Source organism: Heptranchias perlo, chromosome 20 (genome assembly GCF_035084215.1).
Source record: "Heptranchias perlo isolate sHepPer1 chromosome 20, sHepPer1.hap1, whole genome shotgun sequence".
In the NCBI taxonomy this organism is placed as follows: Eukaryota; Metazoa; Chordata; class Chondrichthyes; order Hexanchiformes; family Hexanchidae; genus Heptranchias; species Heptranchias perlo.
Window position 1 is genome coordinate 38,362,437 of NC_090344.1, and position 72,089 is coordinate 38,434,525.

General features: G+C 46.6%; 2 protein-coding genes across 2 annotated transcripts; one reads left to right on the forward strand and one right to left on the reverse strand.

The window, feature by feature from the left end:
- Positions 1 to 9,238: 9,238 nt before the first annotated feature.
- Positions 9,239 to 24,808, forward strand: LOC137336124 (stanniocalcin-1-like). The gene is made up of 4 exons (XM_068001607.1): positions 9,239 to 9,465; positions 14,358 to 14,500; positions 18,236 to 18,447; positions 20,670 to 24,808. The coding sequence occupies exons 1-4, from the start codon at positions 9,321 to 9,323 to the stop codon at positions 20,932 to 20,934; spliced, it is 765 nt and encodes a 254-aa protein (XP_067857708.1). The 5' UTR covers positions 9,239 to 9,320; the 3' UTR covers positions 20,935 to 24,808.
- Positions 24,809 to 37,248: 12,440 nt separating this feature from the next.
- LOC137336030 (autotransporter adhesin BpaC-like) lies at positions 37,249 to 39,061 on the reverse strand. Its single transcript, XM_068001533.1, has 2 exons — positions 38,128 to 39,061; positions 37,249 to 37,310 (listed from the first exon to the last, which is right to left on the reverse strand). Exons 1-2 carry the CDS (start codon positions 39,059 to 39,061, stop codon positions 37,249 to 37,251), a joined length of 996 nt encoding a protein of 331 aa, XP_067857634.1.
- Positions 39,062 to 72,089: the final 33,028 nt, after the last annotated feature.

The window sequence follows — 72,089 nt, forward strand, 5'->3', positions numbered from 1 at the left end:
GCACATGTAGAATCCTGCATGTTTGAAGTCTCTATCTACCTTTGCCTTCATGTGAAAAATGAATTTACATCGAAAGGAATAAAACTTGTATTAACTGCAGATCCTGATCTTTAATGTATAGATTCCAAAACAGGATCACTGAACGCTCGTGGATCTTAGAGTATTTTTCTGTAATTGTTGAATTACTAGCAGTTTATGTTGGTTATTTTATTTGTTCTCGGGACGTGGTATTTATTGCCCATCCCAAGTTACCCTGAGGGCATGAAGAGCCAACTATGTAGAGAGGGACTGGAGTCATATGTGGGCCAGATTAGGTAGGGCTGGCAGATTCCCTTCCATGAAGGAGACGAGTGCGCCGATTGGGCTTTTAAGAGAACCCTCGCAGCTTTCTGAGTCATTTTTCTCCTAGCACCAGCCCTCAAATTATCGACTTCAATTTATCAAGTTTAATTTCACAACTTGCCATGGTGGGATTTGAACTCACGACCTCTCGGTTGCTGGACCTGTTCCAAAGCCACTACACTGCCATGCGACGAAGGGGAGGGAGGAGATGGCGGGGCGGTGCGGGGTGGGCAGGGTCCCTGGGATTATATCAACGTTTACAGGGAAGTGTGTGAGTATTTACATCAGATTCCCAAGAGAGTGTGTCCATATTTACAGGGAGCCTCCGGGAGCTTGTCAGTAGCTTACATGGAATTACAACACAGAAACAGGCTGTTCGGCCCAACTAGTCCGTGCTGGTGTTTATACGAAAATGACGGGCAGGAAAAGAACAGCTGGTCCGTCAAGAACCATCATCTCACATCGAGCCTATTCCTACTTTTGCGTAGCTTAAACACATGTCCCTTGGTCCTCTGTCAATCTGTCATATTGAAATAATCAATCAGTAAGCATGCAACCCAACACTTTCATTTATCCTCTACACGAGGAGTAGTCCTAATCCCTTGTGCCCTAATCCCCTGTTTACTGGAGTTGCCCAAGCACAGTGAAGTTGGATAACCACTGCTATGAAGTTAATTACTGAATGTCTAACGTCAGAACTATGAGTGTACAATACCACCCTGTGGCCTTTGAGGATTTGAATGCATTTGTCAAGCATGAAACCCGGCAGCCAACATCGCCTGAAAGCGGCAGCCGGTATTAAGGATAGGCACAGCCCGAGAAAAGAGAGGCAGACTCGGGGGGAGAAAGAACACGTCAGACTGAAACAAACAGAAAAAGAGACGTAGGCAGACACAGAAAGAAAGAAAGAAATTGCATTGATATAGCACCTTTCACAACCTCAGGATGTCCCAAAGCGCCAGTGAAATACTCTTGAAGTGTAGTCACTGTTGTAATGTGGGGAAATGGGGCAGAAAATTTGCACATAGCAAAATCCCACAAACAGCAATGAGATAATGACCAGATAATCTGTTTTAGTGGTGTTGGTTGAGGGATAAATATCGGCCAGGACACCGGGGAGAACTCCCCTGTTCTTCTTCGAAATAGTGCCATGGGATCATTTAAGGGTGCAGATGGGGCCCCGGTTTCACGTCTCATCCAAAAAACAGCCCCTCTGACAGTGCCGCACTCCCTCGGTACTGCACTGGATTGTCAGCCTCGAATTTGTGTTCAAGTCCCTGGAGTGGGACTTGAACCCACAACCTCCTGCCTCAGTGGCGAGATAGTGCTACCACTGAGCCACGGTTGACACAATGGGAGGGTAAAGGGAGTAGACAGATGGTGGTGTGGGAAAGGGAGCCACACAGGAAGAAAAAGAGATAGATGGGAGAAAAAAAGAGATAGTTAGAAACAAAAAACACATGGGTTGTTCAACTGCCGGTCTTATGTAATGAAATGGGTTTCCTCTTCCTCTATATTCCTTTTCTTAACAGGACACAATGACTCACTGTCTGGGGTCTCCTTTCTGCTCAATTCAAACCTGTGTTTAAGATAATTAAAGGATTTGATAGGGTGGATAGAGAGAAGCTATTTCCTCTGGTGGCAGAGTCCAGAACAAGGGGGCATAACCTTAAAATTCAAGCCGGATGGTTCAAGGGTAATGTCAGGAAGGGTAGTGGAAATCTGGAACCCCCTTCCCCCAAAAAGCTGTTGAGGCTGGGGGTCAATTGAAAATTTCAAAACTGAGATGGATAGATTTTTGTTAGGTAAGGGTATTTAGGGATATGGAATCAAAGTGGGCAAATGGAGTTAAGGTGCAGGTCAGCCATGATCTAACTGAATGGTGGAACAGGCTCGAGGGGCTGAATGGCCTATTCCTGTTCCTATGTCTCAGGAAAAAAAGAAATACTCAAATGCAATTAAAAGGCACTCGAGACAAAGGATGAGAATTCATGCAATGCAAACCGCGATCAGGCGGGAAGATTTCATCCACGGTCCTGTGCAGAAACTTCATGGACACAGCAGGAAGATTCCTCACTGTTAGCTGCTACTAGTGAAAGCATTTCGAAAAGAATGTGTTTGCAACGCGACCAGACACCAGATGTAGGAAGCGTCCGCTCCATGTTCGTGACGTCACGGCACGTAGCGACCGAAATAAGTCACCTCACCCCACCCCCAGAGAAATCGAAGGATCAACAAGAGTTCAGAGGGCACGCAGCAACCCGAGATAATGGGCTGAAGCAACACTCCGAAGAGGTCCTGGGAAAGACATCTCCGACACCCCCCCAGATCAGCAAAAAACAAAACCCGAAGATTTACCACCTTCGCCGTTCAGGAATGCTGATCTATTAGGGAGATTATGGTGATCCAAACCTCAGTTGTTTTATTGCCATTCAACTCAGGCCTGCCGGCTCACCACAGCCTGAAGGAATCTCCACACGACATCGACGAGAGGAAATGCAGCTCATCCCAAGGGACCGACATTGCTGGCTTGGCTCACTTCCATGGAAGAGCACATGTGGATAAGAAGAACCAGAGCGTGGACGGAAAGCACTAACCAAATATTACTGTGTGTTTAGCCCGGCTCTGGAGAATCGGAATGCTCTGAGAAAGGTCCTCGCTCCCTCCCTATCTCTCGAACCTCCTCCAGCCCTACAATCCTTTGCAATCTCTACGCTCCTCCAATTCTGGCCTCTTGCACATCCCCGATTCTCATCGCTCCATCAATGGCGCCCGTGCCTTCAGCTGTCTCGGCCCTAAGCTCTGGAATTCCTTCCCTAGACTCTCTACCTCTCTCTCCTCCTTTAAGATGCTCCTTAAAACCCACCTCTTTGATCAAGCTTTTGGTCATCTGTCCTAATATCTCCTTATATAGTTCAGTGGTAAATTTTGATAATGCACCTGTGCAGCACCTTGGGACATTTTGCTACATTAAAGGCGCTGTATAAATGCAAGTTGTTGTTAAAGGTATGAATGGATCTACATTAGTGGGCGAGTGCTTAACACGCTGGAGATGTCAGAAGGCTGTCTGTATCTGTGACTAAGCCAATCTGAATCAGTGCCAAGGGCCATCGCTCATCGAGGTGGCTCCTGACACTGTATGGGGCTAGGTACTGGCTGTTTTCCCCCAAGAACATCGGGGATATTGTCCATGCCGAGCATGAATGCTCTGATCATGAAGGCACAGCTAGGATGGTCAGGTCATACGGTGCGACTGTCTGGTGAACGAATCCTGAAGAAGAAGATATTTTATGGCGCATTGGGAAGGATGTGAAGGCCTTAGAGAGGGTGCAGAAAAGATTTACTAGGACGGTGCCAGGGATGAAGGACTTCAGTTACGTAGATAGACTGGAGAAGCTGGGGTTGTTCTCCTTAGAGCAGAGAAGGTTGAGAGAAGATTTGATAGAAGTGTTCAAAATCATGAAGAGTTTAGAAAAAGTAAATAAAGAGAAACTGTGCCCATTGGCGGAAGGGTCGAGAACAAGAGAACACAGATTTCAGGTGATTGGCAAAAGAACCAAAGACAACATGAGGAGAAACTTTTTTACGCAGCGAGTAGTTATGATCTGGAATGCGCTGCCTGAAATGGTGGTGGAAGCAGATTCAATCATGGCTTTCAAAAAAGAATTGGACAATTACATGAAGGGAAAAAATGTGCAGGGCTACAGGGGAATGGGACTAACTGGATTGCTCTTACAAAGAGCCAACACGGGCTCGATGGGCTGAATGGCCTCCTTCTGTGTTGTAACCATTCTACAATTCTATTGACAACTGGGAAGCAATTTCCAACAAAAGAGATATAAAGACTACCTAAAAGCGATTCTGAAACAGTGCCAAATAGATGTCCAAAAGTGGGAATAACTTGCCCAAGATAAAAAAGCATGGCACAAAACCATCTACGAAGGCTCCTCCTACTATGTGGACCATCGCATTGCTGATGCTGAATGCAAACGCCAAATGAGGAAGTCTCACTCGAAAAATCAAGATTCCCAACCTGGTGTATCCGGGATCCGAGCAAAAATAGGTCTCATGAGTCGCCAAAGAACTCACTGCAAAAATGAGATGATATTCCAGCTGTCTTCTTCGATAGCGAAGGACGATTGACGACATACAGGCACTGATAGCAGAGCCAACCGACTACCTCTGTGCTGCTCCACTGCCAGAGGTCATTTCTCCATGCTGCTTACTGACCTGTCTGAATATACAACGGTGGGTATCGATGGGCTGCAGTCTCTTCCCTGATCCTGCCCAAAATGAGGCGGGACAGTGGCGGAGAATTAGGCAAAATCTGGCAGCGAGGCCTACCGCGACCTCACCACCCCGACCTCAATTTCCCTTCCCCCGCCCCAACCAGGACCGCCGCTGGCTACTCCTTCCCTGCCTGCCACACGTAAATGCTGGGAGGACCTGGGATTCCCCAGCTCATTTCCCTCCCACCCACCCGCTTCAGTTACCGACCTTCCTGAGAAGATGGTGGGTAGGCCCGAGGTTCAGGGCCTAGTAGAGGCCTCCCTCTTCATCCACATAGAACCCCACTCACTTACCCATGTAGGCCTCAGTGTCTGCCCCCTCATCCCAGTGGAGAATCCTGCCCTTTAGGTCACTATTTATCCCTAAACTAACATCACTAAAAGAGATTATCTGGTCATGTATCTCATTGTTGTTTGTGGGACCTTGCTGTGCGCAAATCAGCTGCCGCGTTTCCTACATTACAACAGCGACTGCACTTCAAAAGTACTTCATTGGCCTTAAAGCGCTTTGGGACGTCCTGAGGTCGTGAAAGGCGCTCACTATAAATGCAAGTTCTTTCTTTCTTTGCAGTTGGGTTAAGCGACTCTCCGAAGAGCACACCAGTTGGGAGAAGCTTGTTAGCTACATGAGAAGTGTTCCAGGATCATTTTTGGAGGTGCTTCGTGAGCGGCTGCTATTTGTTTTTCTCACACGACTGTTAATGAAGTCGCATCCTCAGGAATTGCACGTTCCCGTGATGTGTGAGAGGTACGTTAGTTTTGACAAAAAAAAACTAATGTCGCACTTTTTTAATGAGTAAAAAGGGAGGAGTGTCAGCCCCCCGACGTGTTCTCCTCACTGTACACACAGACCAACATTTATCGGCCGCTTTGACATTCATTCATTGAAGCAAAATCTCTCATCTAAGAAGTTGCCAAATGAATGGTGTTCTCCATTTCAGCCAAGAGTGTGACAGCAGCTCGAGGATACAGCCTGACACCATTTCACACCTGCTGTGGTATAACTGCAGTCAGTGCTCAGTGAAGTTTAACACATAGGTTTATAAACTGGGGTCCCTGGATCCTCTGGGGGTGTGTGAAAGGACCCCAACAGGCCCACAGGGTCATCAGATTTCTGGATTTATTACTGGCACGTTATTTCTGTTGCTGTACACCAAACAAAACTATTTTCTGCCATTGTAGCTGTTTTCCTTTGGGTACCTGACATTGGGGCGTGTGAATATTTGCAGGGAGTCCCCAGGATGTGTGTCAGTATTTCCAGGGTGTCCCCCAGGATGTGTGTGAATATTTGCAGGGGGTCCCCAGGATGTGTGTCAGTATTTCCAGGGTGCCCCAGGAGCGTGTGAATATTTCCAGGGTGTCCCCAGGACGTGTGTCAGTATTTTCAGAGTGTCCCCAGGAGCGTGTGAATATTTGCAGGGAGTCCCCAGGATGTGTGTCAGTATTTCCAGGGTGTCCCCCAGGATGTGTGTGAATATTTGCAGGGGGTCCCCAGGACGTGTGTCAGTATTTCCAGGGTGCCCCAGGAGCGTGTGAATATTTCCAGGGTGTCCCCAGGATGTGTGTCAGTATTTCCAGGGTGCCCCAGGAGCGTGTGAATATTTGCAGGGAGTCCCCAGGATGTGTGTCAGTATTTCCAGGGTGTCCCCCAGGATGTGTGTGAATATTTGCAGGGGGTCCCCAGGACGTGTGTCAGTATTTTCAGAGTGTCCCCAGGAGCGTGTGAATATTTGCAGGGGGTCCCCAGGATATGTAGTATTTGCAGAGAGTAACTGAGATCATTGGGTGTCGCATTTCGTACAAGGCGAGATATAAATCTAAGTTCTTTGTTTCTTTTCTTTTTTGATTCATTCTCAGGACGTGGGCATCGCTGGCAAGGTCGACATTTATTGCCCATCCTTAGTTGCCCTGAAAAGGGGATGGTGTCCCTTCTTCTGTTTGACACAGCTGAGTCGCCACATCAGATGGCAGATAAGAGTCGACTATCTTGGTGTAGGACTGGAGTCACATATAGGCCAGACCGGGTAAGGACAGCGGGTTTCCTTCCCTAAAGGACACCAGTGAACCCAGTTGGGTTTTTACGACAATCCGACAGCTTCAGGGTCACTTTGACTGATATCAGCGTTTTTAAACTGAATTCAAATTCTCAAAACTGACATGGTGGAATTTGAACTCTCAATCTCTGGAGGATTAGTCCAGGGACATAACCACAATGCTACCCTACCTCTAATGCCTGAATTAATATTCACAACAGGGTCAATGTGAGATGTGAATATTTGCAGGGAGTCCCCAGCAGCGTGTCATTATTTGCAGAGAGTCATTCAGATTGCATTAATATTAATTCAGTCTCAATGACTCTCTGCAAATAATGGTCCAGATTCTGCTGTAGCAGGGCATCTAATGGGATCTGCCATTAGTTAGACTTGCCCTTACCCATAAAGGTTTTTAAATTTTTTGTGTGGAAAGTGCGAGCTGATAATGTCGCAGCGAGGGAAACAGGGCATCTGGGATCTGAGTGAACAGGGCAAGCAATCAGATTGAAGGATTGTGAAATTAACAGTGCAAGGACTGAGAAGGAAGTGTAAATTAGAGTGGGTGAATTCAATGTCAGATCAGGTACAGAAAGAGAAATAAAGAGAGGGAAAGAAAGACTGGATTGAGAGAGAAAAAAGAGACAGAAAGGAAAAGTTAAAAAAAAACAATTTTATATTTTTTTAAATCTCCAAAACCTGAAAGAATGAGACTTGTAATAGTTAATTTTCAGTGTCAGGGAGATTGACTGGCAGTAATTAACACTAATCACATCGTTAAAAGGATACTTAGACTGAAACAGACAAGACTTAACTTTCTGTGGCGAGTTCAGTTCCTATCCACCACGCAAATATAGCAACTTCACGCTGGCCAATGCATTTCAATGGTGAGGCAGACAACGAGATTTTTTTTTATTATTCGTTAATGGGATGTGGGCGTCGCTGGCAAGGCCAGCATTTATTGCCCATCACTAATTGCCCTTGAGAAGGTGGTGGTGAGCCGCCTTCTTGAACCGCTGCAGTCCGAGTGGTGACGGTTACTTTTTTTAGCGAGATTGTACAACTGAGTGGCTTACTCGGCCATTCCAGAGGACAATTAAGAATCAACCACATTGCTGTGGGTCTGGAGTCACACAGAGGCCAGACCGGGTAAGGACGGCAGGTTTCCTTCCCTAAAGGACATTAGTGAACCAGATGGGTTTTTACGACAATCCAGTAGTTTCATGCCACCATTACTGATACTAGTTTTTTTAATTCCAGATTTTATTTAATTAATTGAATTTAAATTCCCCAGCTGCCGTGGCGGGATTTGAACTCATGACTCTGGATTATTAATCCATGCCTCTGGATTATTAGTCCAGTAACATAATCACTATACTATTGAACCCGTGAGATGCCGTTTCAGCAAAGCTAATGGCAGAGCGACGCATCTGGATATCCGTGTTTAACCGCGCATCTGCCCCTCACCTTCAGTTGCTGTAGCATTTGCACATAAATAATGGTGGGCGCCATGAGCCTCACTGATATTTTGACAGCAAATTCTGGTCCATTAATATTTGCTGGCGGTGGGGGGGGGGGGGAACGGGGGGTTCAATGGGAGATGTGAATATTTGCACTGGTCCCTAGCAGTGCAGCCCCCTAATATAACAGCAGTCTAAAATATAAATGCATATCTCGAAACACAAAGCAGGTAATAAGTAACAAATAGGGCACTTTAACAAAATGATTTTCAAGCTTTCACACATAAGGGGACGTTTGGTGGGATCATAAGATTTTTATTAGTACGCAGCAACAGAAATAATATGTTGGAATAAAGATACAGAAATCAACTGACCTCTGGGAACAGCACCCCCCACACCCTAGTTTCAAATCTTAGGCTGAAACACTTCTCCCAAAGCAACAGTAGAATCATTGAATGATACGGCACAGAAGGAGACCATTCGGCCCATCGTGCCTGTGCTTGGTCCAATAAATAGGACAAATTATCTTGAGATTTCTTTTTTTTTTAAAGTCCATCCATTTCTCTCCTACTTCTTTCTGCAAAATATATACCCGACAGAATCACATTGGGTGAATCGACAGAAATGATTTGAGCCTTTTGCCGACAGTCAGGTCAAATTGTCAAGCTTGTTACGATCTGGTGATGTGCTGCAAGATCCGTGTCAAAATGTTACAGATATTAAAAAATAAATTCAAATGCAATCAGATTTCCTGGGCTTGCATGGAGATTTTGAACTGATCTCTAAAACACTTGGAGTCTGATTTCTTAGTGCGCTGAACTGCACCTGCATTGCAAAAAAAAACGAAATGAAATGAAAACGCCTTTAAAACTTGCAAGCTCGATTTGCCCCGCTGTTCTGGATGTGTGCGCAGGCGCCTCTAACTTTGGGACAATTATTCAGTGTGCTGAGCAAGAATCTTGGTTCCTGAATGGACAGTTCCAGCGAGCTTGCTTTCATTGGTAGGGATGTTTCTGCTTACGATTTGACTGAGATCTTCCCCCGAGATAACACTTGTATAAATGTGACCGTACAGCCCATTAAGTGACACACACACACACACACCTATATATAAATGCACACTTAACTGGTGCGAGAGACACGCTGCAGAGCAAGAAAGAAGGAGCTGAGCTTGATCTGATCACCGAATCGTTGCAGCAATGTTGCACAAGTCAGCCTTCTTTGCCCTCCTGGTTTCCATTCAACTCGGAGGCTGGTCGGCTGCAGATGAAATAGCTCCACCTGTTGAGGATCAGAACGAGTCACTGGCATCCAGAAGGACGAGACTTTCAGCGCAGAATTCAGGTAACTGTCTCCTTTCGTGTGCGCTCAGGTCCCCTCACCACGAATCCGCACTGACTTGAGACCAAAGATATGCCACGGCTTCCAGTGCCCCTCGCACTTGGTTTAAGGTCCTACTTGTCCTCCCTTGAGTACAAGCAGTCAAGGTGCTTTGAATTCCCCTCAGGTATTTAAGTGCATTTTACAATTTTTTTGATCTCCGTAATTCTTCATGTAAAATAAACGTCGGGTTTTCCTCTGCGTTTTTTTTGAGGAGACGGATACTTTGTAGAACTGGGCAGAGAGTCACCGTCTAGCTTGAACTGTGCAATGATTTTTTGGTTAGTTGGTTGCAAGTGAGGCACATTGTTTATGTAAAAACGTGGTCATTTTATTTTCAAAATGAAACTTGTGTCTTTGAATGTAAAACTGCTGTGCACTGTAATTAAATTTAGTGGATGCAAAGAACATGGTCCTTTTCGTTCAAACTTTTGCATAGGAGTGTGGGGGGAGGATTGTTGAAGGCAAATGCTTAATACTTGACTGGAGAAAAGGCTGCTTCGCATGTGGTCTGTGTGGGAGTCTGCACTAACCCTTCAGCAAAGGGTGAGGAGTCAGCTTGCACAGACTAGACTGCAGCATTGGTTCCTTGTGTTCTGCATTACACTGGGGTGTGTGTTGTGCTCACTCCTAAAAGTACTTAGTTGGCAAGGGAAACCAGGATGAATCATGCTCAAGAGTGGCACGAGACAAAGGAATTGGTAAGTTTTTTTTACGTAATAAAAAGTACCACCGTTGAATTTCAGACAGAATGCAAAGTTAGACAAGTGAACTTTGTACGACTGAGGCCATGAGTTAGGATGCCTTTATAATGAGCCCTTGTATGAATATGGCACTGTGGACAATACAATTTGATCTTGCTTTATTTTTATTGCTAGCCCTCGTTTGTGCAGCTGTTACAATACTGGGGATAGAGTTTGATCTGCATTAAGTTGTTTTTTTTTGTGATGTTCAATCTCGAGCTATTCTCAATCGATTGTCCTAAAAACCTTAAAGAAAAAAATGTAAAAGTAGCTTCTGCGATTTTAGTGGTGCCTAAGATTCATATACAATTCTTATTTCTGAATTCTACATCGTACTGATTGGCGATTTCCACTGCCACAATAGCTGATGAAACATGCATTGGTTATAGGAGTATCTGAGAAATCACATCAAACACCCTTTCAATGTACTGCCCCAGATTTACAGCAGTCAGCTTGAACACCAGCTACTGGGCTGAATGTAGTCTGATCTATCAAAAGTGCATTTCACTGTTGTATTTTTTTTGTCACTGCAATAATTCATTTAGGAATACTGATTTAAGCTTTTCTGTGACAAGATCCTGAACATAAAGTGTGCCTTCCTTAGCGTCTGGTAGCTTCACATTAAACAGAGGAATTTTTTTAGTCTTGCCATTAGGTTTTCAGTAAATCACAGTGGTGATGGTGAGAAAGAAAGAGTCTGCATTTCTAAAGCATCTTGGCGTCTCCTCAGGGAGATGATAAGCTTCACATCCAAAGAATTCCTTTTGATGTGCAGCTCGCTGTTGTTATGTCGATGGAAGCCTTAGCTCAGTGGAAGCACACTCATCGCTGAGTCAGAAGATCGTTGGTTCAAGCCCCACTCCAAAGACTTCAGCCCGTAATCTCGGCTGAAACTCAAGTGTATACTGAGGAAGTGCTGCACTGTTGGTGATGCCGCCTTTCAGATGAGATCTTAAAATGAGGTCCCGTCTGCTTTCTCAGGTGGGCATTAAAGGTCCCAGAGCACTATTTGAAGAAGACTGAGGGAGTTCTCCCCTGGTGTCCTGGCCAATAATTATCCCTCAACCAACAAACCAACATCACAAAAAAGAACAGATTATCTAGTCATTTATCTAATTCGCTGTTTGTAGGACCATGCTGTGTGCAAATTGGCTGCCGTGTTTCCTACGTTACAACAGTGACTACATTTCAACAGTAATTAATTGGTTGTAAAGCACTTTGGGATGTCCTGAGGTCATGAAAGGCACGATATATCTGCAAGTTCTTTCTTAAACTGTACTGGCTTGAGCTGATTTGTTTCTGTGTCTCATGGACAATAGTGGAGTGGTGGGAGACAACAAGAAATGTCAGGAAGCAGTAACACAAGCCTGGATTATATTCCACATCCCATCCTGTCCAGTTTGCTACTTGTGCATTACATATTGTGTACACCAGTCATCTCGCATGGGGGGTTAAGAACCAGTGCAGTCTTCAGGTGAGATGGTTTAGAGGCTGGGTGATTTTTGGACCAGGGCGTGCAGACATAATTCAGTCCCCATTTTAAAGTGATGCATTCGGACCTTATTCCTATATTTCTATTATAAATTGCTCTCTGCATATTAGAATGGAAACTGTCTATGTAAACTTGTCACGCTGTAATAACACCGGCCTGAGTGATCCTGAGGGAAGGTGTAACTACAGCCTTACAAGTTGACATCAACAGTTTCAATAGAACGTGGACTTTGTAATCTATGATCCCAGGGATGAGGGACTTCAGTTACGTGGATAGACCGGAAAAGCTGGGGTTGTTCTCCTTGGAACAGAGAAGGTTGAAAGGAGATTTGATAGAGGTATTTAAAATCATGAAGGGTTTAAACAGAACAGATAGAGAGAAACTGTTCCCATTGGCGGAAGGGTCAAGAACCAGAGGACATAGATTTAAGGTGATTGGTAAAAGAACCAAAGGTGACATGAGGAAAAATGTTTTTACACAGCGAGTGGTTAGGATCTGGAATGCACTGCCCCGGGGGCGGTGGGGGAGGTCTTGGAGGCAGATTCAATCGTGGCTTTCAAAAGGGAACTGGATAAGTACTTAAAAGGAATACGGGGATAGGGCGGGGCAGTGGGACTAGCTGGATTGCTCTTTTTGAGAGCTGGCGCGGACTCAATGGGCCGAATGGCCTCCTTCCGTGCTGTAACCGTTCTATGATTCTATTAACTGCATGCCGATGTAAGATTGTTATTATATTAATAAATAAACATTCTAAAAGTAGTGTGTCTTGTGTGCAATTCCTGCCTGTCACACCTTAACTGTCACACTTGAAAGTATAAAGAAACATAGGAACTTTCTGTTAACATGAAATACCAGAGCCAGAATGTCTGCAGGCTCTGAACTGAGATCTGCATGAACTCACTTGACTGCGCTTACTTGACTTTGTGGTTAGACTTTACATCCTTGAAGGGGCACATAGTTACACTTCGTTCTCCACTCGACTTTGCGGAATAAGCTCGAGGGGCTGAATGCCCTACTCCTGTTCCTATGTTCATGGTAGAATATTCCTGATCTTATAACACAGTGCAATCTCTGGCTTATTGTGAGTATTGCTAGGGGAGATTTACTTGCAATACAACAAAAAGTGATACATCTTATGCATACCAATTTCTGTTACACTACAGATGTCACATTATCACACATGCAAATTTGTGTATCATACAAAGAACATAAAATATAGCTAAAGTCATGGAATGCACTCGGAAGCTCTCTCGGCAAATGAAACTATTATATTAAAACAAGAATCAGAATTTCTGCAATGTCTGACTGACCTTAGCAATCACACTTTGAAAAAAAGTAAGAAAGCCAGGCACTTCATCCTGGGTTCTGACTTGCAGCCTGAAGAGCAATTGAACTCTGACTGACCTCCTAGCATAAGACTTTGTGGCCAGAAAGGAACATTGCTTTATTTCGGTAGCAGAATACTACATTATGCATTACATGGTATAACACGCCTCTCCTTATAAAACAACCTATCACCCAACTTATGAGCAATGGCACGAGAGCTGCACAATATAACAAGTCTTGTGTCCATCATGCTCCAGATGTCACACAGTTCCAAAACAACCTTTTTTTAAAAAAAGGGAAAGAAAAACGGTTCTTGACCCACAGCCTGAAATTTACAAACAATTACAACTGTTCTCTGATTGATTTCAGCATTATAAATAGCTACAGTTATCTGGATTTGCCAATTTAGAGCAGTGGCCTTAAAGGGACAGGCCTGGTTAGCAGTTAAATATCATAATCGTGATCAATGCCACAGACGCTCCAATAGTAGCTTAAAATAAGCACGTAAACATATTTAATTCTCCTTCCCAAGTCTTTGGCTTTCCCCAAGCATCATGAGAAGTCTTTAAGTTGCCTTGCTCTGAGAACTCTCTCCACATCTGTGCCCACAAGCTCCCCTCCCTGCTTGGCTTCTGCTCAGCACATTGCCGCAATGGCATGGCCAAAACATGCAACTTGGTGCAAGTTATTGGTTGGTACGATATTATTAAACCTTCATTGAGGGGAGGAAGCAGTTGATTATTAAGAAATCTAACCACCAGTACATGTCCCTATTACCTTGTAGCACCTTACTCCCAATAGGACTTCAAGTCTTTCACTGGTGACTAGGGTTGCCAATCCTCCAGGATTGACCTGGAATCTCCAGGACACTGCTGCGAGCAAACCAGGGACAAAAATCATTGGGGCATTAAAGAAAATGGTGTTTTTGTTTAACTTTCTTTGAACACTTTCACTTATTAGTTATGAAAATATTGGAGATGGGGGAAAAAGGGGCTATTTGACTGAGAGTCAAGAATCATCTATTCGAATAACAAAGAGTCAATTGGACAGCAAACAAGAGTTTGCTGATCAATTGACGCGGGAAGGCAGTGCGCTGTGAGGATGGACATGTTAAGCGGGTGCTTGGGGATGGAGGCAGAAGGTCTTGTGATGAAACCTCCGGGAATACGTCCATCTGGAGTTGGCAACCTTACTGGTGACCCACGTGTACGATCCTTACCCCGCCTGTCCTTCAGCGACTGAGATCTCTGGCAATCTATCTGAATTGACTTTCAGTCTGTTCTCTCTCCCTGTAGCTGAAATCATCCGGTGCCTAAACAACGCACTCCACGTGGGATGCGGGGCGTTTGCGTGCCTGGAGAATTCGACCTGCGACACCGACGGCATGTATGATATCTGCAGGTCCTTCCTGTACAGTGCTGCTAAATTTGACACTCAGGTACGGGGTTAATCGACGCGACTCTATGTAGGCTCTATGGGGTAGATTTATGTCTTCACCGTCTGGGCGTCGACCATCATCTGGGCGGACCGCAGAAAGGAGCATGTGGCAGAGGGGATTGCATGTCCCTTACAGTCCACCAATGGAAGGAACATCTAGCGGACTCTGTTGCCAGGAGTGTAATCCTCCCTGCCATATGTTCCCGAATGCCCTCCGCCCAGATGATGCTCAACTCACAGACAGTGAAGATGAAGATCCATCCCAAGATGTGTCAACAGGAGAAGTGTTTAATGCATCAACATTCTCAATGTAAATTAGAGGTCTGTTTGATGAATTTTATTAATCTGTAACCGATTCCGGTTCGGCAAATGAAACTGAGAACCACGATTGAAAAGGGAGCTGCAGGTAGGCAGGATGGTACCTGAGATTCCTTGCACCTTGAACTCGCAGCGTAAGCCAAGCCATTTCTAAAGGGAAGTAGATGTAAATGCCCATTGGGGGGTGGGGGAGGGGAGTAATCAGGGAAACAGAAACCTTTGACTGTTGTTGACTCGCTCGACCCAAGCAGCAAGTTACAAATGACACTGGTGAAGGGCTGGGAACAGATTGTCCATTTTTAAAAAGATGAAGAAAAATATTGTCCCTGTAAAACTGTGCTATAAGTCTTTTGGACCCTGGCTAACTTTAGGCAGATTGTCCTAAACCAGTTTGCCCTTTGACTCAGCTGCTGAGGACTCAGTTAAGATGATTGGTGTTCTCGTTCTGCGCTTGATTTCACGTTTTTGAACTCCTGATAAGTACATATACAATTTGCTGCAGCATCACTGCATCATCAGTGAATCAATATGCATGCAGTGGGCAATGGCTGCTGCTATACTTGTTGAAGATTGCAACCCATAGACATGCAAACGAGTTTAGTTACGTCTCCTAATTGCACCAGGAAATGAAGGAACGGAAGCACCAGAGAAACTTAAAACAAGAATTATAGCTTGTCTATGAGTGAAGCAGGTTGCCTGCAAGTCTGCTACAACGTAGTGTAGGATGCAATGGACTTGCAAAGAATTCTTTGGTCCGCCCATGAAGAGGCTGTCATCTTTATTTTGATGCGAGCATTTGTTCGTTGTTAAAGAAAGGCAAAGGAGATGAGTGAATGGCCTGGTACGATTTCTCTTGGACACTGGTGCAGTTTCAACTGCCTTTACATAATATTACATACGGTACACAAATAAGCCATTCAGCCCAACTGGTCCATGCCGGTGTTTATGCTCCACACAAGCCTCCTCCACTTGACTTCATCTCACCCTTTCAACATATCCTTCTGTTCCTTTCTCTCTCATGTACTTATCTAACTGCCCCTTAAATGCATCGATGCTATTTGCCTCAACTACTCATTGTGTCACCAAGTTCCACATTCTAACCACACTCTGAGTAAAGAAGTTTCTGCTGAATTCCTCATTGGATTTATTAGTGTCGATCTTATATTTATGGCCCCTAGTTTTGGATTTCCCTACAGTTGGAAACATCTTCTCTATGTCTACCCTATCAATCCCCTTCATAATTTTAAAGACCTCTATTAGGTCACCTCTGAGCCTTCTCTTTTTCTGGAGAAAAGAGCCCCAGCCTGTTCAGTCTTTCCTGATAGCTATAACTTCTCAGTTCTTCGTCTATTGTAAATGTATCTCTGGTGTTCGTGACTACCACAGAAGGATGAACTAGTTCAGGAACTGTGTCATGATGATTTGGGTCATGGAGACACAAGACTTTTTAAGCGCTGGAAGTGAGGTAGAGAATGACAAGCTCACCCCAGAGAATTGAGTTGAGAGCGAAGGTGGGAGGAACCTGAGCTCTGCAGCACTGAGAGGAAACTGAAAGCAGATCTCATAAGGTTATATAAGATAGTAAAGGGCTTAAAAAAGGCAAATCCAGAGCACATTTCAAAATAAACCATGACAATAGGAAAAGAGGGCACAGGTCCAAACCCGCAGAAGTCAAATATCAGACCTATTTAAACATGTTCTTCTTCACGCATTGATTAACTGTTGGATGCTCATCTATATCACACAGAGCTCATCTATATCATACCTTGTGAAATCACATTAAATCTTGCCAAGCCAACTCACTCATGTAAAACAGGCAAAACCAAACTCTCACCCCCAAATAAAACAGAATTCATTGAATAGTATCATAGCGCACAGCCTGTGCTGGCTCTTTGAAAGAGCTAACCAATTAGTCCCACTCCCCCCGCTCTATTCCCATAGCCCTGCAAGTTTCTCAAGTATACGTCCAATTCCCTTTTGAAAGTTACGATTGAATCTGCTTCCACCACCCTTACAGGCAGCGCATTCCAGATCATAACAACTCGCTGTGTAAATACATTTCTCATCTCCCCCCTGGTTCTTTTGCCAATTATCTTAAAATTGAAGACAGATGAAAGAAACAAAGTTCATCTTCACACAGGCCCAGCAGCCAACTGTTATAAAATTGTGCCAGGGGAAAGCAAGATTTGATTTGGGCTTCTGATCAGATTGTACACCTGCAAGCCGCGATGATCTGCTGCTCCTTCCAGCTCAAGTTCCTGCAGCGTCTCTATTCGGCAAGTGCTTTGTGCCACCATGAGGTGGACTTGCAGGTTTGTGCCACCAAAACCTATAAAAACATAATCAAACGGCCCAGCAAACATTTTTCACCGTTGCAAAATCTCACGCACTCTTAAGTTACCTTGTGCTTGTCCTACACGGTAGCACCATGATGACACTGCTCAAGTAATTCAGTTATGTAGGAGCGACATCAAGAGGGCTTGAGATCGATGTCACCTGAAGTTACATTTGGGTGAAAGTTAGTCAGGTCAGAATGGGAGTAATTGTAGAACAAAGCAGCCAGTTGAGTGGCTTGCGTGCCTTTCGAGGGAAGGCATTATTATTGCAGAAGTTCTGAAGTAGTCGCCAAGGGAGGTAGTCAGTGTAATCTGAGAACCTTATGTACCCACTCACAAGAATGAGCCAGAGGCATTCAAGTGTCTGGGCGACATCGGGGTAAAGCATCCCAGGCAGTCTTGGATCTTAGGAGTATCCTTTGGCGAAAAACAGTATCATCTAAGTAATCGAACATCTCTCTGATGAAACCTTTGCGATTCATCGAGTCTCTTCTCGTTAAACTTGTAATGTCCATGAGTTTCAACCATTAATGAAGAGTGGAACAAGCACCAGGTAAGGAAACCCATTACTGGGCAAGACTGTATTTGGGAAGCCATCATCACAGAGGCTACTGGTAAAGGCGGGACCTATCGGGAGGGTCATATGAAGTTGGTGAGAAAGGACTTCCTTTAGCTGTTTTCTAGTTGGATGTCTCATTGTACTTTGCTATGGTTACCAATAACTGTTAGTAGGACAAGGACGGAAAGAAAGTTAAAAATGTAGACAAGGATTTTACTGTGGTCTGAATCGTCAGGTCCAAGTCCTTGGTCCTCTGTATTTCCATCAATAGCATACATGGCTCCTGACATCTAAACTAGTACTGTTGTTAGTTAGCGGAGTTTGGACCATTGCACTAGGTGAGCTAAAGAGAGGAAGGAATTTGGGACAAAAACACACTGCTATTGCTGAAGCTTTTGCTTTTAAAATATTTGCTGTTGATGTTCAGGAAAATGTCTCCAGTTGATTCTTTCTGCAATTATTTCCAATACATACTTTGGCTGCTGCACAATGTTTCATGACTGACCAGTGTTTTGTACCTTAGGGAAAAGCATTCGTCAAGGACAGTTTGAAGTGCATCGCTAACGGGATCACTTCCAAGGCCTTCTTCACCATTCGTAGATGTTCTGTTTTTCAAAAAATGATCGCCGACATTCAGGAGGAGTGTTACAGGAAACTGGACATCTGTACAATGGCGAAACGCAACACAGCAGCAATAACCGAAGTCATCACGCTCCCCGCACACTTGAAAAACAGGTATGGTACTGCGTGCTGGAAGTGTATGGGCATCGGAAGTCATTCTGCACTCAGTCTACAGAACAGGCTCACTGGGGAGATGGTGGAAGCAGATGGCATTGATTCATTCAAATGCAAATTAGATAAATTGCTTTCAACATTCTGGGACACAGTATATGAGTAATTTGATTCATGACATGTGGAACGTGTAGCAAGCTCGGGAGGAACAGGTGACTTTGGAGCTATGGTTCCCAAAGCTCTCCACCACTGGGGGGTTTTCCCATGTCATGTCAGGGTCTGTTGTAGACTAATTGATGGAGATTGATCTCTGTAATTAGTCAACAACTCCATTATGGTTGTATCATGTGACTACCAGGACGGCAGATTGAGCTGACTGTTTATTTCATCTTGTGATTCCTTTGACTGAAAGAAAAATACAATTTGACTCATTTAATTCATCAGATTGCGACCTGAATATTTTCTGTGTCAGATCCTAGCTGTGGGGCATCGTGACTCTTAATTATCCGCCCCACTTTTATTGAACTGTCATCACTGCATTATAAAACCAAGTATATAAATCAAAGCACCAGTTCTTTGAACTCTTCTCATTTTTATTTAAATAATCGGTCGACTATTGTCCTGTGACTGTCCTCCCCAACCTCTTTCTAAGGCAGGGACCTGAACCCTGGTGTTCTGTTTGGGACTGTCCATCGTCGCTCTTTTGTAGACTTGTTCTGTACTGCGGCTGTGTCAGGGATTGTACGTTGTGGGCGCCGTCGGCAAATTCCAGGATTAGCTCATTCACCTCTCGATGGCATTCCCTCCATCGACGCTCCCGCTCCCCTTCCTCCAGAGGCTCGTCCGCCCAAAGCCGATGGCAATGTCGGGAGGTGACCAGGCGACTTAACCGGCACTGGTTGTTGACCAGTAGTGGGTTTTAACACCTGAACCGACAGAAGAGATGTGTGGCTTTGTGTTTGCATTCAGCTAAGAGCAGGCTGTTCTTAACTGTACACGAGCTGCTACAGCACTAGTTTGCTGTGTCTGTCTCTACAATTCTCCTGGGTGGCACTCCTGTTGGGTTGGCCTCAAGATAAGTAACTTCATTTTACGAGCCCTGGTAGTCAGTTGCAGCTGTAGAGAGGGAATTGCAGTGCAGCACAACGACACCAATTTGCATTTATATGACGCCTTTGACATCGTAAAACGTTCCACGACGCTTCACGGGAGTGTAATCAGACAAAAATTGACACGGAACAAACGAAGGAGATATGAGGAGAGGTGACTGATAGCTTGGTCAAAGAGGTAGGTTTTAAGGAGCGTCTTAAAGGAGGAGAGAGAAGTGGAGAGGTTCAGGAAGGGAATTTCAGAGCTTAAGGTCTAGACGGCTGAAGGCACAGCCGCCAATGCTGCTGCAAAGGGAGTGGGGGTGCACAAGAGGCCAGAGCTGGAGGAATGTAGTGATCTCGGAGGGTTGAAGAGCTGGAGGAGGTTGCACAGATAGGGAGGGGAGAGACCCTGGAGGCCACATTGAAGTAAATTTGTCACAGCAGGAATTATGGCTGCATGTTGCCATAGATTTTTGGCTGAAGAAAGCCAGTTCCAAATACAGTTTGGCTCGGTGGTCAGACACTTGCCTCTATAATCAGAAGGTTGTGGGTTCAAGCCCCACTCCAGGACTTGAGCACGTCATCTAGGTGACACTTCAGTGCAGTACTGAGGGAGAGCTGCATTGTCGGCAGGACCATCTTTCAGATGTGACGTTAAACCCTGCGTCTGTTCATCTGCTCAGATGGACGTAAAAGATCCCACAGCATTATTTGAACAAGAGCAGGGGAGTTCTTTCCGGTGTCCTGGCCAACATTTATCCCTCAACCAACATCACCAAAACAGATTAAATTATCTTACAGCTGTTTGTGGGACCTTGCTGCGTGCAAATTAGCTGCCCCATTTGCCTACATAATAATAGTGACTGCACTTCAAAAGTATTTCATATCCTCAGGATATGAAGGGCTCAATATAATGTAAGTTTTTTCTTTTAATCATTTAAAGAATCATAATTGACCTTAACTTCCATTGAAAATTGAGAAGCCGAGGTAAAGAATCAAGACCTTTTATTTGGTGTTGAAAGATAAGCTTCCTTTGAAGGTTCTCTTTGATAATTATTGGTTTTGAATTTCCCTTTTAAATGTCAAGATGAGTTCTCATTTAATTTCTCCCTTCATTTGCGTCATTGCCTCCAGGTATTACAACAAGCTACTGAGGAGCCTTCTTGAATGTGACGAGGAGACAGTGAACAGCATAAGGGAGAACATGATGGCGGGCTTGGGATCGCACTTCTCTGGCTTCGTTCACCTGCTCCAAGGTGACCGCTGCTTGTCGTCACCTCAGAGGGGAAACGTTAACAGCCGGCCATCCAGCGACCACCAGAAACTGCGCGTTTTCCTCCGAAATCTCCACGGCAACGAGGCACCCTCCCAACAGGGCCCATCGGGTGAGAATGAGTGATAGCGGGGGAGGGATGGAAGAGATGACCTGCAGAACTGAGGTGTTCCCAGTGTCATCCTTGAAACTGGCAGTGTTCATATCATGGCAGCTAACAGGGAGCAAATGTCCAACTCCAACTTCAGCAGAAAGCAAACTGGCAAGTGGTGAGCATTGAGGCTGAAGCTTTTTAAACCAACAAAGTGTATCCAAAAGTCAGAGCACCTATTTTCTTTACAGAACACAATCCAAATCAGACTTGGCTGGAACCTAGTCCAGGTCAAGTACCACCATCAACATTTCAAAATGCCACATAGTTCCCTTCATGTTTTCCCCTGGAATTCTGGAGCAGAAGGTGTGAGGTGTGACACAAATCCAACAACCCAAGGGAGGCAAGAATAGAGGGTCACTATAGTTTTATGAATGAACAAGCATTCTTGACAAGGAATACTTGAACTGAGATCTTTGTTGGCAGTATTTATAAACAAAGACTGACCTTGGTCATATGATATTCCTCCATCTGGTGTCTTAACGTGGATGTTAACAGGTTTATTCTGAATGGGTTAATATCTCTGCTTGAACGGCAGACAGAGGTATGTCATACATTAAGCACTCAATCGCCAATAGTGCCAACAGTCAGTTCTAGGCTCAAGTATCGCCTGCTTAGAAGGCTTCTGCCACAGGTGGCAGATTACTGCATCAGGACATTTAGGTTCAGGGGCTGTTCCATTTAGGAAAAGCTCTTTGGGGTGCTGATCTGACCATTTGTCACAGGTGACTTAACTCAGTGCTACAGGTGAAGGCAAATTTGTACATTGGCGTTCACTCCATGAGCATAATCTCCAAGAAGAGAAAAACCCTATTTAAAAAATCAACCTTTTATCAAAGATTGGGTAGAACATCGTCTTTTTCTCTTTGGGGGTTTCGATTCTGGCCAATGGATAAAAATTTCCCCTCTTTGCAGACTGTATTGTCTTAATCCAGTTCTCGCTGAGCACAAGTCCAGTCCCCTAACTATCTCTGAACTGGCAAGAAGGCTGGAAGTGGATACATCACACTGGTACACTGGGGGCTGTCTTCTGACTCATGGTTAAGGCACATTGCAAGCTGAGGGTAAAAGGAACTTCAATCTGCATTTAATACACAGTATACTGTCTTGCAACAAACCCAGTGAAATTCTACACCTTAGTATGTAGCATTCTTGACTAATCAGGACTGCAACTTGGCATAGAGGATCCAGAAACAGTGAAATACTGGTTATGGAATGGATCTGAGTGCTAACAAATCATTTGCCCCAACTGGACCTCACTGTGATTGCAGTTTCTGGATGGAAGTGCCCAGTCCCATTACCAACACCCTGACGTGAAGCAGGGAAGATCACTCTTCTAAATAAAACAATTTTTAAAAAAATTAGACACCAAACATTTTTAATTTATTTTCTTTCCACTTGCATCTCTTAAAACCAGAAAGCACCAGACTCGATTCGAAGATTGAGGGATGCACTAATCAAGGTGTTTGATACCATAACGCGATTCGATTCGGTAAAAACAAAGAAACTATTTCCTCTGGTGGGCAGAATCCAAATCAAGGAGGCATAATTGTAAAATTAGAGCCAGACCATTTAGGAGTGAAATCGGGAAGCATTTCTGAATCTTCAGAATGTCTCATTAATATCGACACGTCCATATCTTAACAACTGAATCAATAGAGATGATCACTGCAGCACCAAATACATCAGTAGAAAATTTATCACCACATAACAACTTCATACAGATAGGATTGCAGTGATGCCCACAAACATTCAGTTAAAAGGTGTCAAAAGATTTCACGGACATTAAAGAGAGAAAAAGTGTCAGAAACTAGTTGATTACAGCCACAAAAAAGTACTTGTGTACAGTAAACTCATTTTAGCCCGGGCAAACAAAAGTTCCTTCAACTTCACAACATTTCTGTTGTATCTCTATTTTACACTCGTGCTTGCCTTCCTTCAGATTGATGCTTGATTGGCACCCCATCCACCACCCTAAACATTCACCACCGGCGCACAGTGGCTGCAGTGTGTTCCATCCACAGGATGCATTGCAGCAACTCGTCAAGGCTTCTTCGACAGCACCTCCCAAACCCGCGACCTCTACCACCTAGAAGGACAAGGGCAGCAGGCACGTGGGAACAGCACCACCTGCACATTCCCCTCCAAGTCACACACCATCCCGACTTGGAAATATATCACCGTTCCTTCATCGTCGCTGGGTCAATATCCTGGAACTCCCTTCCTAACAGCACTGTGGGAGAACCTTCACCACACGGACTGCAGTGGTTCAAGAAGGCGGCTCACCACCATTTTCTCAAGGGCAATTAGGGATGGGCAATAAATACCGGCCTCGGCAGTGACGCCCACATCCCATGAACGAATAAAAAAAAAATCTCCCTGATCCACCCATAATTTCCCAGCCCAGGAAATGGATGGTTAATCTACTGCCAAGCTTTGCTAATGCTTCTCAATAACCGCTCCTGGAGGGGTTTTATAAGAGCCGATGTGGGGCTTTCCCATAACGGCTCAGCGGAGACTGGGAACTGACGAAGTGTTGGGAAATCTGGGAGTTTGAATGCTAGTCCTTTGGAATTCCAACGCCCTCTTAACTTCCACGCCAGCAGAAGTAGCAGTGGGAGGACCTTCACCACACGTACTGCAGCGGTTCAAGAAGGCAGCTCACCACCACCTTCTCAAGGGCAATTAGGGATGGGTAATAAATGCCAGCCTCGCCAGCGATGCCCACATCCCAAGAACGAATTTTTCAAAAAATTGCCCCTGTCACATTTCCCCTGGCCACAAGGGATTGGATGAAGCCAGAAGATAGAGAAAGAAATAATGATGAACCTCAGAATAAAAACGCTGGGAAGCCTCCTTGGTCCTTCAGCTGTCCAAAAGCAAAAAAAGTAGCTCATTGTAGGTTGAGTGTTTCAACGCATCATTTAAACAATTCTTCTCGATCAAGCTGAAGCAAGCTAATGCATCAAATCCATAAGGAACCTGTGGAAGTGAGGTGGTCACCTTCAGTCTGATTAATCCTTTTGGGATACTAAGGGAAATAATCGCTCACACTAATCTTTTGTTGGGAGGGGGATGCCTTCTCTGTTTACAGTCCAAACGGGGGGAGACATTTTAAAAAGCAGACATTATTTTAAAAGTTTGCAGTGGTCGTTCCTGTAAGCTGACCAATAATATGACAAATGCCAGGGACTGGTGAGGGGCCATCCATAATTGTCCTGTTTCTCGTCAAGGGTATGAAACACTCTGACAACCCGCCTACCAACCAAAAGAAATGGTTGTGATGGTTCAGGAGGATGTTAAACTCACCTCCAAAAACTGAATCAACTGCCCATTCAGCTCCTGGCCGCCTGCGGGATCTTGCTGTGTGAAAAATGGCCACCCTAACAACAGCCACTGTGCTTCAAAGCAACCAATTACACGTGCAGCGCCTTGGGTGGCTTTTTGAGAGACGTGATAAAATGCTTGATAAATGCAAGCGTCTTGATTTCAAAACTGATCATTTATGCAGATTGTAATAGAACGTAACAGAAAATCACTTCCCCTCTCCCGCCCTCCCTCAACCCCCCCAAGTACCAATGTTAAAATTATGGATGGCCCCTAACTCACTGAGACACCAAATTGTCAGGTGGAGTCCAAACACATTTCTATAATTATATTATATGTTATTTATTTTAATTCCAAACCTTGTAATTGAGTGATCTGGTTTTCTTGTGCCTTGATTCTCAATGCATCAGCTGCACGATTTCTTACTGTGGGTCAATGTTTTGCACTCAAGGCTTCATGAATGTCGTCCGTTTTGTAACTATATGTTTGTAACTTAAGCATTAAAGTTATAATTACACCCATTAATATGGCAGATAACTTTGTTGTGGTTTATCACATCCTTTCATGTCAGGCTGAGGTTCAATGCCTTTCTTACACGGATTATAGAAATGGCTAGCATTTAAAGAATTAATACATAATTTGCAACACATATATATTCCTTTAAGGAAAAGTGGTCCAACCGTGGTTAACAAAAGAAATTAAAGATCGTATTGAATCAAAGGATGAGGCATATAAAGTGCCAGAAAAAGCAGTAAGCCTGAGGATTGGGAGCATTTCAGAATTCAGCAAAGGAGGACCAAGAAATTGATAAAGAAAGGGAAAACAGAATATGAGAGTAAACTAGCGAGAAACACAAAAACGGACTGTAAAAGCTTCTATGGGTATGTAAAAAGGAAAAACTGGCAAAGGCAAATGTGGGTCCCTTACAGACAGAGACGGGAGAATTTATAATGGGGAATAAGGAAATGGCAGGGAAATTAAACAAATACTTTGTGTCTGTCTTCACAGAAGAAGCCGCAAAAAACCTTCCAGGAAATACTTGAGAACCAAGGGTCTGGCGAGAATAAGGAACTGAAAGAAATTAGTATTCGTAAAATAAATAGTACTATAGAAATTAATGGGACTGAAAGTCGATAAATCCCAAGGACCTGATGATCTACATCCCAGGGTTTTGAAAGAGGTGGCTATAGAGATAGTGGATGTATTGGTTGTCATCCTCCAAAATTCTATAGATTCTGGAATGGTTCCTCCAGTTTGGAGGGTAGCAAATGCAACCCCACTATTCAAGAAAGGAGGGAGAGAGAAAACATGGAACTACAGACCTGTTAGCCTGACATCAGTAGCAGGAAAAATGCTAGAATCTATTATAAAGGATGTGGTAACAGGACACTTAGAAAATAATAATAGGATTTGGCAGAGTCAACATGGGTTTATGAAAGGGAAATCATGTTTGACAGACCTATTGGAGTTCTTTGAGGATGTAACTGGTAGAATAAATAAGGGGGAACCAGTGGTTGTGTATTTGGATTTTCAGAAGGTTTTCGATAAGGTCCCACACAGGAGGTTGGTGAACAAAGTTAGAGCACATGGAATTGGGGGTAATATACTGGCATGGAATGAGAATTGGTTAACAGACAGAAAACAGAGAGTAGGAATAAATGGGTCTTTTTCAGGTTGGCAGACTGTGACTAATGGGGTGCCGCAGGGATCGGTGCTTGGGATGAGGGGACCAAATGTATTTATTTCCAAGTTTGCTGATGACACAAAACGAGGTGGGAATGTGAGTTGTGAGGAGGAAGCAAAGAAGCTTCAAGGGATATAGATAGACTAGGTGAGTGGGCAAGAACATGGTAGATGGAATATAAAAATGTGAAGTTATCCACTTCGGGAGGAAAAGCAGAAATGCAGAGTATTCTTTAAATGGTGAGAGATTGGGAAATGTTGATGTTAAAAGGGGCCTGGGTGTCCTTGGACACTGAAAGCTAACATGCAGGTGCAGCAAACAATTAGGAAGGCAACAAGAGGATTTGAGTACAGGAGTAAAGATGTCTTATTGCAATTATATCGGGCCTAAGTGAGACTGCACCTGGAGTATTGTGTACAATTTTGGTCTCCTTACCTAAGAAAGGATATACTTGCCATAGAGGGAGTGCAACGAAAGTTCACCAGACTGATTCCTGGGATGGCGGGATTGTCGTATGAGGAGAGATTGAGTTGACTAGGCCTGTATTCTCTAGAGTTTAGAAGAATGAGAGATGATCTCATTGAAACATACAAAATTCTAACAGGGCTCGACAGGGTAGATGTAGGGAGGATGTTTCCCCTGATTGGGGAGGCTAGAACCAGGGGTCACAGTCTCAGAATAAGGGGTAGGCCATTTAGGACTGAGCTGAGGAGAAATTTCTTCACCCAGAGGGCTGTGGAGGCTCAGTCATTGAGTACATTTAAAACAGAGATCGATAGATTGCTAGATATTAAAGACATCAGGGGATATGGGGATGCTGCAGGAAAATGGCGTTGAGGTACAAGATCAACCACAATCTTCTTGAACGGCGGAGCAGGCTCGAAGGGCCGGACAGCCTACTCCTGCTCTTATTTCTTATGTTCTTATGTAGGAATTGCTGGACAAAAAAAATCCATCCATCCAGAAAATGTTTACGGCCTCCTCAGTTCCTTCCTTCTCCCCCCTCCGCCAAGTCACACTGTCATAGCAACAAAGGAATTACTAGACGCGAAAAGACCAAGATGCATCTAGTTGGCCTTCTACTATCCTGATAGTCGCCTGATACAATGATAATGGAGTTGTTGACTAATTATGGCAATCAATCTCTCCAACAGACCCTGAAATAACATGAGGAAAACCCCCCAGTGGTGGACAGCTTTGGGAACCATAGGTCCAAAGTCACCTGTTGCTCCCAAGCTTGCTACACTTCCCACATGCCATGTCTCAAATAACTGCTACACTTCCCACATGCCATGTCTCAAATAACTGCTACACTTCCCACATGCCATGTCTCAAATAACTGCGACACTTCCCACATGCCATGTCTCAAATAACTGCTACACTTCCCACATGCCATGTCTCAAATAACTGCTACACTTCCCACATGCCATGTCTCAAATAACTGCGATGTGGAGATGCCGGTGATGGACTGGGGTTGACAATTGTAAACAATTTTACAACACCAAGTTATAGTCCAGCAATTTTATTTTAAATTCACAAGCTTTCGGAGGCTACCTCCTTCCTCAGGTGAACGATGTGAACGACTATCAGGATAGTAGAAGGCCATGATGACTTCCTGAACGAAGGCCATGATGACTTCCACATCGTTCACCTGAGGAAGGAGGTAGCCTCCGAAAGCTTGTGAATTTAAAATAAAATTGCTCAAATAACTGCTACACTTCCCACATGCCATGTCTCAAATAACTGCTAAACCTCCCACATGCCATGTCTCAAATAACTGCTGGACTTCCCACATGCCATGTCTCAAATTACTAATTACCATCCAGCCATTTCCTGACACATTCCAAGGTTTTCACTTTCCCTTGCTCTGCTGGGAAGTCCATTCCACATGTCGATCACTTGGTGTAAAGAAGGACCTTCTCATGTCGGTTCTAAAACTGGCTCTCGCTGGTTAGTAGACGAGACTCAGCTATTCCCATTGTAAGTGTGGTGCACTGACTGTGAAGCAAGGAAGCTCAGATTGTTTGAGTAGGGATTCAAACCACTGAGCGCCCTGTAGATTATCTTGTGTTTTGCAGGGAGTTATGATTGTGGTTCAATCTCTACCTCTAGTCGTGTGTACTGGATGCAGTTGATCCCTCTGCGTCACCTCTGGAATCAGTGACTTTGGCAAGAACAACTGGACACATTGACCTAAATCTTAACAGTGGTCTTAAGGTTCTTGTAAAACTGTTGGCTGCACCATACGCCTAATGACCCACGAACAGTTGGGCCTGACATCCATTGTATGCAGATGGCAAGTTGCTGAGTGAAAGACTTGGTGAGTTAATGTGCCAACATGCATCTCCATTGCTTCATGTATTAATTTTCCTCATGATGACTTCCCATCTATCCCCTGGGCTATCAGAGAGACCCCATCATTATCAACACCCCGGGTGAAGCAATGTGCTTCACAACTCCTCGGAACTCTTCCCCTTCGCCCCTTCTTCCCTCCTCCCCTCAACTCATGCCTACGATGGCACCAGAACAGCCACACTCTCAGAAAGGAGAGACAGAGAGAGACAGACAGAGAGAGAGAGACAGAGAGAGAGATACGGTCGGTACTAGGACCACTACTTTTTTTGATATACATTAATGACTTGTACTTGGGTGTACAGGGCACAATTTCAAAATTTGGAAGTGTAGTGAACAGTGAGAAGGATAGTGACAGACTTCAAGAGGACATAGACAGGCTGGTGGAATGGGCGGACAAGTGGCAGATGAAATTTAACACAGAGAAGTGCAAAGTGATACATTTTGGCAGGAAGAACGAGGAGGCGCAATATAAATTAAAGGGTCCAATTCTGAAGGGGGAACAGAGAGACCTGGGGGTATATGTACACAGGTCGTTGAAGGTGGCAGGGCAGGTTGAGAAAGCGGTTAAAAAAGCATACGGGATCCTGGGCTTTATAAATAGAGGCATAGAGTACAAAAGCAAGGAAGTTATGATGAAGGTTTATAAAACATTGGTTCGGCCACAATTGGAGTATTGTATCCAATTCTGGGCACTGCACTTTAGGAAGGATGTGAAGACCTTAGAGAGGGTGCAGAAAAGATTTACCAGAATGGTTCCAGGGATGAGGGACTTCAGTTACATGGATAGACTGGAGAAGCTGGGGTGTTCTCCTTAGAGCAGAGAAGGTTGAGAGGAGATTTGACAGAGGTGTTCAAAATCATGAGGAGTCTAGACAGAGTAGATAGAGAGAAACTGTTCCCATTGGCGGAAGGGTCAAGAACCAAAGGACACAGATTTAAGGTGATCGGCAAAAGAACCAAAGGCGACACGAGGAAAAACATTTTTCCACAGCGAGTTGTCATGATCTGGAATGCACTGCCCGAGGGGGTGGTGGAGGCAGAATCAATCGTGGCTTTCAAAAGGGAATTAGATAAATACGTGAAGGGAAAAAAAATTCAGGGCTACGGGGAAAGGGCGAGGGAGTGGGACTCGCTGGATTGCTCTTGCAGAGAGCCAGCACGGGCTCGACGGGCTGAATGGCTTTCTTCAGTGCTGTAACCATTCTATGATTCTATGACTGACAGACTGAGGAGAGACAGAGATAGAGGGAGAGGGAGGAGAGAGAGACTGACAGAGAGAGAGGAGAGACAGAGGTAGAGGGAGGAGAGAGAGACTGACAGAGAGAGAGGAGAGATAGAGGGAGAGAGAGGAGAGAGAGACTGACAGAGAGAGAGAAGAGACAGAGATAGAGAGGGAGGAGAGAGAGACTGACAGAGAGAGAGAAGGAGAGACAGGGGTAGAGGGAGAGGGAGGAGAGAGAGACTGAGAGAGAGGAGAGACAGAGGTAGAGGGAGAGGGAGGAGAGAGAGACTGACAGAGAGAGAGAAGGAGAGATAGAGGGAGAGGGAGGAGAGAGGAGAGAGAGACTGACAGAGAGAGAGAGAGAGAAGAGGGAGAGAGAGGAGAGAGAGACTGACAGAGAGAGAGAGAGGAGAGAGAGACTGAGAGAGAGAAGGAGAGACAGGGGTAGAGGGAGAGGGAGGAGAGAGAGACTGAGAGAGAGAGAGGAGAGACAGAGGTAGAGGGAGAGGGAGGAGAGAGAGACTGACAGAGAGAGAGAAGGAGAGATAGAGGGAGAGGAGAGAGAGACTGACAGAGAGAGAGAGAGGAGAGATAGAGGGAGAGGGAGGAGAGAGAGACTGACAGAGAGAGAGGAGAGACAGAGATAGAGGGAGAGGGAGGAGAGAGAGACTGACAGAGAGAGAGAAGAGACAGAGATAGAGAGGGAGGAGAGAGAGACTGACAGAGAGAGAAGGAGAGACAGGGGTAGAGGGAGAGGGAGGAGAGAGAGACTGAGAGAGAGAGAGGAGAGACAGAGGTAGAGGGAGAGGGAGGCGAGAGAGACTGACAGAGAGAGAGAGAGAGGAGACAGAGATAGAGGGAGAGGGAGGAGAGAGAGACTGACAGAGAGAGAGAGAAGAGGGAGAGAGAGGAGAGAGAGACTGACAGAGAGAGAGGGAGGAGAGATAGAGGGAGAGAGAGGAGAGAGAGACTGACAGAGAGAGAGAAGAGACAGAGATAGAGGGAGGAGAGAGAGACTGACAGAGAGAGAGAAGGAGACAGAGATAGAGGGAGGAGAGAGAGACTGACAGAGAGAGAGAAGAGACAGAGATAGAGGGAGGAGAGAGAGACTGACAGAGAGAGAGAAGGAGACAGAGATAGAGGGAGAGGGAGGAGAGAGACTGACAGAGAGAGAGGAGAGACAGAGATAGAGGGAGAGGGAGGAGAGAGAGAAGGAGAGACAGAGGAAGAGGGAGAGTGAAGGAAACTCAACGCATCCCTCCCTCATGGGCCTGTCAACTATCAAACAGCGAGCAATATCAGCTCAGGGATAGGAGCACCGGCTCACTAGATTAACACCAAATCACACAGCAGCCCTGAGAGAGGGCGGAAAAGAGAAAGAAAAACTTCCTTCAGACTTTAAAAAAGATGACGGGCTGGTGCAAGACTTTTCTTGATTCTCAGCCTCGAACCGGTGACTGGCTTTAACACCCCCCCACCCATGGGTGCCTTCATTCCTCAAGGTATCTGCCTATCTGCCTGCGGGGGTTAGCCCGTGTATCACAGTAGCTGTGATAATCGGTGGAATCGATGTCCATTGAAGGGAGATTACACCCACTTCCAGTGACTGGAGCCAGTCCAGAGATGGGCTGGCCCGGGGCCAAGGCAAATGTTTGGTAAAGCTTGCGGAAAGCCAAGCCAGCATTGTGCGGTGACCCTGGACCGCGGGGCAGAAACAAAAAGTCCTCTCAATGCAACGAGTTCCATTTGCCCGCTCGGGATTACTGTCTGGGACAGTTGTCTGCGTGGCCTTTTCTCTCAGACAGTCTGGGTGAGAAGGGGGACAACACCGGGACTGGACAATGTGAGACGATCCACTGCCGGCTCCTCCCGTTCAGCCACTTTGGTGTGTGTTAGGAATGCGCCGACCATTGTTGCAGGGGCTCCAAGCCAAGCTCAGAAGGCTGGGGATTGCTGTTTTCTTTTTGTTCACTTGCCAGCGACAGGAAAGCAGATATTTCCGGTCCGCTTTAGTGCGACAATTGGACTGGAAATCCAATATCAGCCTTCTCCGGTGGCTCCATGGGTCAGGACGTGGCTGAGCATCGTCCAGGTCAGGAGGGTTCCAGCCTCTATCACTGCTCTGTGCTGAGTTAGCTGATCTGAGTCAGCGAGGGGAGGGATTGACCGTACCCACATCATAACTGGACGAGGGGAACTCATTCTGATTGCCTCTCCATTGCTTATTGGGTTAATTTCCCTCGTGGTGACTCCCCATCTATCCACTGGGCGATGAGAGAGGAGACCTGAAACTGAACTGGACCAGCCATATAAATACCGTGGCGACAAGAGCAGGTCAGAGGCTGGGTATTCTGCAGCCAGTGACTCACCTCCTGACTCCCCAAAGCCTTTCCACCATCTGCAAGGCACAAGTCAGGAGTGTGATGGAATACTCTCCACTTGCCTGGATGAGTGCAGCTCCAACAACACTCAAGAAGTTCGACACCATCCAGGACAAAGCAGCCCGCTTGATTGGCACCCCATCCACCACCCTAAACATTCACTCCCTTCACCACCGGCACACTGTGGCTGCAGTGTGTACCATCCACAGGATGCACTGCAGCAACTCGCCAAGGCTTCTTCGACAGCACCTCCCATACCCACGACCTCTACCACCTGGAAGGACAAGGGCAGCAGGCACATGGGAACAACACCACCTGCACGTTCCCCTCCAAGTCACACACCATCCTGACTTGGAAATATATCGCCGTTCCTTCATCGTCGTTGGGTCAAAATCCTGGAACTCCCTTCCTAACAGCACTGTGGGAGAACCTTCACCACACGGACTGCAGCAGTTCAAGATAGCGGCTCACCACCACCTTCTCAAGGGCAATTAGGGATGGGCAATAAATGCCGGCCTCACCAGCGACGTCCACATCCCATGAACGAATAATAAAAATAGGAGAGAGATAAGGAATTCCTACCTCCCTCATGGACCTATCATATTGCTAGCAGTATGTTAGGACAATGATACGAAGCCATTTAAAGGCAAATTCTTTACCTCCTATCCCTGGACTAGGGGGAGGGAGTGAGTCAGTCTCAAATTCTGATTATCAGCCAGTGACCCCCAGCTTAGACGTGGAGGTATGGACACGTTTGGTGAGGACAGGATAGGGCTCAAGTCTCGAACAGCCCAGTGGCACTGACTGGTTGATAATGAATGTTAGTTGTGTCAGTTAGCAGGAGACATCTGAAAACCAGCACGAGGCAGTGCCCTTCAGGACAGGAGGCGTAAATATTTTGAATGGGGCCAACAGGATGGCAGGGTTGCCAACTCTCCAGGATTGTCCTGGAGTCTCCAGGAATTGAAGATTCATCTCCAGGACACTGCTGTGAGCAAAACCCGGGAGAAAAATCACAGAGGCATTGAACAAAATTGTGTTTTTTTTCCGTTTTAAACACTCCTTTATTAGTTATGATAATATTGGAGATGGGGGTGGAAGGCTGTTTAACTAACAGTCAAGATTAATCCAATCGGGTAACAAAACAGTCTAGATTGATTCCTGGGATGAGAGGGTTGTCCAATGAGGAGAGATTGAGTAGGATGGGCCGATACTCTCTGGAGTTCAGAAGAATGAGAGGTGATCTCATTGAAACATATAAAATTCTTACAGGGTAAAGGCTGAGAGGTTTCCCCTGGCTGGAGAGTTGAGAACTAGTGGACAGAGTCTCAGGATAAGGGGTGGGCAATTTAGGACTGAGATGAGGAGGAATTTCTTCACACAGAGGGTTGTGAATCTTTGGAATTCTCTACCCCAGAGGGCTGTGGATGATCAGTCATTGAGTATATTCAAGACTGAGATCGAGAGATGTTTGGACTCTCGGGGAATCAAGGGATATGGGGATCGGGCAGGAAAGTGGAGTTGAGGACAAAGATCACTTATTGAATGGTGGAGCAGGCTCGGGGGGCCGAATGGCCTAATCCTGCTCCTATTTCTAATGCTTTTATGAATCCGTTCCCTTTCCAATTAGCATGGGAAAGCAATGTGTCTGGAGGATGGACCAATGGCGGGAGTGTCAGGGCGGGACGGTTGGAAGCGGGAGGTCATGTGATGAAACCTCCAGGAATATGCCCAATCGGAGTTGGCAACCCGACATGATGGTGTCGCACATTGGCCCCTGGGTTAACTTTTTTAAAAATTCGTTCACGGGATGTGGGCGTCGCTGGCGAGGCCGGCATTTATTGCCCATCCCTAAGGTGGTGGTGAGCCGCCTTCTGCATGGGGCAATTTGTGTATGTTGGGAGGGTCACTGAATCATTAGAAGCAAAACTTAAATAGAAGCAAAAGACCAATCCAGCAGTTTGACTCGACGATCGAACATTGAATTTACACCTCCTGGCAACCAAAAAAACCCCCGCATTTCACAGGATTATTAAAGCTTTTTTAGTGATACTAAATCTTGTGTTTTCGATCTATAACACAAAACTTAGACATTTGGTCCACCCCACAACCTCCAGTTTAGTCACTGCATGCTGACCACAACAAGATCATTACAATAATACAAAAGATCTTAAGACCTACCATGAGCTCATTTCCACTGAACTTCAAACAGGGACAAAGGACATCAAAAAGGTACCTTTCGCAATTAAATAAAGCTGGAGGGTTTAAACCACGGAGATGCTTGTCTGCCCTTGATTTACACCCACTTGTGAACCAGCTGCCTCAAATGTATCTCTTTCTCTCTCTCCTGCAACCAGATTTAACTGTTTCCAACACCGAGATGGACTGAGAGACTTGTCCCCATTAGATGGACTGCTTGATTTCGGAACATGCAAGAGGCCTGACTCCACAGAATCTACATCCCAGACAGTGTTACAATTTTGCTGACAGGAGTTCAATTTAGAGTCAAAAGCAAAATACTGCGGATGCTGGAAATCGGAAATAAAAACAGAAAATGCTGGAGAAGCTCAGCAAGTCAGGCAGCATCTGTGGAGAAAGAAACAGAGTTGACATGTCAGGTCGAAGACCTTTCATCGGAACTGGAAGATGGGAAAGGGTTAACAATTTTTAAGCAAGTACAGAGCCAGGGAAATGGGGTGAGGGGAGGGGAGGACAGAATAAAAGGGAAGGTCTGTGATCGGGAGGAGGGCAGGAGTGATTAAATGACAAAAGGGATGATGGTGCAAGGCAAGGAGGGTGGGAATGGGACAGGTTAAGAAACAAAAGATGAGTCTAGAGGAGCTGTGAATGGTGACAGCAGGATCATTATTAGCAGCTGCAGTCCCACAGTACAGTTCCCTGACTCTGTACTTGCTTAAAAACTTAACTCTTGTAACATCTTCCAGTTCTGATGAAAGGTCATCGACCTGAAACATTAACTCTGTTTCTTTCTCCACAGATGCTGCCTGACTTGTTAATCTTTTCCATTAAATTTATGGTGACTCGCAAACATCCATAAATGAATGGGAGAAAAAAATATCCGGATCCATTTTCGACACCTCACTTGACAGAAGCGGTCCTGCAATGTCGGCCCTGACCCTTCACTTTGCACACTCGACTGAAAGCAGCATCATCGCTCCGTCTAACATCAGTATAAACTTCAGGAACTATCTAATATTGTCGGCAGATTATAGACACACTGCATTAGACAGAACATACTCTGCATTGTGCACTGCAGGATTCACAGAAGCCGTCATTTAAGGAAAACAAAGATTCCTTTGCGACGTGGCTAATGTCACAGTCTTTCTGTGGTTCTCTCTCCTCCACAGCAACATCTGGAGCAATAAATGACATTCTCTGGTCATAAGTGGGGAGGTTCAAAACCACCTCACTTGTTGCATGAGGAGCTGGCTCTCTTATTGTGCTGAGGGCCAGCCCTTCCCCAGATTTGACTCCCCAGTCACAAACAATCCATCGTTTGCTAACCCTCATGCTGAAAACTTCAAACACGACTAACACGCCTGGCGCCTGCCCCACTTCAGTGGGGGAGCCACAGTGCTGACTTCCCAGATAATGACTCTCACTGATTACATTCCTGGAGGACTGACTCAGGCCCTCACTGTCCCCGAGCACCCTCCGTCTCACCCCTCACCCCATTGTTCGTGGTGGCCCCGCAGACTCTGTCAGAGGGCAGCCACAAGCCGCACAGAATCCCATCAACATAGGAACATAGGAACAGGAGTAGGCCATTCAGCCCCTCGTGCCTGCTCCGCCATTTGATAAGATCATGGCTGATCTGTGATCTAACTCCATATACCTGCCTTTGGCCCATATCCCTCAATACCTTTGGTTGCCAAAAAGCTATCCATCTCAGATTTAAATTTAGCAATTGAGCTGGTATCAATTGCCATTTGCGGAAGAGAATTCCAAACTTCTACCACCCTTTGTGTGTAGAAATGTTTTCTAATCTCATTCCTGAAAGGTCTGGCTCTAATTTTTAGACTGTGCCCCCTACTCCTAAAATCCCCAACCAGCGGAAATAGTTTCTCTCTATCCACCCTATCTGTTCCCCTTAATATCTAATAAACTTCCATCAGATCACCCCTTAACCTTCTAAACTCGAGAGAATACAACCCCAATTTGTGTAATCTCTCCTCGTAACTTAACCCTTGAAGTCTGGGTATCATTCTAGTAAACCTACGCTGCACTCCCTCCAAGGCCAATATGTCCTTCCGAAGGTGCGGTGCCCAGAACTGCTCACAGTACTCCAGGTGTGGTCTAACCAGGGTTTTGTAAAGCTGCAGCATAACATCTGCCCCCTTGTACTCCAGTCCTCCAGATATAAAGGCCAGCATTCCATTAGCCTTATTGATTATTTTCTGTACCTGTTCATGACACTTCAATGATCTATATACCTGAACCCCTAAGTCCCTTTGGACATCCACTGTTTTTAACATTTTACCATTTAGAAAGTACCCTGTTCTATCCTTGTTTGATCCAAAGTGGATGACCTCACATTTGTCTACATTGAATTCCATTTGCCACAGTCTTGCCCATTCACCTAATCTATCAATATCGCTTTGTCATTTTATGTTTTCATCTACACTGCTTACAATGCCACCAATCTTTGTGTCATCGGCAAACTTAGATATGAGACTTTCTGTGCCTTCATCTAAGTCGTTAATAAATATTGTGAATAATTGAGGCCCCAAGACAGATCCCTGTGGGACTCCACTAGTCACATCCTGCCAATGTGAGTACCTACCCATCATCCCTACTCTCTGTCGCCTTTCGCTCAACGAACTTCCTAACCAAGTCCGTACTTTTCCCTCGATTCCATGGGCTTCTATCTTAACTAACAGTCTCTTATGTGGGACCTTATCAAATGCCTCTGGAAGTCCATATAAATAACATCCACTACTTTAGTCACCTCTTCAAAAAATTCAATCAAGCGACTGACCCCGTCCTTACGGACCATCACTGGCACACTGAACGAGGATGTGGCAATCTGATCACGTCTCGGAAATGAGGAAGGACGTGCCTGTCCATCCAGCTGCTAATACCTCTGCGGATCATCCCGAAACACTACACAGCCCGTGGAGCGCTGTCGAAGTACCCTCACTGTTGATGTGCAGGCAAAGACGGTAGATAATTTGCGCACAGCAAGATCCCAAACAAAGAGCAAGTGAACGAATGGCCAGTTGGTGGTGGTGTTTTGAGGGTGGGGAGGGGTGTTGGCCGATATGTGTGTTTGGGCCTCAGTACAGACACAGCCTGGCGGTTAAACCATGAGATCACTTTGGATGGTCCAGCAACGCAGCATGTCAAGCTTCACAGTGGAATCTGGAAGGAGAATATTTTAAAAAGACATCAAAAAAGTTTGTTTGAACCTCCCCACTTATGACCAGAGAATGTCATTTATTGCTCCAGATGTTGCTGTGGAGGAGAGAGAACCACAGAAAGACTGTGACATTAGCCACGTCGCAAAGGAATTTTTGTTTTCCTTAAATGACGGCTTCTGTAAATCCTGCAGTGCACAATGCAGAGTATGTTCTGTCTAATGCAGTGTGTCTATAATCTGCCGACAATATTAGATAGTTCCTGCAGTTTATACTGATGTTAGACAGAGCGATGATGCTGCTTTCAGTCGAGTGTGCAAAGTGAAGGGTCAGGGCCGACATTGCAGGACCGCTTCTGTCAAGTGAGGTGTCGAAAATGGATCCGGATATTTTTTTCTCCCATTCATTTATGGATGTTTGCTTGTCACCATAAATTTAATGGAAAAGATTAACAAGTCAGGCAGCATCTGTGGAGAAAGAAACAGAGTTAATGTTTCAGGAACTTGCTACCACAAGGAGTAGTTGAGGCGACTGGCATGGATGCATTTAAGGGGAAGCTCGATAAACACATGAGGGAGAAAGGAATTATGCTGATAGGATGAGATGAAGAGGGGTGGGGAGGAGGCTCAAGTGGAGCATAAACACTGGCATGGACCAGTTGAACTGAATGGCCTGTTTCTGTGCTGTAAATTCTATGTAAGAGATATGGGAACATGGCAGACACATGGGATTAGGACCACTGCTCATGGGATTAGGACCACTGCTCATGGGATTAGGACCACTGCTCATGGGATTAGGACCACTGCTCATGGGATTAGGACCACTGCTCATGGGATTAGGACCACTGCTCATGGGATTAGGACCACTGCTCATGGGATTAGGACCACTGCTCATGGGATTAGGACCGCTGCTCATGGGATTAGGACCGCTGTTCATGGGATTAAGACCGCTGCTCATGGGATTAGGACCGCTGCTCATGGGATTAGGACCGCTGTTCATGGGATTAAGACCGCTGCTCATGGGATTAGGACCACTGTTCATGGGATTAAGACCGCTGCTCATGGGATTAGGACCACTGCTCATGGGATTAGGACCACTGCTCGTGGGATTAAGACCATTGCTCATGGGATTAGGACCACTGCTCATGGGATTAGGACCACTGCTCGTGGGATTAAGACCATTGCTCATGGGATTAAGACCACTGCTCATGGAATGAGGACTATTGCTCATGGGATTCGGACCACTGCTCATGGGATTAGGACCACTGCTCATGGGATTAGGACCACTGCTCATGGGATTAGGACCACTGTTCATGGGATTAAGACTGCTGCTCATGGGATTAGGACCACTGCTCATGGGATTAAGACCGCTGCTCATGGGATTAGGACCACTGCTCATGGGATTAGGACCACTGTTCATGGGATTAGGACCACTGCTCGTGGGATTAGGACCACTGTTCGTGGGATTAGGACCACTGTTCATGGGATTAAGACCGCTGCTCATGGGATTAGGACCACTGCTCATGGGATTAGGACCACTGCTCGTGGGATTAAGACCATTGCTCATGGGATTAGGACCACTGCTCGTGGGATTAAGACCATTGCTCATGGGATTAGGACCACTGCTCATGGGATTAGGACCACTGCTCGTGGGATTAAGACCATTGCTCATGGGATTAAGACCACTGCTCATGGAATGAGGACTATTGCTCATGGGATTAGGACCACTGCTCATGGGATTAGGACCACTGTTCATGGGATTAGGACCACTGCTTATGGGATTAGGACCGCTGCTCATGGGATTAGGACCACTGCTCATGGGATTAGGACCACTGCTTATGGGATTAGGACCACTGCTCATGGGATTAGGACCACTGCTCATGGGATTAGGACCACTGCTCATGGGATTAGGACCACTGATCATGGGATTAAGACCACTGTCTCATGGGATTAGGACCACTGCTCATGGGATTAGGACCACTGCTCATGTGGAAGATGAACAGCTCGGGCCTGTTTCTCTGTTGTAATTTCTTCCTAATTCCATGTAATATAATGATGAGTCTCAGCCAAAAACAATAAATCAACGAGGGTTCCCATTCCCGTTCATCGACCAGTGGCCGGCACTGGACAGTGTGCTTGTGTGTCGATGGTGAATAAATTACCTCCTGACACTTTACTCTCGGCTCAGTCTCGAGGACTGATCACTCAGGGTAAGGTAGTCATGATGTGGAGATGCCGGTGATGGACTGGGGTTGACAATTGTAAACAATTTTACAACACCAAGTTATAGTCCAGCAATTTTATTTTAAATTCACAAGCTTTCGGAGATTTTCTCCTTCCTCAGGCAAATGTTTCAAGATCTTGAAACATTTGCCTGAGGAAGGAGAAAATCTCCGAAAGCTTGTGAATTTAAAATAAAATTGCTGGACTATAACTTGGTGTTGTAAAATTGTTTACAAAAGGGTAAGGTAGAGGAGGGCAGCTCGCAAATGTGGAGCTATTACCCGAGGGAGAGTCGGCACTGTCAGGGGAGGGGAAGGAAACGGAGGAAATTTGCAGGGAGAAACCCACACCGATGGCGGGAGGTGGACTTATTTCCATCTCCGTCTGCTGGCATCGAGCTCACAGAGAGAAAGGGAATCAGGCAAGTCATTCTGTATCACTCTCAGGCGCCCTCTTGTGACTCCTTTCAGAAGAGCACCAACAAAGGCCTGGGAGGGAGTGAGATTAAGAAGAAAATAAAAGACGAGTAATTCGAAAGCGTCTTTCACTTCCTCAGGACGTTCCAAAATGCTTTACAGCCAATGAAGTACTTTTGAAGTGTAGCCACTGTTGTAATGTAGGAAACAAGGCAACTAATTTGTGCACAGCAAGATCCCACAAACAGCAGTGAGATATTGACCAGATAATCTGTTTTAGTGATGTTGGGTGAGGGATAAATATTGGCCAGGACACCAGGGTCTTTTTTAAAATCGTGCCATGCGATCGTTCACATCCACCTGAGAGGGCAGGCGGGGCCTCAGTTTAACATCTCATCTGAAAGGCGGCACCTCCGACAGTTCAGCACTCCCTCGGCACTGCACTGGAGTGTCAGTCTAGATTGTGCGCTCAAGTCTCCGGGCTGGGACTTGAACCCACGACCTCTGACTCAGAGACGAGAGGGCGACCCACAAGCACGGCTGACAGAGCAGCAAGTTAGAACAAAAACAAGACTTGAATGACATTTCTGTTCATTTTGTTTCTTGAAATGAAGACAAAACTTGACAGAGACACTTGGCAGAATATCCTCATGCATGTTCCCTGGCAGATGGCTATTCTTCAGGTACGTGCTTTGGCAGTGAGTGTTGCCAGAGTGTTTCGGAATAAATCCTATCCCTCCCTGACTCAACACACACACACTTCTGACAGCATCAGTCGGAGGCTGAGGGCAAATCCACTCGATGCTGGGACGGAGTCTCTCTCAAGAATGCCCAAAGGGGTGAAAAACTCTCTAACAAAGATCGCAGATCAAAAACTGCTGCTGGCCCGACAGCTTTAAGAGAAATCAAAAGCAATCTCCCCCCCCGGAGGGACTGTCTAATCCAATAATGAACCTTTTTCCTGAGCCAACAGGTTCGGTGAGATTAAAGCAAATTCCTGTCAGGTTTTCCAGCATTACTGCTCGTCGCCACACGGTGGCAGCATCACACAGCCGAATATTGGCTGACAAGTCACTTGTGTTATTCCTGGTCAGCCAGCTGGGCTGCACCATCTTCACACTGTGTGTTGCATTAAAGGGGCATCCCCAACACAGGGATGGAGTGTGCAGTGCAGGAGGAGGGGGTCAATGAGCAAACTTTGCAAGGGCTGGGGGCGGGGGAAGAGAGGAGAGAGGTTGATATTTCCTCTTAAATTAGCATTGATGATAAAAAAATAATCCAAGTAACAGCCTTCTGAACCGGAGTCCAGAAATAAGCTAACACTGACTGTCTACTTGTCAGCCAATTGGGAACTGCACCCCTCTCCTATTTAGCAAATCCGTCTCCTACAGGAATTTTACAGATAGTAATTTTAAAAATTGCAAATGCTGAATTATAGATAGAAACAGGTCAGCCAGCAGCTGACAGGAGAAAAGGCAGCTTGACGTTTGGGCTGCGGACTTTGTCTATCAGAAACAGTGTAAAGGAGTTCAACAGAGGGGGATTTCAGAGAGATCTGTGAAAGCACATTCTTTTTCATCTTTCTTCTCTCTCTCTCTCAGGTGCTGAGTATTTTCCAGCAACTTGTGTTTTCATTTTAAAACTGTTTTATACAGATTGGCTCTCTCCTGTTTCTTTCACACATGCACACAGGATGTAGTAATAGGGCACTTCGAAAATCATAATATGATTAGGCAGAGTCAACATGGTTTTATGAAAGGGAAATCGTATTTGACAAATCTAATGGAATTTTTTGAGGGTGTAACTAGCAGGGTAGATAAGGGGGAGCCAGTAGATGTAGTATATTTGGATTTTCAAAACGCATTCGTTAAGGTGCCACAGAAGAGGTTGTTGCATATGATTAGGGCTCATGGGATTGGGGGTAATATATTAGCATGGATGAACCATGGGGCACAGTCTCAGGATAAGGGGTCGGCCATTTAGGACTGAGATGGGGAGAAATTTCTTCACTCAGAAGATTGTGAATCTTTGGAAATCTCTACCCCAGAGGGCTGTGGATGCTCACTTGTTGAGAATATTCAAAGACTGCGATTGATACATTTTTGAACCCATATAATCATCGAATGGTTACAGCAAAGAAGGAGGCCATTCAGCCCGTTGAGTCCATGCCGGCTCTCTGAAAATGCAATCCATCTAGTCCCACTCCCTCGTCCTATCCCCGCAGCCCTGCAAATTTTTTGTTTTCAAGTACTCATCCAATTCCCTTTCGAAGGCCATGATTGAATCTGCCTCCACCACCCCCTCAGGCAGTGCATTCCAGATCCTAACCACTCGCTGTGTAAAAAAGTTTTTACTCATGTCACCTTTGGTTCTTTTGCCAATCACCTTAAATCTATGTCCTCTGGTTCTTGACCCTTCCACCAATGGGAACAGTTTCTCTCTATCTACTCTGTCCAGACCCTTTATGATTTTGAATACCTCTATCAAATCAACTCTCAACCTTCTCTGTTCCAAGGAGAACAACCCCAGCTTCTCCAGTCTATCCACGTAACTGAAGTCCCTCATCCCTGGAATCATTCCAGTAAATCTCTTCTGCACCCTCTGTATGGACTTCACATCCTTCCTAAAGTGCAGTGCCCAGAACTGGACACAATACTCCAGTTGTGGCCGAACCAGTGTTTTATAAAAGTTCATCATAACTTCCTTGCTTTTGTACTCTATGCCTTTATTTATAAAGCCCAGGATCCCGTATGCTTTTTTAACCGCTTTCTCAACCTGTCCTGCCACCTTCAATGATTTGTGCACATATACCCCCAGATCTCTCTGTTCCTGCACCCACTTTAGAATTGTACCCTTTAGTTTATATTGCCTCTCCTCGTTCTTCCTACTGAAATGTATCACTTCACACTTTTCTACCTTGAATTTCATCTGCCACGTGTCCACCCATTCCACCAGCCTGTCTGTGCCCTCTTGAAGTCTATCACTATCCTCCTCACTGTTCACTGCACTTCCAAGTTTTGTTTCATCTGCATATTTTGAAATTGTGTCCTGTGCACCCAATTCCAAGTCATTAATATATATCAAGAAATTGTAAACAATTTTACAACACCAAGTTATAGTCCAGCAATTTTATTTTAAATTCACAAGCTTTCGGAGGCTTCCTCCTTCGTCAGGTGAACACATCGTTCACCTGAGGAAGGAGGAAGCCTCCGAAAGCTTGTGAATTTAAAATAAAATTGCTGGACTATAACTTGGTGTTGTAAAATTGTTTACAATTGTCAACTCCAGTCCATCACCGGCATCTCCACATCATGTATATCAAGAAAAGCAGTGGTCCTGGTACTGACCTCTGGGGAACACCACTGTATACCTTCCTCCAGTCCAAAAAACAACCGTTCACCACTACTCTCTGTTTCCTATTATTTAGCCAATTTCGTATCCATGCTGCCACTGCCCCTTTTATTCCATGGGCTTCAACTTTGCTGACAAGCCTATTATGTGGCACTTTATCAAATACCTTTTGAAAGTCCATAAACACCACATCAACCGCATAGACCTCAACAACCCTCTCTGTTACCTCATCAAAAAACTCTCTCAAGTTGGTTAAACACGATTTGCCTTTAACAAATCCCTGCTGGCTTTCTTCAATTAATTTACACTTGTCCAAGTGACTGTAAATTTTGTCCTGGATTATCATTTCTAAAAGTTTCCCCACCACTGAGGTTAAACTGACTGGCTTGTCGTTGCCGGGTTTATCTAAGGGAGTCTCAAAGGGAACCGAGGGATATGGGGATATGGGGAAAGTGGAGTTGAGGTCGAAGATCAGCCATGATCTTATCGAATGGTGGAACAGGCTGGAGGGGCTGTCAGGCCCACTCCTGCTCCTATTTCTTTTGTTCAATCTCCACTCCCAGCCCCAGTGCTAATGTTATTGCTGATATATCCTGGAACAGGGCCTCTCACCACCCATTACAGTGTCAGAGGTAAATATCCCTCCTTTACAACAGTGACTGCACTTCAAAAAGTACTTCATTGGCTGCGAGGAGCTTGGGGACATCCAGAGCCATGAAAGGCGCTATATAAATGCAAGCTCTTTCTTGAAATGTCTCGCCTTGTTGCACCTCTGCTCTCCAGCATTGCTTAGACCAGCATCTCCCTGTATGTCAGCCTTGGTTCAGTGGGGAGCACTCTCACCTCGAGTCAGAAGGTCGTGGGCTCAAGACCTACTCCAGAGACTTGAGCACAAATTCGAGGCTGACACTCCGCTCCAGTACTGAGGGAGTGCTGCACTGTCAGAGGTGCCATCTTTCGGAGGAGACGTCAAATCAAGGCCCCATCTGCCCTCTCAGGTGGACGTATAAGATCCCATGGCATTATTCGAAGAAGATCAGAGGTGTTGTCCACTGAACTTACTTGCAATCTGGAGATAAATGATGCTCTTAAGACAGTAAAAAAACACATTCCCCCCGCTCCAGACAAACCCCACACCTGTTCTCCACCTGTACCTGTACAGTGTATCGTAAACCCCACACCTGTTCTCCACCTGTACCTGTACAGTGTATCGTAAACCCCACACCTGTTCTCCACCTGTACCTGCATGGTGTATCATAAACCCCACACCTGTTCTCCACCTGTACTTGCACAGTGTATCATAAACCCCACACCTGTTCTCCACCTGTACCTGCACAGTGTATCGTAAACCCCACACCTGTTCTCCACCTGTACCTGCACAGTGTATCGTAAACCCCACACCTGTTCTCCACCTGTACCTGCATGGTGTATCATAAACCACACACCTGTTCTCCACCTGTACCTGCACAGTGTATCATAAACCACACACCTGTTCTCCACCTGTACCTGCACAGTGTATCATAAACCACACACCTGTTCTCCACCTGTACCTGCACAGTGTATCATAAACCACACACCTGTTCTCCACCTGTACCTGCACAGTGTATCGTAAACCCCACACCTGTTCTCCACCTGTACCTGCATGGTGTATCATAAACCACACACCTGTTCTCCACCTGTACCTGCACAGTGTATCATAAACCACACACCTGTTCTCCACCTGTACCTGCACAGTGTATCATAAACCACACACCTGTTCTCCACCTGTACCTGCACAGTGTATCATAAACCACACACCTGTTCTCCACCTGTACCTGCACAGTGTATCGTAAACACACCTGCTCTCCACCTGTACCTGCATTGTGTATCATAAACACCACACCTGTTCTCCACCTGTACCTGCACAGTGTATCGTAAACCACACACCTGTTCTCCACCTGTACCTGCACAGTGTATCGTAAACCACACACCTGTTCTCCACCTGTACCTGCACAGTGTATCATAAACCACACACCTGTTCTCCACCTGTACCTGCACAGTGTATCATAAACCACACACCTGTTCTCCACCTGTACCTGCATGGTGTATCATAAACCACACACCTGTTCTCCACCTGTACCTGCACAGTGTATCATAAACCACACACCTGTTCTCCACCTGTACCTGCATGGTGTATCATAAACCACACACCTGTTCTCCACCTGTACCTGCACAGTGTATCATAAACCACACACCTGTTCTCCACCTGTACCTGCACAGTGTATCGTAAACACACCTGCTCTCCACCTGTACCTGCACGGTGTACCACAAACCCCACAACTGGGTGATCCATCTCTGCCTCCTCCCGATATCCCCACCATCACAGAAGCCAGTCTTCAGCCAATTCGATTCACTCCACGTGATATCAAGAAACGGCTGAGTGCACTGGATACAACAAAGGCTATGGGCCTCGACAACATCCCAGCTGTAGGACTGAAGACTTGTGCTCCAGAACTAGCCGCGCCTCTAGCCAAACTGTCCCAGTACAGCTCCAACACTGGCATCCACAAGACAATGCGGAAAATTGCCCAGGTATGTCTTGTCCACAAAAAGCAGGACAAATCCAATCCGGCCAATTACCGCCCCATCAGTCTACTCTCATTCATCAGCAAAGTGATGGAAGGTGTCGTCGACAGTGCTATCAAGAGGCACTTACTCACCAATAACCTGCTCACCGATGCTCAGTTTGGGTTCCGCCAGACCTCATTACAGCCTTGGTCCAAACATGGACAAAAGAGCTGAATTCCAGAGGTGAGGTGAGAGTGACTGCCCTTGACATCAAGGCGGCATTTGACCGAGTGTGGCACCAAGGAACCCGAGTAAAATTGAAGTCAATGGGAATCAGGGGGAAAACTCTCCAGTGGCTGGAGTCATACCTAGCACAAAGGAAGATGGTAGTGGTTGTTGGAGGCCAATCATCTCAGCCCCAGGACATTGCTGCAGGAGTTCCTCAAGGCAGTGTCCTCGGCCCAACCATCTTCAGCTGCTTCATCAATGACCTTCCCTCCATCATGAGGTCAGAAATGGGGATGTTCGCTGATGAATGCACAGTGTTCAGTTCCATTCGCAACCCCTCAGATAATGAAGCAGTCCGTGCCCGCATGCAGCAAGACCTGGACAACATCCAGGCTTGGGCTGATAAGTGGCAAGTAACATTCACGCCAGACAAGTGCCAGGCAATGACCATCTCCAACAAGAGAGAGTCTAACCACCTCCCCTTGACATTCAACAGCATTACCATTGCCGACTCCCCCACCATCAACATCCCGGGGGTCACCATTGACCAGAAACTTAACTGGACCAGCCATATAAATACTGTGGCTACAAGAGCAGGTCAGAGGCTGGGTATTCTGCAGCGAGTGACTCACCTCCTGACTCCCCAAAGCCTTTCCACCATCTACAAGGTACAAGTCAGGAGTGTGATGGAATACTCTCAACTTGCCTGGATGAGTGCAGCTCCAACAACACTCAAGAAGCTCGACACCATCCAGGACAAAGCAGCCAGCTTGATTGGCACCCCATCCACCAACCTAAACATTCACTCCCTTCACCACCGGCACACTGTGGCTGCAGTGTGTACCATCCACAGGATGCACTGCAGCAACTCGCCAAGGCTTCTTCGACAGCACCTCCCAAACCCGCGTCCTCTCCCACCTAGAAGGACAAGAGCAGCAGGCACATGGGAACAACACCACCTGTACGTTCCCCTCCAAGTCACACACCATCCCGACTTGGAAATATATCGCCGTTCCTTCATCGTCGCTGGGTCAAAATCCTGGAACTCCCTTCCGAACAGCAATGTGGGAGAACCTTCACCACACGGACTGCAGCGGTTCAAGAAGGCGGCTCACCACCACCTTCTCAAGGGGCAATTAGGGATGGGCAATAAATGCTGGCCTCGCCAACGATGCCCACATTGCATGAACGAATAAAAAAAACCCTGCTCTCCACCTGTACCTGCACAGTGTACCACAAATGCCACACCTGCTTTCCACCTGTACCTGCACGGTGTACCACAAACCCCACACCTGCTCTCCACCTGTACCTGCACAGTGTACCACAAACCCCACACCTGCTCTCCACCTGTACCTGCACGGTGTACCACAAACCCCACACCTGCTCTCCGCCTGTATTTGCACGGTGTACCATAAACCCCACACCTGCTCTCCACCTGTACCTGCACAGTGTACCACAAACCCCACACCTGCTCTCCGCCTGTATTTGCACGGTGTACCACAAACCCCACACCTGCTCTCCACCTGTACCTGCACAGTGTACCACAAATCCCACACCTGCTCTCCACCTGTACCTGCACAGTGTACCACAAATGCCACACCTGCTCTCCACCTGTACCTGCACAGTGTAACACAAACCCCACACCTGCTCTCCACCTGTACCTGCACAGTGTACCACAAATTCCACACCTGATTTCCACCTGTACCTGCACAGTGTACCACAAACCCCACACCTGCTCTCCGCCTGTATTTGCACGGTGTACCACAAACCACACACCTGCTCTCCACCTGTACCTGCACAGTGTATCGTAAACACACCTGCTCTCCACCTGTACTTGCACAGTGTACCACAAACCCCACACTTGCTCTCCACCTGTATCGGCACAGTGTACCACAAACCCCACACCTGTTCTCCACCTGTACCTGCACAGTGTACCACAAACCCCACATCTGCTCTCCACCTGTACCTGCACAGTGTATCGTAAACACACCTGCTCTCCACCTGTACCTGCACAGTGTACCACAAACCCCACACCTGCTCTCCACCTGTACCTGCACAGTGTACCACAAACCCCACACCTGCTCTCCGCCTGTATTTGCACGGTGTACCACAAACCCCACACCTGCTCTCCACCTGTACCTGCACAGTGTACCACAAACCCCACACCTGCTCTCCACCTGTACCTGCACAGTGTACCACAAATTCCACACCTGATTTCCACCTGTACCTGCACGGTGTACCACAAACCCCACACCTGCTCTCCACCTGTACCTGCACAGTGTACCACAAACCCCACACCTGCTCTCCGCCTGTATTTGCACGGTGTACCACAAACCCCACACCTGCTCTCCACCTGTACCTGCACAGTGTATCGTAAACACACCTGCTCTCCACCTGTACCTGCACAGTGTACCACAAACCCCACACTTGCTCTCCACCTGTATCGGCACAGTGTACCACAAACCCCACACCTGCTCTCCACCTGTACCTGCACAGTGTACCACAAACCCCACATCTGCTCTCCACCTGTACCTGCACAGTGTATCGTAAACACACCTGCTCTCCACCTGTACCTGCACAGTGTACCACAAACCCCACACCTGCTCTCCACCTGTACCTGCACAGTGTACCACAAATCCCACATCTGCTCTCCACCTGTACCTGCATGGCGTACCACAAACCCCACACCTGCTCTCCACCTGTAACTGCACAGTGTACCACAAACCCCACACCTGCTCTCCACCTGTACCTGCACAGTGTACCACAAACCCCACACCTGCTCTCCACCTGTACCTGCACAGTGTACCACAAACCCCACACCTGCTCTCCACCTGTACCTGCACGGTGTATCACAAACCTCACACCTGCTCTCCACCTGTACCTGCACGGTGTACCACAAACCCCACACCTGCTCTCCACCTGTACCTGCACAGTGTACCACAAACCCCACACCTGCTCTCCACCTGTACCTGCACAGTGTACCACAAACCCCACACCTGCTCTCCACCTGTACCTGCACAGTGTACCACAAACCCCACACCTGCTCTCCACCTGTACCTGCACGGTGTACCACAAACCTCACACCTGCTCTCCACCTGTACCTGCATGGTGTACCACAAATCCCACACCTGCTCTCCACCTGTACCTGCACAGTGTATCATAAACCCCACACCTGCTCTCCACCTGTACCTGCACAGTGTACCACAAACCCCACACCTGCTCTCCACCTGTACCTGCACAGTGTACCACAAACCCCACACCTGCTCTCCACCTGTACCTGCACAGTGTACCACAAACCCCACACCTGCTCTCCACCTGTACCTGCACGGTGTACCACAAACCTCACACCTGCTCTCCACCTGTACCTGCACAGTGTACCACAAACCCCACACCTGCTCTCCACCTGTACCTGCACAGTGTACCATAAACCCCACACCTGCTCTCCACCTGTACCTGCACAGTGTACCATAAACCCCACACCTGCTCTCCACCTGTACCTGCACAGTGTACCACAAACCCCACACCTGCTCTCCACCTGTACCTGCACAGTGTGCAACAAACCTCACACCTGCTCTCCACCTGTACCTGCACGGTGTACCACAAACCCCACACCTGCTCTCCACCTGTCCCTGCACAGTGTACCACAAACCCCACACCTGCTCTCCACCTGTACATGCACGGTGTACCACAAACCCCACACCTGTTCTCCACCTGTACCTGCACAGTGTACCACAAACCCCACACCTGCTCTCCACCTGTACCTGCACAGTGTATCGTAAACACACCTGCTCTCCACCTGTACCTGCACAGTGTACCACAAACCCCACACCTGTTCTCCACCTGTACCTGCACAGTGTACCACAAACCCCACACCTGCTCTCCACCTGTACCTGCACAGTGTACCACAAACCCCACACCTGCTCTCCACCTGTACCTGCACAGTGTATCGTAAACACACCTGCTCTCCACCTGTACCTGCACAGTGTACCACAAACCCCACACCTGCTCTCCACCTGTACCTGCACAGTGTACCACAAACCCCACACCTGCTCTCCATCTGTACCTGCACGGTGTACCACAAACCTCACACCTGCTCTCCACCTGTACCTGCACGGTGTACCACAAACCCCACACCTGCTCTCCACCTGTACCTGCACAGTGTACCACAAACCCCACACCTGCTCTCCACCTGTACCTGCACGGTGTACCACAAACCCCACACCTGCTCTCCACCTGTACCTGCACAGTGTACCACAAACCCCACACCTGCTCTCCACCTGTACCTGCACAGTGTATCGTAAACACACCTGCTCTCCACCTGTACCTGCACAGTGTACCACAAACCCCACACCTGTTCTCCACCTGTACCTGCACAGTGTACCACAAACCCCACACCTGCTCTCCACCTGTACCTGCACAGTGTACCACAAACCCCACACCTGCTCTCCACCTGTACCTGCACAGTGTATCGTAAACACACCTGCTCTCCACCTGTACCTGCACAGTGTACCACAAACCCCACACCTGCTCTCCACCTGTACCTGCACAGTGTACCACAAACCCCACACCTGCTCTCCATCTGTACCTGCACGGTGTACCACAAACCTCACACCTGCTCTCCACCTGTACCTGCACGGTGTACCACAAACCCCACACCTGCTCTCCACCTGTACCTGCACAGTGTACCACAAACCCCACACCTGCTCTCCACCTGTACCTGCACAGTGTACCACAAACCCCACACCTGCTCTCCACCTGTACCTGCACAGTGTACCATAAACCCCACACCTGCTCTCCACCTGTACCTGCACAGTGTATCGTAAACACACCTGCTCTCCACCTGTACCTGCACAGTGTACCACAAACCCCACACCTGCTCTCCACCTGTACCTGCACAGTGTACCACAAACCCCACACCTGCTCTCCACCTGTACCTGCACAGTGTACCACAAACCCCACACCTGCTCTCCATCTGTACCTGCACGGTGTACCACAAACCTCACACCTGCTCTCCACCTGTACCTGCACGGTGTACCACAAACCCCACACCTGCTCTCCACCTGTACCTGCACAGTGTACCACAAACCCCACACCTGCTCTCCACCTGTACCTGCACAGTGTACCACAAACCCCACACCTGCTCTCCACCTGTACCTGCACAGTGTACCATAAACCCCACACCTGCTCTCCACCTGTACCTGCACAGTGTATCGTAAACACACCTGCTCTCCACCTGTACCTGCACAGTGTACCACAAACCCCACACCTGCTCTCCACCTGTACCTGCACAGTGTACCACAAACCCCACACCTGCTCTCCATCTGTACCTGCACGGTGTACCACAAACCTCACACCTGCTCTCCACCTGTACCTGCACAGTGTACCACAAACCCCACACCTGCTCTCCACCTGTACCTGCACAGTGTACCACAAACCCCACACCTGCTCTCCACCTGTACCTGCACGGTGTACCACAAACCCCACACCTGCTCTCCACCTGTACCTGCACGGTGTACCACAAACCCCACACCTGCTCTCCACCTGTACCTGCACGGTGTACCACAAACCCCACACCTGCTCTCCACCTGTACCTGCACGGTGTACCACAAACCCCACACCTGCTCTCCACCTGTACCTGCATGGTGTACCACAAACCCCACACCTGCTCTCCACCTGTACCTGCACGGTGTACCACAAACCTCACACCTGCTCTCCACCTGTACCTGCACAGTGTACCACAAACCCCACACCTGCTCTCCACCTGTACCTGCACAGTGTACCACAAACCTCACACCTGCTCTCCACCTGTACCTGCACGGTGTACCACAAACCCCACACCTGCTCTCCACCTGTACCTGCACGGTGTACCACAAACCCCACACCTGCTCTCCACCTGTACCTGCACAGTGTACCACAAACCCCACACCTGCTCTCCACCTGTACCTGCACGGTGTACCACAAACCTCACACCTGCTCTCCACCTGTACCTGCACAGTGTACCACAAACCCCACACCTGCTCTCCACCTGACCATCACTGCAAAAACGTTTGGAAGAGTGATTCCTAAACCCATTAACTCTCTCTCTTTCTCTCTCTCTCTGTGTGACAGGAATCCACTTGGTCTGAGTTGACCAGTTCCCTCTCCTTTCCCCTAATCTTCTGTTCCATTCTATTCTGGAGTTGCCCTACTCTTCAGTTCCAATTCTGGTTAAGAGTGCACACACCAAACCTGACTTGTTGCTGTTACCCCTCCCCCACTCCCTCCCTCCCTCCCCCCCTGCCCCCCTCCCTCCCTGCCCCTGCCCCCCTCCCTCCCTGCCCCTGCCCACGTCCCACTGGTCGCCCATAACTGTCTTTGTGCTCTTTCATGTGGTTTAATTCCCTGATCCCCATGCGTACTGCACTATCCATTTTTGAGGTTGTTTGCTCGGGATTTTACACAGAGATCCCCATTCTGCTGGACATGACACCAAGAAGTGGAAGGAAGTTCAGAGAACTTAACAATACCTCCAGTTCTGCTCTGGTGGGATTTAGTCTGTATCTCTGGTCACCCCCTGTCTGTATCTCTGGTCACCCACTGTCAGTATCTCTGGTCACCCCCTGTCTGTATCTCTGGTCACCCCCTGTCTGTATCTTTGGTCACCCCGTCTGTATCTCTGGCCTCCCCGCTGTCTGTATCTCTGGTCACCCCCTGTCTGTATCTCTGGTCACCTCCCTGTCTGTATCTCTGGTCACCCCACTGTCAGTATCTCTGGTCACCCCCCTGTCTGTATCTCTGGTCAACCCCCTGTCTGTATCTCTGGTCGCCCCCTGTCTGTATCTCTGGTCACCTCCCTGTCTGTATCTCTGGTCACCCCCTGTCTGTATCTCTGGTCACCCCCTGTCAGTATCTCTGGCCTCCCCCCTGTCTGTATCTCTGGTCACCCCCTGTCAGTATCTCTGGCCTCCCCCCTGTCTGTATCTCTGGTCACCCCCTGTCTGTATCTCTGGTCACCCCCTGTCTGTATCTCTGGTCACCCCCTGTCAGTATCTCTGGCCTCCCCCCTGTCTGTATCTCTGGTCACCCCCCTGTCTGTATCTCTGGTCACCCCCTGTCTGTATCTCTGGTCACCCCCTGTCTGTATCTCTGGTCACCCCCTGTCAGTATCTCTGGCCTCCCCCCTGTCTGTATCTCTGGTCACCCCACTGTCTGTATCTCTGGTCACTCCCCTGTCTGTATCTCTGGTCACCCCCCGTCTGTATCTCTGGTCACTCCCCTGTCTGTATCTCTGGTCACTCCCCTGTCTGTATCTCTGGTCACCCCCTGTCTGTATCTCTGGTCAACCCCCTGTCTGTATCTCTGGTCACCCCCTGTCTGTATCTCTGGTCACCCCCTGTCTGTATCTCTGGTCACCCCCCTGTCTGTATCTCTGGTCACTCCCTGTCTGTATCTCTGGTCACCCCCTGTCTGTATCTCTGGTCAACCCCCTGTCTGTATCTCTGGTCACCCCCCTGTCTGTATCTCTGGTCACCCCCTGTCTGTATCTCTGGTCACCCCCTGTCTGTATCTCTGGTCAACCCCCTGTCTGTATCTCTGGCCACCCCCCTGTCTGTATCTCTGGCCTCCCCACTGTCAGTATCTCTGGTCACCCCCCTGTCTGTATCTCTGGTCACCCCCCTGTCTGTATCTCTGGCCACCCCCTGTCTGTATCTCTGGTCACCCCCCTGTCTGTATCTCTGGTCACCCCCTGTCTGTATCTCTGGTCACCCCCTGTCTGTATCTCTGGTCAACCCCCTGTCTGTATCTCTGGCCACCCCCCTGTCTGTATCTCTGGCCACCCCCCTGTCTGTATCTCTGGCCACCCCCCTGTCTGTATCTCTGGTCACCCCCTGTCTGTATCTCTGGTCAACCCCCTGTCTGTATCTCTGGTCAACCCCCTGTCTGTATCTCTGGCCACCCCCCTGTCTGTATCTCTGGCCACCCCCCGTCTGTATCTCTGGTCACCCCCCTGTCTGCATCTCTGGTCACCCCCCTGTCCGTGTCCTGTTCACACGCACTGCACCTGCTCACACTTGCTGTGCCCTGCTCAGTCACTGCACCCTGCTCACACTCACAGCTCCATGCTCAGTCACTACGGCCACACTCATTCTGATAACTGACACCCCTGGAAACAGATGGGAATGCAGTGAGCACACTTGAAAGTGATGGAGAGCCATCTTGGCAATTTCACTGATCAATTTATCTCTCTCTCTCTATGACTGTTTCTGACTGCTTTTCTCTCTCTCTGTCTACGCCTCTCTCTCTCTATCTATCTGCCTCTCTCTCTGCCTCTCCCCCTCTCTCTCTCTCTCTGCCTTTCTCTCTCTCTCTCTCTCTATTTGCCTCTCCCTCTCTCTCTTTGCCTGTCCCTCTCTCTCTCTGCCTCTCCCCCCTCTCTCTCTCTCTGCCTCTCCCCCCTCTCTCTCTCTCTCTGCCTTTCTCTCTCTCTCTCTATTTGCCTCTCCCTCTCTCTCTTTGCCTGTCCCTCTCTCTCTCTGCCTCTCCCCCCTCTCTCTCTCTCTGCCTCTCCCCCCTCTCTCTCTCTCTGCCTCTCCCTCTCATGCCCTGTCACCCACTACACTGCAGGGGGAACCCACTACTTTTTATTTATTCGTTCATGGCATGTGGGCATCGCTGGTGGGGCCGGCATTTATTGCCCATCCCTAATTGCCCTTGAGAAGGTGGTGGTGAGCCGCCTTCTTGAACCGCTGCAGTCCGTGTGGTGAAGGTTCTCCCACAGTGCTGTTAGGAAGGGAATTCCAGGATTTTGACCCAGCGACGATGAAGGAACGGCGATATATTTCCAAGTCGGGATGGTGTGTGACTTGGAGGGGAACGTGCAGGTGGTGTTGTTCCCATGTGCCTGCTGCTCTTGTCCTTCTAGGTGGCAGAGGTCACGGGTTTGGGAGGTGCTGTCGAAGAAGCCTTGGCGAGTTGCTGCAGTGCATCCTGTGGATGGTACACACTGCAGCCACTGTGCGCCGGTGGTGAAGGGAGTGAATGTTTAAGGTGGTGGATGGAGTGCCAATCAAGCGGGCTGCTTTATCCTGGATGGTGTCGAGCTTCTTGAGTGTTGTTGGAGCTGCACTCATCCAGGCAATTGGAGAGTATTCCATCACACTCCTGACTTGTGCCTTGTAGATGGTGGAAAGGCTTTGGGGAGTCAGGAGGTGAGTCACTCGCTGCAGAATACCCAGCCTCTGACCTGCTCTTGTCACCATTGTATTTATGTGGCTGGTCCAGTTAAGTTTCTGGTCAATGGTGACCCCCAGGATGTTGATGGTGGGGGATTCGGCGATGGTAATGTTGTTGAATGTCAAGGGAGGTGGTTAGACTTTCTCTTGTTGGAGATGGTCATTGCCTGGCACTTATCTGGTGTGAATGTTACTTGCCATTTATCAGCCCAAGCCTGGATGTTGTCCAGGTCTTGCTGCATGCGGGCACGGACTGCTTCATTATCTGAGGGGTTGTGAATGGAACTGAACACTGTGCATTCATCAGCGAACATCCCCATTTGTGACTATTCGGTTTGAGGAGATAGCCCTCACCCTCATAAAACTATTGGCTGCAAGTCTCCGGATCGAGCTAATGCGGAGAAGTTCACCTGGTTAAAAAGAGTAATTGCCCGTTGCCCCTGCAACTGCCCGTTGCCTTGGCAACGGGCAGTTGCAAGGGCAGTCTGTAAACACCATGTATTGTTCTATATGTATAAATGCGTAGGCTTCAAGGAGCTCCTGAACATTTACCTGAGGAAGGAGAAAATCTCCGAAAGCTTGTGAATTTAAAATAAAATTGCTGGACTATAACTTGGTGTTGTAAAATTGTTTACAATTGTCAACCCCAGTCCATCACCGGCATCTCCACATCATGGTTAAAAAGAGGTTCACACAGACCATCGGTCTGGTTGTTCTGGGATGAATCGCAGTCCATCCTGTGGGTCACACTTTCAGACATTAATCGGCCAATGTGCGATAACCTGTCCTGTCCATTCTCGGGGCTTCTGAAAGGGGGGAGAGGGAGTCACTCAGCAGTGCAGGCGGGTCGTTCGTTCGCGAAACATTCCCACGGCCGGAAAATCGGACCAGGCGTTAATCGGATGAATCTTTCTGCAGTCACTCTCGGTTTCCCGATCGCTTGTATTTTGCACATTGCAGAATCCTGGCGTTAACCGTCAATGGGCAATAGGAATATGGGAGCAGCGGCTGCAGTCACTCTGCACTCCCCACATCGCTTTCCAGTCCAAATCAGACAAATCGATACTTTCAGCAAGTCTTCAATCGGAGTTCAAATAACGATTTGTTTCGATGCGTCCCTTATTTATGAAACGAATTCTATGGAAAAATATCGTCAATTGAAGTTACAATTCTTTTGAAAGTTAAATCCTCAGCTTGAGTTTATTTAGCGTGTGGAAGCTGTTGTTCTCAGATTATCAACAGGTCAGTAATGTGATACCACAAATGAATCGATGTTATTCTTCCGTGAATATTTCAGGATACAGGGGCGATATTTAATGATTAGTGAAACCGACTAGTCGTTTGCTCCTCGCCCTATAGAAGGCAACAAGGCGGAACAGTGCAGGTCGGACGAGCTGTCCTGAAAACTCCTGTTCGATGGCCTTTCACTGGGGGGTTTATTTTCAAAGTTGGAAACAATGAAACTTTGTTGATACGAAGTGAACACACACAGCAGAGTGGTGGTGTGGCTGGCGTCTCTTCGTCTGAGACACTTGTGATATCGAGGTCTTTATTATTGGTATTTAATCGCCTGGCTATATTTAAATATTAATGGCCAATAAATCATATCTCAAGACACCTTCTGGGACCGACTGGGCTTTTGTTTAAATCTGTTCGACTCCCAGACTGTTTCAAAGCGCTCTTGAACCGATAAATATGAGCAGTTTTATTCTAATACTCTCCGGATGTGGGGAGATGGACAATAAATCCCTTTTGAAAACAGCGATCAGTCTGTGTTCATGTATTCTCAGCAAAGAACTGAAATCAGGAACTGAACTCTCTACATTAATATTCCTTCTGTATCATCACATCTCGCAGATATTTCCCCTTTTAAGAATCTCTTACTGGATTGTTCAATTGAAACCCAACTCAGAAAGTATGTTTGCACTCAAACCTGCGAGGCTGTAAATCGACTGGAAGTGATGGCAGTGTTTGCTTTCCATGAAGAGACCTAGAGTGTTTCAAAACTCGCTTGCCAAACTGAGACTGTATATGTGGTTCGATTGTACATTGTACCGCCCGGTGTAAATAATTAACCTTTTTGTTCCTTAGATGCTCGGTTGGGAATTTCGAAGAGTCCCTCAGGGATTGTTTCCAGCTCCGTTCTACATTAAGGAGAGACGGGTTCGATCCCGGGCTGGAAGTTGCACCGTGACTTTAAAGATATCCGTGCATAAAAATCCACCTCATGCTTCAAGCTGTGACATGTCGAGTCGAAGTCTCGAAAAGCGGCGGCTGATCAGAGTGAGATTGCTCGAGTTTACAATTTCATCGATTCAGATATCACCCAAACCTTGCTCTCTCGATAAAATGGGACGGAGACTGTCTCTGGACACTCTCTCATCCGAGCCCAATCTTCGGGGACCCGTCAAGAGCCAGGAAACGTGTAATCCCACCTCTGCAATCTGAAATACCTTCAATGAAACGAGATGAAAGGTGATGTTTCTCTGTCCCAGAGGTCTCATGCTTTACTCAAACATCAGTCTTAAACCGTATGCAAGAGCATTGGGCACACTGTGACCCGCCATACAGCAAAACAAGTACACATTATCAATTGATCTCAGTCTATTCCCATCAGCGACCAACACCCAATGGGAGAATGGTCCCAATCCTTTTCAAATTAGGAACATAGGAACAGGAGTAGGCCATTCAGCCCCTCGTGCCTGCTCCGCCATTTGATAAGATCATGGCTGATCTGTGATCTAACTCCATATACCTGCCTTTGGCCCATATCCCTTAATACCTTTGGTTGCCAAAAAGCTATCTATCTCAGATTTAAATTTAGCAATTGAGCTCGTATCAATTGCCGTTTGCGGAAGAGAGTTCCAAACTTCTACCACCCTTTGTGTGTAGAAATGTTTTCTAATCTCGCTCCTGAAAGGTCTGGCTCTAATTTTTAGACTGTGCCCCCTGCTCCTAGAATCCCCAACCAGTGGAAATAGTTTCTCTCTATCCACCCTATCTGTTCCCCTTAATATCTTATAAACTTCGATCAGATCACCCCTTAACCTTCAAAACTCCAGAGAATACAACCCCAATTTGTGTAATCTCTCCTCGTAACTTAACCCTTGAAGTCCGGGTATCATTCTAGTAAATCTATGCTGCACTCCCTCCAAGACCAGTATGTTCTTCCGAAGGTGAATTCTTTGAGGAGATGGGTTGAGTTCACACTGCCTTTCCCACCCCACCTCCTCTGCCCTAACTCCCAAAAGACAGCGTCAAGAACCCGCAGGAGAATCCGGACTCTCAGCACACGTTTCTTTAATACATGAGTACATAATTAAAATAAGGTCAACAATGATCAGACATTCAGAGCACTGGTGAGAGGCGGATCCAAGTTGGGAGGAGCCCGGGTTAGAAACTCTATAGTCTGTCCATGGAGAGAATGACAGCAACACCCTTATCTGTGGCGGGTCTATTCCAGTACTTTGTTTTTTAACCAAGAGACACTGAGACGAATGATACCGACCAGAGGAAACCACCAACTCGTACTCAGTGGCCGGAGCTAGTGGTCCCCACAAGGGAAGTTCTTAACAGAGAAAGAGATGCTACTGCGGCCCAAGGGAGACAACATAGGAGGGAGGGAGGGAGAGGCAGAAGGGAAAGCTATTGGCGTTAACTGCGAGCCTGGATACACGTCGCCTCTCCCATCTTTCTGTCCCAGACTCCCTAAGCAGTCACAAGCACAGCCCGAAGACAACAGAAGGATAGTCCGGATCTCCATTCTGAAGTTAGCTTCAGGCGGCAACGGCAACCCCAACGCAGTCGTTATTGCACTGCGAATTCAGCAGTTTTCAAACGGCTCTGCGTGGGGAGCCCCTCCAGCGACACTGACACACACTCCTGCGACCCGCCGTTCCAACTTGAAAAGACAGTTTTGGCGACACCCAAAAGGAAAAGCGTGCTCTCACTATTCTGTTATTAATATAGTGTCATGCTAGTCATTGCAATGTTTTTATTAATAATGTCAGAAACAGCATGCTCGGCATTGCAAGACTTAATGTAATAAATGTCAGAAACAGCATGCTAGGCATTACAAGACTTTATGTAATAAGTGTCAGAAACAGCATGCTAGGCATTGCAAGACTTTATGTAATTAGTGTCAGAAACAGCATAGTAGGCATTGCAAGACTTTATGTAATAAGTGTCAGAAACAGCATGCTAGGCATTACAAGACTTTATGTAATTAGTGTCAGAAACAGCATGCTAGGCATTGCAAGATTTTATGTGATAAGTGTCAGAAACAGCATGCTAGGCATTGCAAGACTTTATGTAATGTGTCAGAAACAGCATAGTAGGCATTACAAGACTTTATGTAATAAGTGTCAGAAACAGCATGCTAGGCATTACAAGACTTTATGTAATAAGTGTCAGAAACAGCATGCTAGGCATTGCAAGACTTTATGTAATTAGTGTCAGAAACAGCATGCTAGGCATTGCAAGATTTTATGTGATAAGTGTCAGAAACAGCATGCTAGGCATTGCAAGACTTTATGTAATGTGTCAGAAACAGCATAGTAGGCATTACAAGACTTTATGTAATAAGTGTCAGAAACAGCATGCTAGGCATTACAAGACTTTATGTAATAAGTGTCAGAAACAGCATGCTAGGCATTACAAGACTTTATGTAATTAGTGTCAGAAACAGCATGCTAGGCATTGCAAGATTTTATGTGATAAGTGTCAGAAACAGCATGCTAGGCATTGCAAGACTTTATGTAATGTGTCAGAAACAGCATAGTAGGCATTACAAGACTTTATGTAATAAGTGTCAGAAACAGCATGCTAGGCATTACAAGACTTTATGTAATAAGTGTCAGAAACAGCATGCTAGGCATTACAAGACTTTATGTAATTAGTGTCAGAAACAGCATGCTAGGCATTGCAAGATTTTATGTGATAAGTGTCAGAAACAGCATGCTAGGCATTGCAAGACTTTATGTAATGTGTCAGAAACAGCATAGCAGGCATTACAAGACTTTATGTAATAAGTGTCAGAAACAGCATGCTAGGCATTACAAGACTTTATGTAATTAGTGTCAGAAACAGCATGCTAGGCATTACAAGACTTTATGTAATTAGTGTCAGAAACAGCATGCTAGGCATTGCAAGATTTTATGTGATAAGTGTCAGAAACAGCATGCTAGGCATTGCAAGACTTTATGTAATGTGTCAGAAACAGCATAGCAGGCATTACAAGACTTTATGTAATAAGTGTCAGAAACAGCATGCTAGGCATTGCAAGACTCTATGTAAAAAGTGTCAGACACAGCATGCGAGTCATTGCAAGACTTTATGTAATTCGTGTCAGAAACAGCATGCTAGTCATTGCAATGTTTTTGTTATTAATAGTGTCAGGAACAGCATGCTAGTCATTGCAAGGTTTTATATCACATCGAGTTACATCAAATTACAGCACAGAAACAGGCCATTCGGCCCAACTGTTCTATTTGGGCATTTATGCTCCGCACGAGCCTCCTCCCTCCCTACTTCATCTAACCCTATCAGCATATCCTTCTATTCCTTTCTCCCTCATGTGCTTATCTAGTTCCCCGTAAAGGTATCTATGCTGTTTGCATCAGTTACTCCTTGTGGTATCGAGTTCCACAGTCTGACCACACTTTGGATAAAGACGTTTCCCCTGAATTCCCTATTGGATTTATTAGCGATTATTTTCGACTTATGTTATTAATATATAGTGTCAAAAACAGCATGCTCGTCATTCCAAGACTCTATGTAATAATGTACCATGTCAGAAACAGCATGCGTGTCATTGTATGACTTTATATTAATATAGTGTCAGAAACAGCATGCTAGTCATTACAAGACTATGTGATAATGTACCACGTCAGAAACAGCATGCTCGTCATCGCAAGACTATGTAATAATGTACCGTCAGAAACAGCATGCTAGTCATTGCAAGACTATGTAATAATGTACCGTGTCAGAAACAGCATGCTAGTCATTACAAGACTATGTAATAATGTACCGCATCAGAAACAGCATGCTAGTCATTGCAAGACTATGTAATAATGTACCGTCAGAAACAGCATGCTAGTCATTGCAAGACTATGTAATAATGTACCGTGTCAGAAACAGCATGCTAGTCATTACAAGACTATGTAATAATGTACTGTGTCAGAAACAGCATGCTAGTCATTGCAAGACTATGTAATAATGTACCGTCAGAAACAGCATGCTAGTCATTGCAAGACTATGTAATAATGTACCACGTCAGAAACAGCATGCTAGTCATTACAAGACTATGTAATAATGTACCATGTCAGAAACAGCATGCTAGTCATTGCAAGACTATGTAATAATGTACCGCATCAGAAACAGCATGTTAGTCATTGCAAGACTATGTAATAATGTACCGTCAGAAACAGTATGCTAGTCATTCCAAGACTATGTAATAATGTACCACGTCAGAAACAGCATGCTAGTCATTACAAGACTATGTAATAATGTACTGTGTCAGAAACAGCATGCTAGTCATTACAAGACTATGTAATAATGTACCACGTCAGAAACAGCATGCTAGTCATTACAAGACTATGTAATAATGTACCACGTCAGAAAAAGCATGCCAGTCATTGCAAGACTATGTAATAATGTACCGTGTCAGAAACAGCATGCTCGTCATTCCAAGACTTTATGTAATAATGTACCATGTCAGAAACAGCATGCATGTCATTGTATGACTTTATATTAATATAGTGTCAGAAACAGCATGCTAGTCATTGCAAGACTATGTAATAGTGTACCGTCAGAAACAGCATGCTAGTCATTGCAAGACTATGTAATAATGTACCGTGTCAGAAACAGCATGCTAGTCTTTACAAGACTATGTAATAATGTAGTGTGTCAGAAACAGCATGCTAGTCATTGCAAGACTATGTAATAATGTACTGTCAGAAACAGCATGCTAGTCATTGCAAGACTATGTAATAATGTACCGTGTCAGAAACAGCATGCTAGTCATTACAAGACTATGTAATAATGTACCGTCAGAAACAGCATGCTAGTCATTGCAAGACTATGTAATAATGAACCGTGTCAGAAACAGCATGCTAGTCATTACAAGACTATGTAATAATGTACTGTGTCAGAAACAGCATGCTAGTCATTGCAAGACTATGTAATAATGTACTGTCAGAAACAGCATGCTAGTCATTGCAAGACTATGTAATAATGTACCGTGTCAGAAACAGCATGCTAGTCATTACAAGACTATGTAATAATGTACCGTCAGAAACAGCATGCTAGTCATTGCAAGACTATGTAATAATGTACCGTGTCAGAAACAGCATGCGTGTCATTGTATGACTTGATATTAATATAGTGTCAGAAACAGCATGCTAGTCATTACAAGACTATGTAATAATGTACCACGTCAGAAACAGCATGCTAGTCATTACAAGACTATGTAATAATGTACCATGTCAGAAACAGCATGCTAGTCATTGCAAGACTATGTAATAATGTACCGCATCAGAAACAGCATGTTAGTCATTGCAAGACTATGTAATAATGTACCGTCAGAAACAGTATGCTAGTCATTCCAAGACTATGTAATAATGTACCGTGTCAGAAACAGCATGCGTGTCATTGTATGACTTGATATTAATATAGTGTCAGAAACAGCATGCTAGTCATTACAAGACTATGTAATAATGTACCACGTCAGAAACAGCATGCTAGTCATTACAAGACTATGTAATAATGTACCGTCAGAAACAGCATGCTAGTCATTACAAGACTATGTAATAATGTACCATGTCAGAAACAGCATGCTAGTCATTGCAAGACTATGTAATAATGTACCGCATCAGAAACAGCATGTTAGTCATTGCAAGACTATGTAATAATGTACCGTCAGAAACAGTATGCTAGTCATTACAAGACTATGTAATAATGTACCACGTCAGAAACAGCATGCTAGTCATTACAAGACTATGTAATAATGTACCACGTCAGAAACAGCATGCTAGTCATTACAAGACTATGTAATAATGTACCACGTCAGAAAAAGCATGTCAGTCATTGCAAGACTATGTAATAATGTACCGTGTCAGAAACAGCATGCTCGTCATTCCAAGACTTTATGTAATAATGTACCATGTCAGAAACAGCATGCATGTCATTGTATGACTTTATATTAATATAGTGTCAGAAACAGCATGCTAGTCATTGCAAGACTATGTAATAATGTACCATCAGAAACAGCATGCTAGTCATTGCAAGACTATGTAATAATGTACCGTGTCAGAAACAGCATGCTAGTCATTACAAGACTATGTAATAATGTACTGTGTCAGAAACAGCATGCTAGTCATTGCAAGACTATGTAATAATGTACTGTCAGAAACAGCATGCTAGTCATTGCAAGACTATGTAATAATGTACCGTGTCAGAAACAGCATGCTAGTCATTACAAGACTATGTAATAATGTACCGTCAGAAACAGCATGCTAGTCATTGCAAGACTATGTAATAATGAACCGTGTCAGAAACAGCATGCTAGTCATTACAAGACTATGTAATAATGTACCATGTCCGAAACAGCATGTTAGTCATTACAAGACTATGTAATAATGTACCACATCAGAAACAGCATGCTAGTCATTGCAAGACTATGTAATAATGTACCGTGTCAGAAACAGCATGCGTGTCATTGTATGACTTGATATTAATATAGTGTCAGAAACAGCATGCTAGTCATTACAAGACTATGTAATAATGTACCATCAGAAACAGCATGCTAGTCATTACAAGACTATGTAATAATGTACCACGTCAGAAACAGCATGCTAGTCATTGCAAGACTATGTAATAATGTACCATGTCGGAAACAGCATGCTAGTCATTGCAAGACTATGTAATAATGTACCGTGTCAGAAACAGCATGCTAGCCATTACAAGACTATGTAATAATGTACCGCATCAGAAACAGCATGCTAGTGATTGCAAGACTATGTAATAATGTACCGTGTCAGAAACAGCATGCTTGTCATTACAAGACTATGTAATAATGTACCGTGTCAGAAACAGCATGCCAGTTATTGTATGACTTTGTATTAATATAGTGTCAGAAACAGCATGCTAGTCATTGTATAACTTGATATTAAGAAAGTGTCAGAAACAGCATGCTAGTCATTGTATGACTTTATATTAATAAAGTGTCAGCACCAGCATGCTAGTCATTGTATGACTTGATATTAATAAAGTGTCAGAAGCAGCATGCTAGTCATTGTATGACTTGATATTAATAAAGTTTCAGAAACAGCATGCTAGTCATTGTATGACTTGATATTAATAACGTGTCAGAAGCAGCATGCTAGTCATTGTATGACTTGATACTAATAAAGTGTCAGAAGCAGTATGCCAGTCATTGCAAGATTATGTAATAATGTACAGTGTCAGAAACAGCATGCTTGTCATTCCAAGACTCTATGTAATAATGTACCGTGTCAGAAACAGCATGCGTGTCATTGTATGACTTGATATTAATAACGTGTCAGAAGCAGCATGCTAGTCATTGTATGACTTGATACTAATAAAGTGTCAGAAGCAGTATGCCAGTCATTGCAAGATTATGTAATAATGTACAGTGTCAGAAACAGCATGCTTGTCATTCCAAGACTCTATGTAATAATGTACCGTGTCAGAAACAGCATGCGTGTCATTGTATGACTTGATATTAATATAGTGTCAGAAACAGCATGCTAGTCATTACAAGACTATGTAATAATGTACCATCAGAAACAGCATGCTAGTCATTGCAAGACTATGTAATAATGTACCATGTCAGAAACAGCATGCTAGTCATTGCAAGACTATGTAATAATGTACCGTGTCAGAAACAGCATGCTAGCCATTACAAGACTATGTAATAATGTACCGCATCAGAAACAGCATGCTAGTGATTGCAAGACTATGTAATAATGTACCGTGTCAGAAACAGCATGCTTGTCATTACAAGACTATGTAATAATGTACCGTGTCAGAAACAGCATGCCAGTTATTGTATGACTTTGTATTAATATAGTGTCAGAAACAGCATGCTAGTCATTGTATGACTTGATATTAAGAAAGTGTCAGAAACAGCATGCTAGTCATTGTATGACTTTATATTAATAAAGTGTCAGCACCAGCATGCTAGTCATTGTATGACTTGATATTAATAAAGTGTCAGAAGCAGCATGCTAGTCATTGTATGACTTGATATTAATAAAGTTTCAGAAACAGCATGCTAGTCATTGTATGACTTGATATTAATAACGTGTCAGAAGCAGCATGCTAGTCATTGTATGACTTGATACTAATAAAGTGTCAGAAGCAGTATGCCAGTCATTGCAAGATTATGTAATAATGTACAGTGTCAGAAACAGCATGCTTGTCATTCCAAGACTCTATGTGATAATGTACCATGTCAGAAAAAGCATGCATGTCATTGTATGACTTTATATTAATATAGTGTCAGAAACAGCATGCTAGTCATTACAAGACTATGTAATAATGTACCGCATCAGAAACAGCATGCTACTCATTACAAGACTATGTAATAATGTACCACGTCAGAAACAGCATGCTAGTCATTGCAAGACTATGTAATAATGTACCGTCAGAAACAGCATGCTAGTCATTGCAAGACTATGTAATAATGTACAGTGTCAGAAACAGCATGTTAGTCATTGCAAGACTATGTAATAATGTACCGTCAGAAACAGCATGCAAGTCATTCCAAGACTATGTAATAATGTACCACATCAGAAACAGCATGCTAGTCATTACAAGACTATGTAATAATGTACCACGTCAGAAACAGCATGCTAGTCATTCCAAGATTATGTAATAATGTACCACGTCAGAAACAGCATGCTAGTCATTACAAGACTATGTAATAATGTACCACGTCAGAAAAAGCATGCCAGTCATTGCAAGACTATGTAATAATGTACCGTGTCAGAAACAGCATGCTCGTCATTCCAAGGCTTTATGCAATAATGTACCATGTCAGAAACAGCATGCATGTCATTGTATGACTTTATATTAATAGTGTCAGAAACAGCATGCTAGTCATTACAAGAGTATGTAATAATATACCGCATCAGAAACAGCATGCTAGTCATTGCAAGACTATGTAATAATGTACCGTCAGAAACAGCATGTTAGTCATTACAAGACTATGTAATAATGTACCACGTCAGAAACAGCATGCTAGTCATTGCAAGACTATGTAATAATGTACCGTGTCAGAAACAGCATGCGTGTCATTGCATGACTTGATATTAATATAGTGTCAGAAACAGCATGCTAGTCATTACAAGACTATGTAATAATGTACCATCAGAAACAGCATGCTAGTCATTACAAGACTATGTAATAATGTACCACGTCAGAAACAGCATGCTAGTCATTGCAAGACTATGTAATAATGTACCATGTCAGAAACAGCATTCTAGTCATTGCAAGACTATGTAATAATGTACCGTCAGAAACAGCATGCTAGTCATTGCAAGACTATGTAATAATGTACCGTGTCAGAAACAGCATGCTAGTCATTACAAGACTATGTAATAATGTACTGTGTCAGAAACAGCATGATAGTCATTGCAAGACTATGTAATAATGTACTGTCAGAAACAGCATGCTAGTCATTACAAGACTATGTAATAATGTACCGTGTCAGAAACAGCATGTTAGTCATTACAAGACTATGTAATAATGTACCACATCAGAAACAGCATGCTAGTCATTGCAAGACTATGTAATAATGTACCGTGTCAGAAACAGCATGCGTGTCATTGTATGACTTGATATTAATATAGTGTCAGAAACAGCATGCTAGTCATTACAAGACTATGTAATAATGTACCATCAGAAACAGCATGCTAGTCATTACAAGACTATGTAATAATGTACCACGTCAGAAACAGCATGCTAGTCATTGTATGACTTTATATTAATTTAGTGTCAGAAACAGCATGCTAGTCATTGCAAGATTATGTAATAATGTACCATGTCAGAAACAGCATGCTAGTCATTGTATGACTTGATATTAATAAAGTGTCAGAAACAGCATGGTAGTCATTGTATGACTTTATATTAATAACGTGTCAGAAACAGCATGCTAGTCATTGTCTGACTTGATATTAATATAGTGTCAGAAACAGCATGCTAGTCATTGCAAGACTTTATATGAATATAGTGCCAGAAGCAGCATGCTAGTCATTGTATGACTTTATATTATTAATATGGTGTCAGAAACCGCATGCTATTCATTGCAAGACTTTATGTGATAATATACAGTGTCAGAAACAACAGTCAATGCATGCGGGAAAAAATACAGAAATCGAATGATGTGATTCCCCAGACGATGGTCTGCCGTTCAAAATGAGTCCATTATTATTTGATGTGTCTCCATGCGCGGAAATAATATACACACACACCTGGAATGACGAGCGAATAACTGTTTTTACAAAATCACCATCAGCCCACAAATAAACTCTCTCAACTCTGAGTGTAGCAAGGTGCGAGGTCCTGAGCGGAACTCGTCAATGTGTCATTGGACAAGTGGGTGAAGGTGCTGAGGATTTATAAATCCATCAGAATGGACCAGTTTCAAATCTCCACCAGACAGTGGGCATTAAGGGCTGGTAGAGATTACCGGCCTGTTCCCTTCCTCTCAGTCTCGATCGCACCCAAGCATTTCACGTTGGCGCCGAGCCCTTGTCGCTATCAACAAGCCCCCGAGTGTAAAGTTACTGTTTGTTTGTGTTTTCCCCCCGACTAATAGTTTGTTTAAACGCGACATGCCGCTCTTGTCCGCTCCACCTGTGTGCTGAGTTCGCACCCTTCCCGCCAACAACTCCATCCCAGTAGACAGCAGAGCTTAAAGGCAGTCTCACTGACCAGTATTTTAGAGATGGGACTCCAGGTCCAAACCCCAATCCAATGTCTCTCATCCTCGGTTCTCTCTAACCCAACACTGTCTATGCCTTTCCCTTTATACCGTCACCCATCCGGCGAGCGCTCAACGTTGGAACAGTTTTGGTTCGGGGTCTAGCAAGTAAAATAATGAGTTGAGAAGACCAAAAGAGATTGATCTGTGTTGGTGAATCTGGGGCACTAGGGCCCTTGGGGAAGGGAGAGGGGATCGAAGAGGGAAAGGGGAAAGGGGGAGGGGAAAACAGGGAATGGGAAGGGGAAAGAACAGGGCAAGGGGGAGGAATACCGAAAGGGAAAGGGAAAGAGGTGAAGAAGGGGAAAAGGGAATAAATAGAGGAAAGGGAAAGGGGAAGGGGAAGGGGGAAAGGGGAAGGGGACGTTTGGTCTTTGTGACAGGGACACTGAATTTCACCTCCTTCCCTCCCATTGCTCTGGGGATTGGAGATTTCGAGGCAGTAAAATCCCCGGGTTCTGCTGGTCAGACCCAGGATGTTTCAGCCCCTGCCTCAACTCGACAAGGAGCTCAGATGTAAATCATGGGATGGGTTGGTGGATTGGGATGATGGGAGGGGATGATGGGGCGGGATGATGGGACAGGTTGGTGGGACTGGATGGTGGGACGGGTTGATGAGACGGGTTGGTGGGACGGGTTGGTGGGACAGGTTGGTGGATTGGGATGGTGGGACTGGATGGTGGGACGGGTTGGTGGGACGGGTTGGTGGGACAGGTTGGTGGATTGGGATGGTGGGACTGGATGGTGGGACGGGTTGGTGGGACTGGATGGTGGGACGGGTTGGTGGGACTGGATGGTGGGACAGGTTGGTGGATTGGGATGGTGGGACGGGTTGGTGGGACTGGATGGTGGGACAGGTTGGTGGATTGGGATGGTGGGACTGGATGGTGGGACGGATTGGTGAGACGGGTTGGTGGGACGGGTTGGTGGGACGGGTTGGTGGGACGGGTTGGTGAGACGGGTTGGTGGGATGGGTTGGTTGATTGGGATGGTGGATTGGGATGGTGGGACGGGTTGGTGGGATGGGTTGGTGGATTGGGATGGTGGGACTGGATGGTGGGACGGATTGGTGAGACGGGTTGGTGAGACGGGTTGGTGGGATGGGTTGGTGGGATGGGTTGGTGGGACGGGTTGGTGAGACGGGTTGGTGGGATGGGTTGGTGGGACTGGATGGTGGGACGGGTTGGTGAGACGGGTTGGTGGATTGGGATGGTGGGACTGGATGGTGGGACGGGTTGGTGAGACGGGTTGGTGGGACGGGTTGGTGGATTGGGATGGTGGGACTGGATGGTGGGATGGGTTGGTGAGACGGGTTGGTGGATTGGGATGGTGGGACTGGATGGTGGGATGGGTTGGTGAGACGGGTTGGTGGATTGGGATGGTGGGACTGGATGGTGGGATGGGTTGGTGAGACGGGTTGGTGGATTGGGATGGTCGGACGGGTTGGTGGGACGGGTTGGTGGGACGGGTTGGTGGGACGGGATGGTGGGACTGGATGGTGGGATGGGTTGGTGGGACGGGTTGGTGAGACGGGATGGTGGGACGGGTTGGTGAGACGGGATGGTGGGACTGGATGGTGGGACGGGTTGGTGGGACGGGTTGGTGAGACGGGATGGTGGGACTGGATGGTGGGATGGGATGGTGGGACTGGATGGTGGGACGGGATGGTGGGACGGGTTGGTGGGACGGGTTGGTGGGACGGGTTGGTGGGACGGGTTGGTGGGATGGGATGGTGGGACTGGATGGTGGGATGGGTTGGTGGGACGGGTTGGTGGGACGGGTTGGTGGGATGGGATGGTGGGACTGGATGGTGGGATGGGTTGGTGGGACGGGTTGGTGAGACGGGTTGGTGGGATGGGTTGGTGGGACGGGTTGGTGAGACGGGTTGGTGGATTGGGATGGTGGGACTGGATGGTGGGACGGGTTGGTGGGACGGGTTGGTGGATTGGGATGGTGGGACTGGATGGTGGGACGGGTTGGTGGGACGGGTTGGTGGATTGGGATGGTGGGACTGGATGGTGGGACGGGTTGGTGAGACGGGTTGGTGGGACGGGATGGTGGGACTGGATGGTGGGACTGGATGGTGGGATGGGTTGGTGAGACGGGTTGGTGGATTGGGATGGTCGGACGGGTTGGTGGGACGGGTTGGTGGGACGGGATGGTGGGACGGGTTGGTGGGACGGGTTGGTGGGACTGGATGGTGGGATGGGTTGGTGGGACGGGATGGTGGGACGGGTTGGTGGGACGGGTTGGTGAGACGGGATGGTGGGACTGGATGGTGGGATGGGTTGGTGGGACGGGATGGTGGGACGGGTTGGTGGGACGGGTTGGTGGGATGGGTTGGTGGGACTGGATGGTGGGATGGGTTGGTGGGACGGGATGGTGGGACGGGTTGGTGAGACGGGTTGGTGGGATGGGTTGGTGGGACGGGTTGGTGGATTGGGATGGTGGGACTGGATGGTGGGACGGGTTGGTGAGACGGGTTGGTGGATTGGGATGGTGGGATGGGTTGGTGGGACGGGTTGGTGAGACGGGTTGGTGGATTGGGATGGTGGGACTGGATGGTGGGATGGGTTGGTGAGACGGGTTGGTGGATTGGGATGGTCGGACGGGTTGGTGGGACGGGATGGTGGGACGGGTTGGTGGGACGGGATGGTGGGACGGGTTGGTGGGACGGGTTGGTGGGACGGGTTGGTGAGACGGGTTGGTGGGATGGGTTGGTTGATTGGGATGGTGGATTGGGATGGTGGGACGGGTTGGTGGGATGGGTTGGTGGATTGGGATGGTGGGACGGGTTGGTGGATTGGGATGGTGGGACTGGATGGTGGGACGGATTGGTGAGACGGGTTGGTGGGATGGGTTGGTGGGATGGGTTGGTGGGACGGGTTGGTGAGACGGGTTGGTGGGATGGGTTGGTGGGACTGGATGGTGGGACGGGTTGGTGAGACGGGTTGGTGGATTGGGATGGTGGGACTGGATGGTGGGACGGGTTGGTGAGACGGGTTGGTGGGACGGGTTGGTGGATTGGGATGGTGGGACTGGATGGTGGGATGGGTTGGTGGGACGGGTTGGTGAGACGGGTTGGTGGATTGGGATGGTGGGACTGGATGGTGGGATGGGTTGGTGAGACGGGTTGGTGGATTGGGATGGTCGGACGGGTTGGTCGGACGGGTTGGTGGGACGGGATGGTGGGACGGGATGGTGGGACTGGATGGTGGGATGGGTTGGTGGGACGGGATGGTGGGACGGGTTGGTGGGACGGGTTGGTGGGACGGGTTGGTGGGATGGGATGGTGGGACGGGTTGGTGGGACGGGTTGGTGGGACGGGTTGGTGGGATGGGATGGTGGGACTGGATGGTGGGATGGGTTGGTGGGACGGGTTGGTGGGACGGGTTGGTGGGATGGGATGGTGGGACTGGATGGTGGGATGGGTTGGTGGGACGGGTTGGTGAGACGGGTTGGTGGGATGGGTTGGTGGATTGGGATGGTGGGACTGGATGGTGGGACGGGTTGGTGGGACGGGTTGGTGGGACGGGTTGCTGGATTGGGATGGTGGGACTGGATGGTGGGACGGGTTGGTGGGACTGGATGGTGGGACGGGTTGGTGGGATGGGTTGGTGGGACGGGTTGGTGGATTGGGATGGTGGGACTGGATGGTGGGACGGGTTGGTGGGACGGGTTGGTGGGACGGGTTGCTGGATTGGGATGGTGGGACTGGATGGTGGGACGGGTTGGTGGGACTGGATGGTGGGATGGGTTGGTGGGATGGGTTGGTGGGACGGGTTGGTGGGACTGGATGGT

Coding starts and splice junctions, on each gene's coding strand:
- LOC137336030 (XM_068001533.1), bottom strand. CDS start 39,061: ATGAACAGTGGTCCTAATCCCATGAGCAGTGGTCCTAATCCCATGAGC. Junction 37,311..38,127: donor TCCTAATCCCATGAGCAGTG/GTCCTAATCCCA, acceptor TTCTCCTTCCAG/ATTCCACTGTGAAGCTTGAC.
- LOC137336124 (XM_068001607.1), top strand. CDS start 9,321: ATGTTGCACAAGTCAGCCTTCTTTGCCCTCCTGGTTTCCATTCAACTC. Junction 9,466..14,357: donor ACTTTCAGCGCAGAATTCAG/GTAACTGTCTCC, acceptor CTCTCCCTGTAG/CTGAAATCATCCGGTGCCTA. Junction 18,448..20,669: donor CCCGCACACTTGAAAAACAG/GTATGGTACTGC, acceptor CATTGCCTCCAG/GTATTACAACAAGCTACTGA.